The following is a 65959-nucleotide window of genomic DNA, read 5'->3' on the forward strand; positions in this document are numbered from 1 at the left end:
TCGACAACATGAGTTTTTTTTTTACAGGTCACGTCTAGAAAAACCGCACTATACGGCTGCCCTACGTGCCTCCTCGTTGCGAAACATTCCCAAGAGATGCCACTTTTGAAAGAACGTTGACGCCGCCGTGACTTGACGTCACAAAGCTAGACTAACGTAATCACTGGCTAGTCGATACAAATCACGCGAGGCGGTGGCCTCAGTGGCTATGTCATTGTGCTGCTGACCCTGAGGTCATGGGTTCGGTCGCCGGTCGCGGGTTTGGTCCCCTGTCACGGCAGCCGCATTTTGATGGGGGCGAAATTTCAAAAAAAAATGTAGTGTACTTGTGTTCTAGCGCACGTTTAGAACTCCGGTTGGTCAAAAAATAATTCGTAGAGCTCCACTACGTTTGTCTCATAACCAAGTGTGCAGTTTCGGGATATCAAACCCATCAATTTGTAGTACATACAAATTTTCTTCGAGTTGTACAGCGGTGTACTTTGCCAGCGTTTTCTTAGGTTCTCACAGGCTACAGAAGTGTAGCCTCTGGTCAAAGCGTTCGGTCTACTATGGTGCATTCTTCAAACTGTAACTGAATCACTCACGCGTTTGTGCAATATCTTTACTGAGACTCCGTGATAGTAATAAAAAGTTCAAAAATTGAGAAACATAACCCTAAAATGAGTGTCGTTAAGCGAATAATTTGAATACTGCAAGATATGCGATGGGCGTTAAAGCTTCCCACTGGCATACCCAGGAGACTTTAGAGAATATGTACTTGAGTGTCCATGAAGCAGTGCGTTTTCAGTACCACTGAGCACCAAGCACAAAAACAATCTCATTCGCTGGTAGCATTTCTGCGCTGCCACTTGGGCAAGTTTAAGGTCCATGCGCCACAAAGACTGTGGTTTGTACGAGTACCAGGCACCGTGCAAGCACCGGTAATGTCATCTGGTATAGGTCGCCAGTATGGAACAGGCCCGTCTGTCGCGCGGCAACGAAGTTCGAATGTCACCGTTCTCTGTGTAGCTCCGCCTTGCATTGCTAGAGTGGCACGGCGACTTGGTGGCCGGAGTATGCTTCGGGCAATGACCCCCTCTGCGTTTTTCTTCGTAGAGCTAGGTCACTCTCGATTTTGCTATGTGACAGTAATGTAGACAGTCCATTAAAGCGACGACGAATCAAGTCCGTTCTCGTCTTGCGGTGGCAGGACTTCGACGATATAGGCCAAGGTCTTGCTGTTGACCCAGCTGTAAGAGTTGTCGAACTCCAGGACGTCTGCGAAAAGATAGAGCGCAAGTTGGTCGTTTTGGCAGCAGAATAAGGTGGCACATTTAAAGATGAAAAGCTAAATAGATATTGAACAAACGAGTGGCGATAGAGGTCTCTTATAACAAGAACAAAAAGTCAAAGAGGCGATATTGTAACTATAAGAATTGCCCGCCCCAAATTGTGCGACATGAATGCAAACGCAATAATGTTCTGCCCAACACTTTGTCCAAAACAACTCCAGTCTCAAATTATCTTCAAACTGAGCATATTTGCTTGCAAAGTTTGACGAGAATGGCAGGTTTGTCAATAGCTTTTCCGTACAACCACATCCGTGCAATTACCTCATAAGAATTTCCTTAGACAATCTGTAAAATAGTACCCGTAAATATCTCGCTATAAAGACTACGCGCTATCTATAGACATCGTGTGTAGCTGTTGCATTATATTTTCTCTCTACCAATATTTACAGATTTTCTGAAAACAACACGTTTGAGGTCAATACCGCAATATAAAATATAGAACTACAATGATAATAGTCTATAAAACGTTAGAAAGAAGCTTCAGATCGTGGCATTACGATGGAGCTCTGGCACTGCCATCAAATTCCAAGCAGGCACTAAAACTGAAAAAACAATATTGACAAGAATTTTCATGAGAGCCAAGATTAGCCTCGCTTTGAGAAGTTGCTAATCTAGAAACACTTGTTTAAAACTGGACAGCAAAGAAAAAGCGAAGTGTCCGAATAGTTAGTTGTCGGCTCTTTTTGCCCCCCTATGTAACTTTGTTTACAAACACAAGTATTGTCTATAGTAGACTTATATGGCTCAAAGAACAGGCTTATAAGAAATCAAATTGGTCTGCAAGAAGCATTTTAAAACTACAGATCGCCTAAATTAATTCTAGTAAGAGAAACAACTTGCGGTGCGCTGGGGACGATCGATCATACGCAAGGAACTTTGCCATCGGGCCACTAACAGTAGATGCACACATGGCATCGGTCGACCTTCAGCGCACATCTTCATTGTTATTTATTTATTTATTTATTTATTTATTTATAGATATTGCGATCTTTTACAATATCTTAGCAGGATGGGAACATACAAGTGCATTCATACAAACATATAGTTCAAGCAATCATGCCGACGCTTGAATTCAACATGGCATTTCAACACCTAATGTGGACTTGCCTAGGGCTCACCAGACAGCTCCAGTAGGCGCCCATTTAGGGCGCTCGCGCTTGCGTCGATTCGGTCACTGGACTCACCGGTGTGACTTCATCCCCACTCCGGACCAAACATACTGATCATAGATTCTGCGGGAGTCTTTTTCACTGTGTTGCTCTATCAAATTCGTGCATCCTTAATACAACTTAACCGCTCCTGGACTGCAACCACCTGATCTTTCTTCTTCTCATTTAACGCGTGCGAGTTCGATCGAGGTGTGATTGCAGCCTTTTTTCTTTTCTTTTTTGAGCAAGTTATCGCAATCTCACATGTTCCGGGTTTATCACAGACGAGGCGTCCGCGCTCGGCCACCAGGCTGCAGGTGGGCAACCTCTGCGGCTCGATCAGGTACTCGCCGACCCCGCCGACCCCGAACGGAGGCTCGTAGCGTATACCGAAGGACAAGTCCCCCGTGGCCGTCTGGAAGCTCCAGGACAGACGCTCGCCGGACCGCGACACGCGCATGGGCAGCTCCCAGCGGGAACGGCGCTCGATGCGTTGCACGCACGCGCCGGCCTCGCGCGAAATCCGCCGCTTGGCCAGTTCCTCCCTGAACGAGGCGGGAACTTCGCCGCCGGGGCACACCTGGGGCGAAACGCGCACGAAGTGTCAGCCGAGTGAGTCCTCGGCACCTAGGCGAGGATCCTTTCTGCACTCATTCGTGAAAAAAATTTTCGAAGTAGTCTACATACTGTCAAAATACACCTTATAAGCTGTTTTGCCCGTCTCAGTACATTTCGGCTTCTTCCGTCGAAAGCCCGTGCTACTACTACTACCACTACTACTACCACTGCTACTACCACTATTACTAATGAATGCGTAGTATTAACTAGATGTTGCCACACAGACAACATATTGTTTATAGTGGAAGGCCGTCCGTCCATAAACAGCCCACAAGCTGAAGATACTAGAGGGACCGTACGTATAGCGCGCTTTAAAGTGCCTCTGTACAGGGTGTTCAGAATTAAGTTTTATGGTTTTCTTAAATTTAGGCACTAGGAGGTATGCGAAGACCACCTGTGCAAATAAGTTACGCGGCCAGGGGGACACGAAGTGAGATCGCAATTATCGCTGTCAGCAGCCGAATTGACTAAAATTGAATAATTACATTTTTGTTGACTGCAGTAAGTGGATATGTTTGTATTGAAAAGTTAGAGGCAGTCACGTTTCTACACAGTATCAGTTGGGAGAATTCTTCTAGCGTGTCTGTGCTTCCAGATATCCGACTCCAAATTTTAATTGTCGTTCGCATGATTACGCATGCAGGAGAGTTAGGATCGGCGAAAAGCCCCTCCCTGATGTGACGCGGCTGTTGCGTGCGGCGTTTAGGGCCCACTGCCCACTGATCTTTTTTGATGTAGTTTACTTACGGCCTCCACTAAACTAGTTGTAACCCATATGACGTCGCTGCTGATTTGAGTTTCAATGGTCATGCTGAATAAATTTGAAAATCTGACTGCCATACTCAGAAACAAGGCTCGACTGGAAGGTCTTCCTGAATTCCAGCGAATCGGAAGCCTCCTTGCAAGTTTTGTTTAAGGGTGGTGACACTATACTTTCGCACACTTAAGTGACGGTTGAAACTTTCTAATAAATTTTTCGATGTGGGATACAAAAGGGCGAGATAACGCCCAGACAGGCCGCGTTGTCCGCTATCCTTGTCGACGTGCAAGTAGTTAAGTTTCTTCAACAGACTATGACCTAAGCCACCAAAGAAATATAGTGTACGTGAGCTCCATGCAAGCACGTAAATTTTTTTATTGTGCAACAGGATAGTAAGGAACTACTTTGTTGACTAAAGGTGCCCCATTTCGACTGAAGAAGGAAATGCGCTTGAATAAACGCATCTCGAGGATGCTTACGACGAGGATTTGCCCTAGAAACCCACCTTCACTCCAGTGCATCAGATGGACGTCAAGAGCATCTGTTAGTAAAATGTTCGTTCTATTCTCACAGTGGAGTGACAGTGAGGTGCAATTATCACTTCAGCCGAAATGTGGCGCTGGCAACCAACCGCCGAACTTTCTGGAGCCACGAAAGAGTGCCTAGTGAAGAAGCGTTCTACGAAACTACGTTGTTGAAAATCTTGCATCGTCCTGTAGTAACATTCATCACACATTTATTGTACATTCGTCTCTTCAGAAGAGAGAAGAGAGTTGTAAATATTTCGTAAAAGCGTTGGGCTTACCAAGTGAGGACATCGAGGATCTCCGTCCGGTCCCACCATGGTTCCGCCCCAGTGCTGCGGCATGAAGTCAGGATCGAAACGCTCCATGAGGCCCTTCTTCCAGTCGTCTGCATGGAACAGGCGGTAGTCAAATTATTTGATGTTGTTTCGGTAAGAAAGCCCTGTATAGAGGGATTTCCTGGCTAAGCCACTACATTCTTCGGCTCATATTTCCCACAAAGGTTGCATTTGCTTAATAGCACGTTTTTGCATATTTCGTCCAAAGTAAGAGCTTTACTGCCGCGGCGATGCCTGAAATAAAATATATATAGTTTTCTCGGTGATGGGAAGATGGGCGGTATCGTTGCTTTCGTTAAGATTCTTTTTATGTCTAGCCTCGCCCACAGACATGTGCACACCGGTTGATTGATTGATTGATTGATTGATTGATTGATTGATTGATTGATTGATTGATTGATTGATTGATTGACATTCCAATTCATTGCACGGTCCATGAGAGTAAAGACATCGCAGTAAAGAGATCTGAATTTATTTTGATCATCTGGATTTCTTAGTTTAAGTTCAACCACCAGTGTTGCAAAGCTCGCTATACCAGTGTCTCTCATTTCTTTTTTTTTTCTTTTTGCATTCCGCCTACATTCCGCCGAGGACTGAACACACGACCTCCTTTTTCAGAGTCAGAACGTCATAGCCTCATAGCGGCGGGTGACGTTCACCTCCTATTTACTCTGGATGAGACAAAAGGTGCTGCCGCTTGGCGTGGTGCTAAACAGTGCAATAGCGAAATGTCATCCAGGGGGGACGACGCGTGGACTATCGCACAGACACGTTTATTCGAGGTAGATCGTCATGTTTCGCACTTTTGCCTATGTTCGTCACGTGTTTTGCATGCATACACGTAAGGATTCTTGCCAGAACTTTCGGTGGCACTGCGGGTGTAGGGTGTCCCCATGTATAACTTTCGTCGCTCCGAAACCCCAGACATTCAGAGGAGATGTGTGCACTCTCCTTAGCTTAGTGGAGTGCCAAGGTTATGGCAGGTGGAGCGCGGCACCATAACTCCGCGTAGGGCCTTGCAAGTTACGGAGTGGCTTCAGCGCTTTAAAGCTATCGACGCACTGCGTATTGGCGCTGGTACAATGGGAAGCTCTCCAAACTGTTTTTTTCTGGAACCTTTTCTGAACAGCCCAAGGATGAGTAGCGATTGTACACACCACTCCTTAAAAACTCCGAAAGCGCATAAGAAAGCAACGCCCGTAACTATTATTGACCCCATAACTGTTCCTATCCGCGTTGTTGTTAAAACCTTCGGGCACAGCCCTCGGCATTATCTAATTCACAGCATCTGAGTTTTGCTTTAGTGTAAGCATCCCCCATATACACATGACGCAGAGTTTATATGTGTATAGCGCGGTCCCCACAACTCTCAATAACAAGACATTCGGGCGTTGCGCTTGCAGTTCATAGATTTGTACGCTCTCGTAGTCTGCCAAAACAGTTAATGTAGTTCCCTTATTTTTTAATCCCCCGTCCGCTCACCTGTGCCATAGATGGCCACCTTTTCGACCGTGCGCTGTGTCAGGAAGGGTCGGATGAACTTCCAGAGAAGTGGGAAGAAGCGTGGCGCTGCGAAGAGGAAGGAGAAAAATCGTCAACCCGGAGTGTGCTGTGCCGAGACCCCCTCGTATAGCCAGGCAACCCTGTGAAGGTTCTCGACATGCAACGGCAAGCGTTTGCCGTGTTGACTGTAAAGTAACGTCATGAATCCCTTTTTTTTTCTTTTTAGTCCGCCATGGCAGCGTGAGTTTTTTTCCGGCTATGCGAGCGAGGAAATATCCTTACAATATGACGACAAGCTTTAGGCGTGGTGACTACAGCAACGGAGCATGCTTAACTGCTACGTTATAAAGGCTTAGTCGTGACCGAAAGGAACAACGAATAGCTTTATTTGGCTCTTTCTCCCGTTTTTTATTGGTCGATGGCTGGCGGTCTGTGGCTGGTAGGCGGTTGGAACGACGGGTGTAACACAAAGGGTGCGCGCGCGCAGTAGCTTGGCGTAGCGTGTTCGTTGTCGAATGCCAAAAGTCAAACTCTCTGAGATGCAGGCGCGAGCCACTTATATTGCCGCTAGATGTGAGTTGGTTCACGGCTATGCTCTCGACGGTATTACGCAATGAAACAACAAACGCTACCTCAGTATCCTCAGTGCAGCAGATGCGTGTCGTCAAACGTACTTTTTCTTTCTTTTTTTTAATTGTCAATAGCTTCCTTGATGATTTCGGCTATTCGCAAACGCTGACAGTTATTGTTGGTGGCTTATGACCAAACCTTGTTTTTTCTCTTATTTTTCAGAGTGCTTTTCGCGCATTTCCGATATAAAATTGAGCATAAATTGGGCCAATTTTTTTATCATTCTATACCAATTTGTGATAACGAAATTATGCAATACAGATATATCTCCTTGCCTACTTTTCTTTTCTAAGCTAGCGAGTGTGTTCTGTAGCACAAATTTTCCAAATGAAGGTTTGTCGCGATTTCGTAAGTGCTTTATCAGTTTCAATAAAAAATGAGGCGGAAACAAGTATATGTTTTACATTCTAATATCAGACAGCTGCGACCGTGACCAGTGCGAACGCGACAGTTGTGCAACAGACAGTCCCGTTTGGTGCTTGAGGAAGCTTAGCAACAACTCGTCGCGATGTCCTGATGCGCTGGCCTTCGTTACAGCTTGTAAAATACCTGGACTAGATGACATTTCAAAATGTGCATTCTTGTGAGTCATGTTCAGTCGACTAAAAATAAAGTAAGTCGGGCTAGATTGAAATATTAGGCTTCTGTAATAACGAATTTCGTCATTAGAAGCGAGAACAGAACTTTCGTAAGCGAGTAAATGACGAAAATCGCAGTGGCGCCACCTGTAGTGGTCTATGGTACTTCATGTGACGTCAACACTGGCTTATTCACAGAAAGCGGCATAGAGGATGGTCACTTTTATATTACGTCAACTAAACCATTTCGATGCGAGCGATTCAAATCGAGAGCAACAGCGAGCCCTTAAGGGGCAATTTTGCCACCCATAATGGTTATATATTGGCACACAGAAAACGATGACAGATTTCTAGACGAACAATATATCGATCCAGCTCGACTGAATATTTTCCTTTGTGTACGTTTAATTCAGCCGCGTGGCCACTATCCTTTTATTTATTGTATACCTTGTACACCATCAAACTACTACCACTACGCTGCTGCACTTTAACTGCGTACACCGTATGCGGCAAGAGCGCAGCGCGCGGAAGTGTGTGGGACCCACCGTTGATGACGTAAGCTTTTTCGAGAATCTCCGGGTAGTTGTCCTCGTAGGCCTTTAGCATGTCCGTCAGCAAGGTGACGACTGCAATACAAGGAAGGCAGGATCGTTTCAACTGTGCATTAAGTCAGCAAGTAAGTTTCGCGACATTGCGGTTCTGAGCTCCTAAAATGGGAATGGGACGCTTGAGCGAAAGAAAACCGGCTCTTTTGATGAGCAGTTGTCCAACGGAAACATGTTTTGTCGCCATCGTTCACTTATTTCTGCACACGAAGATTTCAATGAGGTCGAGAGCTCTGGAGACTCGCGCACCTCATGTCGTCTAGGTGCACGAACTGCTGTCGTAATCAATGCTACAACATTCTACGAGCTGCGATAAGATGCAATACCGTTCGCGTTCCAAGACAAATGGCGTGCTGAGAGAGGACGTACGGCCAAAGAGGTGTGCTCTCATATAGAACATTTATTTGATGTTTTCGTAGCAAGTGCCAAAAGTTCACCGTTGGGCACCAAATGTAGTAGATTTAACATTGAGGTATCTAACCTTCAATACAGTTATTCAAGTTCTCCTAAGTTGTAAATTACAAATCGAAGTTTTTTCTTCCTGCCGGGATATTAGGGCTTAAAATATAGATAACATATTGGCCCTCTGTTGACGACGACACAGCACCTGTTATGTGCAGCCGCGCAAAGTTTCGGTGTTTCAGTAACAAACTTGCACTCGCATAAACGAAGACACATCGTTACGCCGGTTTTTTTTCTGGCACACACCTACGTAGACATGTGAGGGTCTCGGACATGAAAACCTGTAATACATTTGAACCTTTCGCTAGCGTATGCACACTGGGTACAGTGTAGTCACGTTTCTTTCATCGCAGTTTGCGTTTGTCCGTTCCATCATTTGTTTGTTCAAATCAAAGAATCTGGCAGTGTAAACTGCTGATGACCGTACCTTGCCACGAGTAGATCTGCCGCAGCGTGAAGTTCTCAAAGTCGGCGATGAAGAAGACAGTCTCCATCACTTTCTTTTTCTGAAAGGCCACGCCGAACAGTTGGAAAGAAACGTCAGTAGTGATTCCGGCACGGTGCAACGGTTTCGCAGATAAGAACTAAAGAAAAAGGAAACGAAGCCACTGACGATGTCTGAAGGAAGGCAGGTGGCGAGCATTATAACGATTAGCGCTGCTCATGCCAACGCTCAGCCAAGTTTATATTTTTGAACCGGACTTGCAAAAAAAAAAAGAAAATTCTCGCGACTTCGCTAAGCAGTCTGAAGGTTTAAGTCACCTACAGTACGTGCAGGTCGAGTAGGGAAGTATTGATTTCACGTTTTGATTCGAGGACCAATGCGAAGGAATTTCGCTTTTCCTCTAATCGCATGGTCACGGAATTATCCTGCTTTCAGTACATGCGATAATAACTTGCAGCATTTTTTCTTCCCACGCTTAACATAAGGAACGTCGCAGCGGTGGTATCCAGATGAATTTGCGACTACGAACGCGAGCGAGTTTGCATTCCACCCCTGTTAAAATGAGGCCATCGCAGCCGGGACGGACTACATGTCACGCTCAGCACCATAGTGTCAGGTCTAGTGAGCCATGTAGCGGTGAACGAGCTAGGCGTAACCCGTATTCATGCGAAAGCGACTATAGCATGAAAAATACTTCAGTGGTGATTTAGCAGTAAATGCGAGAAATGCGTTAGCTTTGCGTCGCACGTCTTTGAGGTTCCGGATCCATGATTCAAACCGCGTTTACCACATTGCCAAGTGATGTTCAAGAGCTCACTAGACACACCTCCTTCCTCTTCCAGAAGCGAAGTGAAGCTGACGGTCGCCTGGAGCAGACCACTGTCAGTTTCTATATATAGACACGCTCTTCTTAGCCCTCCCATCCCCTCTCTACCTCTACCACGGGTCGGGCTTCCCCCACTTCACACACATACACTTTTTTCCCCACTTTGACACTCCTAAGGCTAACGCATTAATATCAGGAAGTTTACCATGGGGCGCCAATCGGTCGCTTACTGCTCAGCATGGAAAGTTTGGGGAGGATGGGCTAAATGGGAAAGGGAGGAGAAGAGAATTCATGCTGGAGATGATGGTGAGGGTGATAATGCGCACGAGAAACACTGGCTTTCTTCGTAGCCTTATATCTGCACCACTCTCATCCTAAGCACGAGTTCTGCAGCACATACAAGATCACAGCCGTTGACAACAGCCGATGCTCAAAACATTACAACGAAGCTGCCACCAGTGACTGCTATTCTCAGTTCCTGTCTCTCTCGGCCACACCGATGAACAAGAACACCACCCGTTTTCTATTGTGTCTGATTAATTGACGCATCGTAGCTGGGGCTGTTGGCGGGACAAATTTGAACGTAACGTCTAGTGAAGACTAATGTCTGTACGAGCTACAGAATTTCTATAGAAAGATGCACTTTGGTTATTTTACAAAGGCTCGGGACTCCGAAAACATTAAATGTTGAGTACGCAGAACGTAACCTATAACCATATGCCAGAAACAGCTACTAATGTAACTCAGTGAGCTATAATTTCTCACGTTTGCCTCCTTTCATGCAGTGGAGAAAGTACACTAAATTAAAAAGAGGAGTGACACGGATATGAGCAACAGTGTCAGGTTGTTGTCTATACCATTTGCTTGATTCTGTGAAGCCAGCAAGCTGGAATAATTAGTTCCAGTTGTTGATACACATGGTGCTGGCGCACGCAGACGGCACGCAGCAGAAAGCAAACTCACGAACGTCGTGCGTTTCTTCGTCGGTGTTTGCTTGTCCTAATACAACGTGCAGTTCAACATGCTTGTTTCGTGCAGTTTTTATCATTTTTCACAAAGTGAATCATCCATCCTGAAGCCGAATGCGGAATTCACCTGCGTCGTGCTGCGCTTGAGGCGATCCATCAAATTCTCGAGCAAATACAGGGTGTGTCGTTTGATGTCGTCCGCCGGGACCAACTCCAGAAAGCCTGCAAGCCGCAGTGGTAGAAGTATTAGTAATTAGTCGATTATTAAAAATAAGAAGTATAAACTGAAGAAAGACAGAGGAAGGATAGAGTCCTCCAGCGCAGGAACAATGGTCACAGCAGTTTCTGACGTTTACTTCAGTCACAAAATTTGTCATGATCAAAATGTGGCAGTCACATAACTGCCTGCTGGACACCAGCAATGACATACGTTACTAGGTGTTATCCTCCCGCCCAATATAAGTTATATTTCTGCAAATTCTTACTAGAACTGGCACACATGTCTCGTATTACAACCGCCACAGAGCGCACGTAATTTATAACGGTTGCAAAACATCAATGTATGGTCGAACGTGACTAAATGTGGCTCCGAAATTTCCCCACGAGCGTTACACAACTTCTATACCTTTCTTAGACTCAATTAATGCCAGAACTGAAAACGCAACAATACAGATGCATACTGCTTTGACTCGTCGACTAATTCGCACAGTGTAAAACATGCTGCTTTCCCCCAACTAGAAGTGTTCGTAATTTGTAGAAATGACCAGCGCAGTCCACCTCCTCCCAAGAAACTAATGGACTGTAACTTGCCCCAGCTACAGGAAAAAGCAGATACTTTGAGACGAGAGAACGATAATAAAACGAGTGACGTAATAGCACCCCACTGCCCTCACATCTCATCGTAAATGTACTTCTGAGAGAGAGAGAGAGAGAGAGAGAGAGCTGTTTAATGAATACATACATGCCTCGTGTAGCGTGCTATTCAAGGTGGTTATGGTCGAAAACGAATACACATGGACATTGCCCGTCAGAAAAACAACATGCATAAAACATGCCTTAACACGTAACATACAACCTAACTAAAGTGTCGTAACCAGCGTCACTGAGGAACGTTGCACGAGACGCACAAGTAGGGTTAGGCACGCGTTGCTCAATGCATGAATGTCCCTAATGAATATTCAGTGCTGACATTAGGACTCTTCGTTGTCATATGAATAGCCAACAACGGCATACTTAAGTGGGATATATCACACGCAAGGCACAGCGGTGATCTGTGCTGCAACCATACTGATCCAACACACAACTCTTAACTTCCCACTGAACCAGGCAAATGCATTCGAGGAAAGCGTATCGTCTGGATGGGCAACTTGAAATTGCGGTTCCGGCCTTTTTCCTTAAGGGTAAGCCGCATTATTTGGTTGCATAACGTTGTAAATGACTATACATTGGATGAAGTATGGTACGCGTTAATTGCGAAGCAAGCTGTAAAGCACTTTCGTGTGAAAGGCAGGTTTGCTTTGAGAGAGTAGTAGCAGGAGGGGGGAGGCAGTTTGCCTCGAGCTTTGGTACAACTATCAAAACGCGATGAGCTTTATGCTTATTACATTCTTAAGACGTCGTCGCCAGGCCACTCGTGACTGTGCTCTGAACGCTACAGCTTGACATAAGCAGTAAGGGACATACGCAGACGTCGACTATGTCTAGTTCGACCTCCTTGCGTCATAGTTTGAGCTCTGGAAAACGACGGGCGCAGCACAATGTGAACTATATTGCGGGCGTGCAACGTAGGCAGTAGGTTATACAAACATAATGTAACCTTTGATGTCTACGCTTCCGATAGGCAGCAGGTAGCAGGGATGTCCTTCCGGCGAGCATTCCAAGAAGCCACCCGGGAAGTGCTTGAGGAAGAGCTGCGCCGATCAAAACCCATTTTGGTATCTTCGGTGCGCACAAGTTGAAAGGAACGCGTCAGCACTCAACACGAACTGGAGAATTATTCACTTCGTTTTTCGGATGAGCTATGCTTGCTTAGTTCGTTACCACAGAAGTAGAACTGCAGCCAAGTAAAATCAGACATTTTTTTCGCGGTAACGTGTATGGTGTTCTTTGCCGTGCAACCACGCACGTGTGCTATACTTACCTCCGAAGGCTGGTAGTCGGTGACGATGGTGTCGGCGCCCACTTTCTTCCGCCAGGCCATGCTCTGCGTGGATCGAAATTAGGTAGCTGAGCTTTGGCAGCGTGCATATCACTTGGGCGCGCTCGCACACACGCACGCACACATATAGTCGTAAATTGTTAACGCAACTGTAGCACGTCTTACAAACAGGTGTACAAAAACAACCACATTTGTTTATCCATTTATATATTCATTCATCTATTTATTCATTTATTTATTCATTCATTCATTCATTCATTCATTCGTTGTCATGGTAGGCAATCTCACATCCACGTACCACTAACGTTTCTTTCAATCTCTTTCCCCCGTTTACCATCGCTTTCTGTGCGGTAATTGTGCGAGTATCCTATCGATCGTTGCACTCTTGCTCCCCTTTTGATTTCTTAATCTTCTCTTTAAGCGTAGTTTTCGCGTAACCGGTTTCTGTTTGCAAACTAAACAACCTGGTTTCCGCCGGGGCTTAGCAAGCAACAACGCCCGACGCTATCGGCAAACCGGACGAGGCTGGTTCTTTGCTTCACCTTGCCGCAGGACACTAAAGAAACCGATCGAGACGGCAGGCACGCAGATGGTGTCAAGGGCGCTCGACGCGAGAGCCTGCCTGCAGCTCCTCCCGATCACGCACTCGCAGGAGGCTGTTCTTACGCAACCCTATACCTTCGGGCAGTAGCGCGATTAACGCAGTCGACACTTCAGAGACGGCATTGGGAGCCCGCGGCGAGGAAAGGCCGCAACCATCACCGAGCACGTTTCGCGCACTCGTTTCGGTCGAAGCTGTGAGCATCCTCGATAACAACCCCGATGGCCAAATATGACCCTTCTAAGCACTGGCTATATTGTTTGCACTGGGATCACAATGAGACGCAGTAACAATGGACGGTATTCTGTGTCCAATTGCGTTTATTATCTCAAGTGCGTATCATTTTCATCTGCGCACCTGTATACTTCTCGCTTGACAACGGCACCTCACACGCCGTTCAAGCTACCTTTATGACTCCGTACGCTGCGTACTCACTTCTTGCTCCTGCATGTCGGACCACACCAGAGGACCTCTCGTACCCTTTTATTGCGATATCAGTTATATACGGACGCTTGAGGCGCGTTTTCGCCGTCGGGCTCTCATGATCGATGCGCGGCTTGCACGTGTATGGATTTTAGGTATCCAGATACGTGAGAAAACGTGCATTGCATTTTGCCGCCAATAAAAAAAAAACGTCATAGCCAGGTGAACGCACCGCCACATACCGCTCAATCGGCTCTACAGCGGAGCTAAGGCTGCTTTCCTCCTTTCGCTGATGGCACGAGCGTCGTACTCACAAACTGAAGTGTTCTACGCTGTGCAGCCGTGCACATACAAGGGTACGAGTGGAACAGACAGTGAAGCTTAAGCTACAAACGCCGACGGCTTTCCTTCGTTCCCATCTCGTGCACCACCGAAGTGCGAACGCCTGCAACAGCGCTGACGACACTCACCTGCTGCGTAGCGCCAACATGTTCCCCCCCAGCGTATTGCTATAGAACGCCGTCCGAGCAGGTTCAGCGAAACGCTAAACCTTGCTATCACTTTCAATGATTCGTCCTCAGTGTTAGCCGCTGAGCAGCTCTCCCTGAAGAGCGCTCTCCGCAATCACTCTCCCTCTCTCTTCGGGCGAAACTGCCCAATTTTTATCTCGTGTCGTTCATAGTTCACTGAACTTGCTGCGCTTCTGCCTACCTTAATTAATTATGAGGCAGAAGGACGAGATTAGATTTCGGGGTTTTACGTGCCAAAGCCACGATGTGATTGTCAGGTATACGCCGTAGCAGGGGACTCCGGAATAATTTCGGCCACCTAGCGGTCCTTTAACGTGCAGTCAGTGCACGGCACACTAGACGTTTCTGCATATCATTTTGCAGGTTGTTCAATTTCCATTGCGTACGACACGAAAGACCGCACGAAGTGCGTCGTGTATAAATACGTCACTAAGTTTGCTCTTCAGCAACTTTCGTTATTTAACATCCACTAAAATTTTAGTGCTACACTGCTCTTATAGTCCGCCTCAATCCGAAAGCAACCGGGGATCGAACCGACGACTTCGTGCTCAGCAGGTGACCACCATATAGCCACTGAGTCATGGCTGCTAGACGTAACGGTTACGCCGCAAGCCGGGAGATGTACGACAATAGATTCGACATAAGGATGCCAGGAATGTGTAGCAGCAAGGTTAGCGTAGGGTAGATGAGATCATCTATGTACACCCATCAGATATGCGCCACGTATGCACCAGATTAAGACGTCTTATTTCACAAATTTTAGTATATCTGGTGACTCTTGAAAGCCATGATAGGATCAACCGCAGTAGTTCATAGTCATTGCTCTTGGTTTACTTTTTTGGCGTTATTGCGATCTCTTAAAACGAAGGAATGTGCGCAGGTAGGTCACTTTAGAAACAAATAGGAAATAGTAAACGAGAAAGACACTGCTCCGCCAGTAAATCTTTCTTTCCTGCGTACTTGTCTGCAACACGCATGCGCGCACCACCGTTTCGCTTCCTTTAGTCATCCGCCGTTGGGCGATTTTAAAATCGCCACTTTTGAGACGCGAGGCTCTCGACTTGCATGAGACCTTTGAACTTGACATCTTGAGTTTATCTGTTTCTAGGTGCAATGCTTGCATTCCAAGCTCCAATGTCAAAAAATGGAAAGTTGCGCGGTCCCCGCCGTGCGTTTGTAGATGCCTAAATCAATGGGCTCTGATTTTTAAATTTAAAACTCATAATTCAGCCTTAATTGACATTCATTTTCGCGCTCTGTTTGCAAAGCGCGTACACTGTTTCAGCGACACATGCACAAGACGAACTGTGTGGTTAAAAACGTGTTTTTGACACGCATGTTACTCTCGGGCGATACACGTCTTTATATGGCTTTTTATTTTCTTGCTTTCTTTTATAATACTTAACTGGTGCTCAATATCGAGCGACAACTTCTACAAAACGGCAGTGCGTGTGCGTGCGCGTGCGTGTGCGTGTGTGCGTGCGTGTGCGTGCGTGCGCGTGCGTGTCGGATAAATTTAACCGGCGGATACGCGGGCCTGATAATAACTTATGCCTTTTTCGATTGCCGCACAAGAGAGAGATAAAGGCAAAGGAAAGACAGAGAGGTTAACCAGAGATTATCTCCGGTTGGCTACCCTGTACTGGGGGAGGGGCAAGGGGATACAGTAGGTGAGAAAGAAAAAAGGATAAAAAAAGGAAAAAAATTACCGACGATTACGTTACTTCCTAATGCGAAATTTGAGCGCAGCAAATAAGCTGTTTCACCTTTTCGATAGATTGAGGCAAAGAAATCGAGCAACACATGTATGCGCTATCACAGAATTTTTTTTTTATTTTTCACACGTATTCCTTTAACAAAGACTCCACTAACAGTTCTTGACAGTCATGAAGGAAGCTTTGTGGTCGGAGAAATAGACTGATATATGTTCGACTTGGTACACCAATGCTTGATTCTCAAAGACGAGATCTATACAAGTGCCTCGCGAGGTTGTCACAGCCGTGGGACGCGTTACGAGCGAGAGGAACGGGATGTTCTCCCGCATAAGTGTTAGGAAATTGCTGTTTGTCTTTATGTCAAGCCGCCACCGATCTGGCTCTCTGATTGCCACCGCACAGGGCGAACGGCAGCGGCAATTTCGGCTCGGGCGGTGCACATATACATATCCGCCGCCACCGATCTGGCTCTCTGATTGCCACCGCACAGGGGTTGCATTGGAGGAGGAGCGAAGAAAGGAATTAAGTTCGAGCCGGCGCTTTGACAACCGGAGACTCGCAGGAAGAGGGGGGAGGGGGGCGGCGTGTACACCCAGCGGCAAACGATGGGGGCAGAAGCGCGCGCAGCAAGCGGACAACACGATAAAGGGAGGAGGGAAGAGATAGCACCGACTGACTGACACCTCCTCTTTCTGCATGGCGGCGACGGTGTTCTATGCAGTCACGTTATCTTGACTCTCTAGCGGCGTCAGCGGCATCCAGCGGTATCAGTCGGTCGCTGCTAGCGCTGGGGGGATGAAAGGGGGGCGGAGCTGGTTACGAGGCCGACGACAACGCCGACGACGACGCGAAACCCAGGAACGGACGCCAAAGAGCTGCGCTCTAAATAAAAACCTAAACACACACACGCACGTACACATGAACTATTTCTGTGGGCACTGTCACGCAGCCCGCAAAGGCATTCCTAGTCTTACAATGCACGCAAAGCATGAATAAGACAAGATGAGCTCGGCGATTTCTCATAATATTCTCAGTGGCTGTATTGTGCAAGCATCGGCGTTCGCAAGTTCGTCTATGAGCAGCACGATGGGGTGCAGAATACGTTAATCGACTCCGTATACAGGTGCATGCGGGTAGATCCAGAGGCAGGGCACACCTGGCCTTGAGGACGAACTCGAAATGCATCGCGTCCGCCGTCGTGACAGGAAAGACTCGGCACCGCAAATGTGTGGAGGACGTTCGAATTTTTCCCCACTGACGAGCGTACAAGTGCTGAATGCAAGCGTGTTTCACCTGCGACGTCTTCCACGACGTGATGGAGGCCGGCTGTAGTAGTAATACTAATTGTTTGTTTATATAACTAAACAACTCAGAGAAGAAAAGATAGAGAGCGTGGTCGTGTCTGGCTGTTGTTCTTAATGACGGCTCCCATGCAGGCGGCATTGCAGCACCAATGATTCTGCATTCGAGCGAGACCATGAGCGAGTGAAGAGACCTCCAATACTCCCGAAGGATGCGAGATCTCGCTGTCCTTTTCCTTCGTTTGTTATATGATTCATTTATTTATGCATACTGCATTTGGTTCAGTACAGGAAAGAAGAAAAAGAAGCGGCAAAAAAATTGCTGGCATTGTTAAAAAATGTGTGTACATACCTTACTAAATACAAAGATACTCCCTTCAAGTAGTATAGCGGTTAGGTATTCAGATGGTGATGTAGTTGACAGACGAGATGTTCAAATGAAGAATCAGTGTTAATGTCTTGCAAGACAGCACGCCCCTCAAGTCTACGATCACATCTTTTCTATGGTACAGGTAATCCTGTTATCATATGCTAATACGATGGTATCTCCATAGCATCTGCGGCATAGACGATAGCAAACTTTTCTTTTTTTTAGAACTTCTAACTCTTATTCATATTCAACATTTGTCAGCTTCAGTGACTAAATTCTTTATGAAGAAAGACGGAGTGCGCAATGCCTTTTGTTAACCTCCAATCCTCAGTAACCTGTTAGATAGATGTGACAGGAACTTTACGGAACCGTTGTCAGAAAGGTGTTATTAAGTGGCTCAGGTGTGTTCACTTTTCTAGTACTTTGTTATAAATGTGACCTGTTTGACGCTCAGCATTATGCAGCCCAGATTCTTTTTACGCGTTGCAGTCTTAAATGAAGAACATAGAATTGACAACGGAAAACAACGAGACACTGTAGTTGAACCTTGAACTAGTTTTTTTTTTTCTTTTCAGTACACCACATGTGTTGGCGATAAACTATCCTCGTTCAAAGAAATTAGCCTGCTCCCACACAATTCGGCACATTCAAAAGCTGTAAACCCTAGTATTATTGCAGGATCTAGCATGCGGACGACTCTTGCGCACTGTTCTCACCACAGCACACGCGCGATCTTTGATTCTCAAGTGGTGGTGACGTAGCTACAGGCGGGGCTAGCCCGACAATCATTGCCGGCAGGTCAAGAGGGCAATCGCTCCACCTGAGCCTCTCTTTCCGCGTCATTTATTTCTGACCACGAGTCATTCAGTTCGGTCTCACGTAGGAATGTCGGTAAAATGCGCGACGCGTCTTTGGACGCAGTTCAATGTCCGTTCAGTAAAGTTAACTGCTCGGCATTTTCATGAGGAAATCTTCTCATGGTGTCCAGAAGCCTTTCTTTTTCAGAATAGAAGCGAAACAGAGCAGAACAGAACAAAAAGCCGTAGTAAGGGTTGGTCTTGTCGCGCGGGATAAGCTTGCTTCTCTTTCTCAGAAATTTGACTGAGAAGGCACTCGCTATCGTGACCACAGTGCGCGTGAAATTTTTGAAGCATTCTGCGTCGACGAGCATCTTATTAGTAATGACACTTGCGCGAGTGCACGGTCTCCATCTCCTTACGACAAGGAAATCGAGTTTTTGTCAGCGATCTGATGACGATAAGTTCTGTCTTGTTTTTGCTTTGTGCTTTTGTTCTCTTTCCCCTATAGGACCTGCATAGTGCCTTTTGTACATTATATTGGAATTCATAGTCAGCGCTTCGCTTATTCTTTTTTATTATCCCGTCTCTGCACCGCTCATGTTTCTCGCGCCGGCTCAACGACCCTTTCGCAGCACAAGTCACTCAAACCATCGCAACAACTTTATGACCACAGGTTAAACCCTTGATAGAAGATTTGAATGTTTCACACTAGATTGATCACGCTATTTGACGTAGTAGTTCTGCGGAAACCCGCAAGGTGGAGATAATTAATAAAGGGAAAATCAGACATCCACCCGTTCGTAGCAATTGCTACAAAGGAAACCCATACGGGTTCCTCGAAAGAAAAGCCTCAGACTTGAAGAAAAATTCGTCCTGGTCCGGGACTCGAACCCAGGACCACCGCCTTTCCGGGGCAGCCGCTCTACCATCTGAGCTAACCAGGCGGCTAGCAGATGGCAGGGCGAAGTCGAATTTGTCGACGACACACGAAGCAAAGGCAAGTGTTTGACGTAGTTCTGCGGAAACCCGCAAGGTGGAGAGAATTAATAAAGGGAAAATCAGACATCCACCCGTTCGTAGCAATTGCTACAATGGAAACCCATACGGGTTCCTCGAAAGAAATTTTTCTTCAACTCTGAGGCTTTTCTTTCGAGGAACCCGTATGGGTTTCCTTTGTAGCAATTGCTACGAACGGGTGGATGTCTGATTTTCCCTTTATTGATTACGCTAGATTGAATCACACTAGGCGACTGTTTTATGAAATTGTCCTACTGTGGCAACACGCACACATAAAAAAAGTTAGTTTGTCTTTTATTTTACAACAGAGAGCTGTTTTTCTTGTTGAGTCGTCGACGTTGCGTAAAGCTAAAGCTCCGGTGCTTCGATGTCGTTCGCGGAGCAAGCACGACCTTGCCTTACTACCCTGAAGCGCATAAAGCCTGCGTCTGCGACAATTAAGTACTCTGAGCACGCTGTCAGCGAGCAAGGACAGCAACGGCCCTCATACAACCTTGTGCAAGGGAGGCCACCGTTAACTGAGCACGGGAACCTTTCGGAAACCATTTCGAAAGCGCGCTATAGGCTTGTTTGGCTGGTGCAACTTCGGTAGTCGGTACAAGAAAACTTAAGGCTAACGCTATAAATTATCATCCGGAAAGTTAATCGACAAGTTGTCCTAAATATAATGCATTTCAACTTTTAAGCGTCATCGATCACTTATAACACACCTAAAACTCAGTACACGTTCCCGTATCTACACTTCATGACCATCTCAGCATGGCGCCCAGAGCGCGTTCTGGAATAAAAGATGAAAACCTTTAAATCAATCTAGAGCGTTATCATTCAAGGAACGCAGAACGACCGGGCGCATTCTTTCCGAAATGCTCGAGCATTGCAAGTAAGAAAGTCTTAGCAGTTCGCAGAATATGCGAATGCAATGGTGCTGGAGCATCTGCCGCGGGAAGGTAAACTATAGCGGTAGGTACCAGCCGACTAGCGTTGCTGTCGGGTACCTGCCAATAAAATAGTTAAGTGCACTGCCGGCCTGGAGGGGTATCCGATAATTGCAATAAAATTATGAAAATCCGAACAACACATGCTGGAATCTGCGTAAAGAGAAGCTTTCGTGACGTGGTTAATTTTGATGCTATGACACTAAATGCGATGCGTAAGAGTCTTCATTGTCATCTTGTGCAAAGCGTAAGCTCATATACGATGCTTACATTTATGCACCTGTGCTTTGGTGTCATGCCACGTTCATGTTCTTTGTGTGTGTGTGTGCACTGCACTTTTCACAAGCTATGGCTTAAATTTAAAGAGCAATTCATGCGGATTTGCACTGTGACACACCCCGTGACGTTACGAGGAAGAAGGCGATATAGCAAAACCTTTTCTTGGGCGCATTGGCTCATAAGTAAGCAGAAAAAGAAACTGCAGCGCCAAGAATCAAGGAAGAGACGAGTACACAGGAAATCAACAGCGCCCATTCTTTCGCACGGCTGTCTTTTCCTGTCTTTTTTTTTTTTTTCCTTCTTAACTGCTAAAGCGATGTTTGGTGTATGTCGAGGTGAGAATGGTGAGAAGAGGCGTAAAGAGAAGTCTACGACGCAAAAGGTAGTGGTATATGTTTGACTAATATTAGCCCGTTTGATTGTAGCCTCTGTGTAGCGCACGAAACTAGTGCACCGGGAGCACGTGCTCTTGCGCGCACGTGCTACGTGACATGACATGACGTGACGCACGCACCAATCGTCTCAAAGCGCTATTTATGACGTTGGCGCGAGCAACGTGGGAAGTGTGCCTGCGACTGTGGCCCAATGGTTAGAGCATCGGGCTTCTTGCTGTGCTGGCAGTCCGAGGCTCGGTTCCGCCAGCGTACTCGTAATTCTTGTTTTCTGTGGGAGCGTGCGAATTTCACGACCTAGTCGAATACGAACTGAATAGTGCCGTAAGCAAATCGAATCGAATGTCGAATACTTTTCTAATAATTAACTGACCGTTCTCATCATCGATCTTGACATACTATAGCACATTCACAACGTTAGCAAGTTTATGTCCTCTCACTGCCCGTTGCGAAGCGTTGTTTATTAGAAGCACAGAGAGCGCATTAAGAGCAAGCAAGCAATTTACTCGCATATATGGACAGGATCGACTCATTGGTCAATGTGAATTATAGTGGTTTAGTATAAAAAGTATTAAATATGGCGCGCTTCACTGCGTAACTTCCTATATTTTATGTAAAATTTATCGCACATTTTGGGATTGGAAGTATTAAAAAAATATTCGTACTCACTAACAGTACCAATTCAATTCGAATATCGAGTCGAATGGGGAAAAATTTGATTCGTTACTCAAAGGTTTCGAATACTCGCGCATCCCTACATTATTGTGTGTGGACTGTTCGGCCAGACAGCAGCAGCAGCTACGGTCATCTAAGTCGGGGAGGGCTCGCAAAGAAAGCTTCACTTCAATAACAAATGTCACCGTACTATGCCTACGTCATGCTTTGCATAGAGACAGAAAAAAATTAACAAAAGCCATCCCCCCCCCCCCAAACTAGAACATCAGCATCACTGCTGACTTTGGCAGCTCTTTTCCCACCAAGATTCTGCTTCAGTGGTCAACTTTCTCACTCTTTCTTTTTTTTTTTCCTGTTCAGTGTAGTCAGTTCACTGTTATAAAACCATCCCACTATGCTCAAAACACTAACCTTGCAGATCCTACACGTGCCAAATATTCACAACTTACCGCCGCTACCTCTGTCTCTCATTACAGAACCGTAGCGCATTGCCACCTGTATGCGGCAACCAGTGCTACTTAAAATCTGTCTTGAACAACTGGTCACGTCTCTTACCATCTACGAGTATTAGACTGGTCATATAATGAAAAACAAAAATGCCGAGCAACGCGATGAAACTTATTGTTGACAATGTGCGTCTTCTTTTAAAATCCCTCATCTCTAATGCAAGTGACGGGATTCGAGAAATCTCGCGAGACGTAGTACAGTTGTATGAAAATGGCGGGGTCAGCGTGCAACGTGGTGTGGACACGCGACGCTGGACGGCGCCCTTGCCCGAAATTATAGGACGAAAGTGCATCCCGTGAGCTTTCCCTTTGATGCTGGTATTTAGTGAGTTTCAGTGAGTCGTTTGTTGAATAATTTCAAGAGTTCGACCAACAGGGAGGGCTCGCGGTGTGGACGCGCGACGCCGGACGGCGCCCTTGTCCGAAGTATATAGACGAAAGTGCGTCCCTTGAGCTTTTCCCTTGATGCTGGTATTTAGCGAGTTTTAGTGAGTCGTTTGCTGCATAATCGCTTGAGCTCGACCACCAGGGAGGACTCGCTTCATGCGCCCGGCACAGGAACCTAAATGTGTCCATTGATAGCTTACCTCTCGCAGCATGTGCTCCGCCTTGACTTCATCGAACTCCCGCGCTGCAAAAAGAACAAAATTTGCAGTTTTAAGGCAGTCGCATCCAATACGTAGGGTCACCAAAGGCCCCTATCTTAACCGGACTGACGCAAATTTTTACGAAGAAAGTCACGAGAACCGGCCGAACTGTCAGGACAACAAGATTGGTCTGCCCAGAGACCTGGTCAGACACGCGTCTTTTCTAACACGCGCTGATATGCAACTATTGTACTGAACAACGTGCAGCTTTAAGCTAGTAAAGACTCCTGTGCGCTGAGACTTAATTTCCATTAGGGCAACGTTCCAGCGAATCGAGTATCCGGTACTGTGAAAAAGCTTGTCTAGGGAGCAACAGAAGCAACTGCGAGTGGAACCCGTTCGGTAAACATGAACTTCCCACTGAACTGTGACAAATTCTGCGGTCATCAACAGGGATCGCGTGATGCAGTACTGTAGCCAAAACATAGTAAACACCTGGATTCCTCGCGTCCCAACTTTCTGCAAAGAAGTATTAATAACACTAATTCGAAACTGTTCATCGTATGCACTTTCGTCACTGATAAATATTACTGCACAGTAAAATATTTACATGTTTCCTACATGAGTAGCACTAATTAATGGGCTTTCGCAACAGCAGCTTTGCAGCAGAGGCATGCTCACGGTAAAGACAAAGTGACCAGATACCTGATTTAGGCGAGACATTCCGCCTTCGAGATCGAGCTGTGTGGTCGGTCTCGCCTTTATTATCCTGCCTGGTCAAAACAAGATCTAATGCAGATTGTAACCAACAGGATTGGTTTGCAACAGCAGCGCCCACTAAGATAGCTACTGGCTCTAAAGAAACAGGGTATATTCAGCTAAATTTCAAGCATTGGGTTTGTCATACATTCCGATATCTCCGTTGCAGGCATTGACTATGCAAAAGTACCAGACTGTCTCCCGCTAAATCTAAATGAGAGCAACCTGTTCCGCCAGAGACGATCATGTGATGGAAGTCCAAGGCGAAGTAGGGACACCTTGCCAGCGTGTCACGTAGGGAAAGAAATCTGACCTTTGCACGCGCTTTTACTAAAAGACATCTTTCAAATTGTTCTTGAGTTTTTCTCTTTCGAGCTCTAAATGTACTCCAGCAACATATTTTATAACAGTAAGTGAACGAATTGCAAAGGCAGTGACACTGCGTTTCACATCTCTCTCTCTAAACACACGCTACCTCATTTTTTCACGTAGATATCAGCATCCCACACTCTTTGCCCCCTTGCTTTGCTATATCATTCTTCCACCCTGACTTTTGCTTTTCTCCGCTTCGTCTCCTGGTATCCACTTGGTTAGTATTCGTGCCTACCAGATGTCTCCATGACGCATTCTTCAAGCCCAATTCTACATTGTTTTACATGGTACCCTGTCTCGAGTACCTTCCAAAAGTGTTCATTATTTCATCTACTGCGAGTTTTATTTTTTATTTCACTCATGCAAGAGTCCAACATCTTTCTTTTTTTCGTTAGCAGTACCGCTGATCACAGCGTAATGGCCCTTTCACACTGCAAAATATGTTTCCCAGCGCTTTGGCCAACATAGGTTTTGCTAAACGCCCTGTCCAACTGCACAACCACGTAGGCACCAAGAATAATGATGTCGCGTGTGTTAGAATAGGTAACAAGAACGAATGAGATCATCGTGGCACGCGTGCGGTGGTGTCACTTTCGTTGCATACATTTTCCGTCGTGCTCTCTATAACAATTCCTTAATTGCTACGATTTTTTTCACGTCTGCCTTTCTTACCTTGTTCTTTTTCCTTCTTTTTTCTTAGAGAAGGGGTACACGCACTTCACGGCGTGAGTCATAATTACACGATTGAGTTATTTTTCATTTTTTGTCTTCTCTTTCACTTTTTCTCTCCTGTTCAAGCGGGTGAGCGTGACATGTCCTTTCAGGAGACAATTGCTAGCCCGCTTTTCTTTTTCTGTGCGGTGTTCATAAGGAAGTACATGACTAATAATAATAATAATAATAATAATAATAATAATAATAATAATAATAATATCTGCTGGTTCTTGTGATGGCCGCTTTAAGGCATAGAAGACAAACATTGAAGGGGATGCCATCCTGTATCGTGCTAGAATTCTAACAAGGCTCTGTAGTAAGCGCCCTCTTGAATGCAGTGGCTGAAGTCAGCATACCCTTCACTGCCGATATGGTAATCCACAAGTACTCGGCGCCTCTGGACAACCGGTTTTCCCAAGTCTGTTCGTCCAGTGTGACAGGGCCGCCGACATCACAGCTATCGCGCCGCTACGAACAGTGTTGGCCACGTTGTTTGCTACGCTTTCTCTGGCCATCCTTAGCCGAAGAGAAGAAATACAACCTTTAGGTGTGGACGTCGATTTTATCTGCTCCTCGCGTGCTCCGCCTTTCCTTATGTCTTTCTCGTGTATCTTTGTCGACACGTGGGGACACCTTCGTCGCAAGTGGATTTCTTGTCTACCCGCAAATAAATCACTGTAACCATGTTTACCTGGGCAGCTTGCGTGGCCTTTCTTTTTTCGCGCACTGAATGATGCTAGTCACGAAGTTATTACCGCTCCTGCAGGTCACTTCTATGCACGCACTTAGAACCTTACTTCTGACCGGTAAACACGGTCAGGTATACCGAAGTTATATTTAGTGCCTTAGCTCTGCCGTATTCAGTCCCTACATTGGAGGGATTTCTAAACTGCTGGGCACCCTGCGCCGTGTACTTGACTCGTTTTCCACTGTATTGATGTCAGCCCAGGCGCACGCTGTTATAAAGCTTTTGTCAAGACAAGTAGTTACTACTCCCTTTCAACGTATGCACGGCTTGGCAAAATAAATAGTTGGAGGGGACTGCCTAATGAATTACATTTATCTGGAAAGTTAGATGACACGCCATGAGGTCGCCACGCTCGACTAAACGGCTACCGTCTGCGCTTGCAATTTTGGCCATTGCTGAGTTCTTTACCTGCCGTGGTTGCTCAGTGGCTATGGTGTTGGGCTTCTGAGCACGAGGTCGCGGGACCGAATCCCGGCCACGGCGGCCGCATTTCGATGGGGGGGCGAAATGCGAAAACACCCATGTACTTAGATATAGGTGTACGTTAAAGAACGCCAGGTGGTCAAAATTTCCGGAGTGCTCCACTACGGCGTGCCTCATAATTATGAAGTGGTTTTGGCACGTAAAACCCCATAATTTAATTTTTTTTTGCCGAGTTTTCTTTCGTTTGTGAGGACATGCAATTGGTTCCGAATATGTGTGCTGGTTCACATCCGTCGTGTGTTATCGTATGTGTTTACCGATTTTCAATATCGAGCAGTATGCTAGCCTGTGGCAACACTCCTAAGTTTCAATTGCACTCACAACTTTTTGAGAGAGAGAAAGAGTTTAACGGAAGCTCAAGATGGCAGCTGTGCTATATGCAGGGCTTGCTACTTCAGATGAGATGGTTGACCGCGTCTTGGTTTGCAGGCACAAGCTCTGCGAGCTTACGCACCGCCTTTATTGTACCTAGTGCCATATCTACATGCTTGAGTCATTTCTAATTTTGGTTATTTCACGCATTTTTCACCCATGTTCTGTAACTTGCACGCCACAGCACTACTGTTATCGCCGGTTGAGGCCACTCAGCGCAACGGATTATAAGAATTTATTTATTTATTTTAAATATCGGGTAGTGTCAACCGAGGGCGATGTATTGAAGGCTACAGCAAAGTTTAGCATTAATTTATGAATCCGAACTGGCAACATCCTTAATGGAACAGTGCAAAAAGACGGAGCAAGGCGAGTACTGGCACAGACACAGAGCGCTGACATGCATATTATTTAATCGACACCAGGTGACCCGTCTTTAGGCATCCACGAACAATAGTGCAAACCAAAACGCACGCGTACAATAATGCTAACTATTGCTGCTATCACGGAGTAAGATATACAGGAGCGCCGACTCCGGCACCCGCCAACGCGTTTGCTCTGCATCCTTAACGATGCAGCAAATTCGTTCACCCCCTGCGTGTGCAACACGCCGCCTTGCTCTCTGCCTCCGCTGCCCTCCCTTTTCACAATAGGCGTTCGCTAGCGCTTCTTTCCTCCTCCTCTCCTGCAGGCTTCGAACACTGATTTGGAGTGCTATCAGCTGACGAAATTGGATAACAAACAGCCAGCTGTGGAGCGGCTCTTACGCTGCCAAACGGGGCCGCGTATCAGAGAACAAGCAGACTATAAGAAAAAACTAAGCTGCGGGTCACTGATTGTAAGAACTTGCTATGCACTGCTAGAGTGTATCACGAGTGTTGCAAGCTTAAACCGATTGCTTTCATTTGATACAGTCTTTTCTCGAGCGGTTGTTATGATACGCGATTGTCGCGGTGTGCTCTATTGTTTCAGTCGTGGTTTGAGCCTTCAGGTGGCACACCTCGGTTGTCATGTGTTTCGTTGAACTGAATATCTCTATTGTTAATGCTTGATTCTAGTTATGTAAAACACAGTATATTCAAATCGCTTTGACTGTACAAGGCGAAAACCAACGACATTGCTTAAGTGTACATTCCGACAAAAAGGCAAGCTTCAGCAAGAGACTGAGGAAAGAAAAGAACAATAACGTCTGCACATGATAATAATAAACAACATGTTAAAGAACCCCTTGTGGTCAAAGTTAATTCGGAGTCCCCCACTATGGCGTGCCTAATAATCCGATCTCAGTTTTTGTACGTCAAACTCCCAAATTTAATTTACATTTTAATAGTATACAAAACGAAAGATTGTTCTCTGTACTAGATCAATATTGTAGACATTGTTCTGTGCACTTTATATAGATCACGATTGTAGTGAGCAATTAACTTTTTTTTTGCAAAGTATGTTTTTGATGACTTTTTTTTAATGTCCCGTAATCTCCCTTTCAGCGCTGTCAGTACGGGCTCTGGCCCGTGGAGCACACATCTGACATAAGTGAGCCTGCAAGCAATGCGTCCATAGCATATGTGGCACATGGAACTGATCATTGAACGCCAAGAACATTCCTGCTGTATGACAGTGAGCGAATGAGCGAAATGCGTCATTACTTGGGCCCTTGTCATGGTTACTCAGATCAAAGAGCGTTGCTCTGTGCGACACGTGACTGTAACAGACAAACTTCTGTCTGTCTGTGTTTCTTTCTTTCGTGAGATGATTTTGTGGAAAAAGAAATAACCAGCGCCTACGTACATGCACCAGCATCTCCTGACAATCACATACTAGAGAAAGAGTGTAGCCGTGCTATAAAGTCCCTAAACAAACAGCGCATGGTACAGAATAACAGAATAAACAGACTCAGTACTCCTTGCGTTCCATTCTGTTTACCATGCACCATGATCTGTTTCTCTAGATTCTAGAATTTGATTCACACCTTTAAGGACACCGTTACCCTTAACGCTGTTTAATATGGTGTTTATCGCACACGGCGGCAACCTCGGACTACATCTGCGTTTAGGGAAGCCGGAGTTAAAAACTCTGTAATAATACTGAGCTCAGGTGCACACAGAAATAGCTGACACGAGTTTGACAGTGATCGCTATTAGAATTTGCTTCATGCAGCCTTCTTGTTGCCTGTCGCTGCTGTCGTTATCCTTACTGGCCACCAGATTCCGCCAGAAAAAAAAACTTCATTTTTTCCCAATCAAACATTCTATTTCACCTCTTCAAGGCGAGGGTGTTAGCCGTAGAATTCGGTATACGAGGCATCCTTTATACACCTATTAGGGAGTTGTAACATTTAGTGTGCATTTAGCTATAACATGTTCCAACCAACCCAAATTAACGTTCTTTTGAAGTCGTGCCCAGCTCATTCCTTCCGAAGTGACGTGTTAAAGGCACACTTAGGATAAGCTATAGGGGTAAGGTGAGCTAAACGTTAACATAAATTTTGTACCAGTGAAGTTATCTCAGAAGGCGCGGGTGGCATGAAGAAGGCTCCAACGCGCCAAATGTGGCGACATCTATACGATCTCTACGCTGTGGAATATATCCCATGCGTTCCTAGAAATTCAATCGACATCAGTAGAAACAGGCCATGGCCTAGGCCTAAGCAATGACAACGGCCACAGTTGTCCTCCCGAAAATGTGCACGTTTGCGCGAGTTGGGCAATCTATTTTGAACACCAGCGTATAGGTGTGAGGACACACCGTGTTTGTCCCTTTAGTACGTCTCGCCATCCCCGCTTTTATTGCAAATATGTTCTCCCGAGGCCCCTATGATGACAATGTCGTACCAACATCATTCGAAGTATATACACAATGTAGATGTTGGGCGAGCTGTTGTACGTGTCAAGTTAACAAATATATACTGTCGGGATAGTTGGTTCGGGGTGATTAATTTGCAGCGCACGAGACAAGTAGCGTGTATACTTGTGTGTCTCTCTTTATGCGGTCGTCGTGCGCTGCAAGTCATCGCACGTGTCAAGCGGTCTTAATAGCCTCGGAGTGAGTTCACCTGCGAGCGACGGGCTCTCGGGTGAATGACCCCTATAGCGTTCGGTCTCCTGCTGATGTAGACACTCACCTCGCAGCCACCTGAGCAGGAAGTGGTCGGTGTGTTCCGGCTTGGTGACATCGGACACTCGTTTCCGGAACTGCAGGAGGGAAACAAGAACGCTCAGTCACTGTACTCACTCGATCCTTTGAAATTATTCTTTTGTGATCAATCACGTTTCCTCTGCGAGGTAATTAGAGTTAGCAATCCTTGTTAAGTAGCATTCGTCACAACAGCCATGTTGAGCGAACGGTTGACCAAAAATAAGCGAGAAATCCGCAGACTGGCTGATAAATTAAATCCGCAACCTGGCTGCAAGAGACGTCACATTCGAGGGGGGGGGGGGGTGCTCTAGATTATATTAGACCACCTGGGGGCGTACTCGCGTAGCCAGATACACGAGCATTTTCAATCTTCCCGCATAGTAATTCGCCTGCCGCAGCCGCAGCTATTGAAACGATGACCACGTGCTAAGCCGAAAAATGCCACAACCAATGAGCCAGTGCAACGGCTAGAGACCTCGTGCGTTTATTGTTATGCGGATACTTTCATATCTCATGTATTGGCACATATTCAGAATGCCCAGTTTTTCATGTCGGGAGAGGAATTGTGATTAATTACGAGATTAGGAAAATCCATCTTTCTCTTTAATTATGCATTTGCTGACAAGATCCATTTGCGAAACTCGCGCCCGCCATAGAGCGCGTTAACGATCCGTGCAAACGCTATTTGCATAGCTAGCGTAACGTTTTTATTAATTAATGATACTTTAGCTTTGAAGGCACTGTACCCGGTTCCACCTCTGCACACACGTGCAATGCGTCTGAAAGGCGGGAATCAAACACGAAGGGAGGGGATGACGGGTGAATGACGATTTTGCCTTTCATTAACCGTTTTCCTCCTTACGGAGTTCCTGAGAACTTATTTGCCTCATCATGTGTTCATCTGCTTCATTTTGTCATTTAATTATGCTTCGCTCTGGAATCTGCTAGCCTCCTGGTTAGCTCACATGGTAGAGTGACCAACCCGGACATCCATTAGACCTCAACATGGAAGAATTTTTCTTCAGCTGCCGACGCCTTCTTTCTTTGTTTCTGAAAAACCGCATTCAGTTTCGGCTACAGTATAGGGCGTGTGGCAATTTTTCCCTCTCATAATCCGAAAGCTTTGGACAGCAACGCGTGTTTATAACTTGCCGTTGGCCGCAGTGTCTTGCCGATGTTAAGCTGCGGCGCTTTGCGGCATTCGGGCCACTCTTGTTCCAACAGGGGCTTCAGTGGGTGCTGAGGACTTCAGTGAATTTTTCGCAAATTATATTCTTGTTGAATTGGCTGATGTCTCGGCATCGGTAACGAGTTAAGCGTGAACAAGTTCACTGCTGACAATATATGCACGCACAAAAGTTGTTTCTAACATAAGAAAAAAGAATTTTATCGTAAATGAAGTGCTTGTAGAGGTGACAGCATTCAATATATTCTCGATGAACTCGATATATTCGATCCGAGCGAGTTAAGCTTCAAACTATGGACATGCTGGGGTACCTTTCTATGGAGTGTTAATCGACTTATGTACCACCAATGAGCAACAAGATGAAGCCCAATCGCCTGGTAAAAAGTGGTTGAAGTTTTGATTTAGGGCCTGAATTTTGTTACAAAAATTTTCAAAAACTTCGAAGTTTGAAAAAAGTTAGACCACGAAGTTTACAAATCAATAGCTCTGCATCAAGAACAGATATCGTGGTTCTGTAAACAGCATCCATTAGTTCGTTCAAAGCGGACAAATCCGACATGTCAATTCATATATTACGTGAATTTGTTACGTTGTGTACAAGGGCTCTGCAAAATATGTATTTACACATTACTAAATTTTTTTGAGATTCATGTGTAACATATCCATTTTGTACGCTTTAGATGAACTATTAGATGTAATTCACAGAATTGTGACATCATTTTTCATTGCTGAATTACGGAGTTGTATATCGATAGTTCCGTCTTTTGAAAAGTTTCGATTTTTGCCAATTTTTAATAAAAAATTGACGACCTAAATTAAAAATTAGAAAGCAACAGTCACTAAATTTTAAGTTTTTCTTTTAAATGCAAGAAACATTGCTAAATCTGGTGCAGTGGTTGCCGAGAAAAACGAATTCACCTTTTACATGTACTTAGATAGGAGCACCCGAGCTAAAGCTTCCTCTTAAAAACTTTGTGAATTCGGCCAGGTAAGCTTTCCTTTGCCAAACTGCGCAAGTTGGCTGCGGTGTCCTCTCATCAGCAGATAGTACAGAAACAACGACAGAAAAAAAAAAGGTTTTTTTTTCTGTATTGCGGCATTTCTTGAGAACACACCCCTTCATACCTTTGTCAACAGCGATAACGGTATTCTCTCGCCGATAATGGCCAACATGGGAGACTGAAAACTGCCGTCAACTCTTGCGCGTGGGACGTACACCATAAAAGAAGCATGTTGCTTGTTCATCTTTCCCTGCTTATCTACCCTTGTGCTGCTTACGATGCCTTAAAGACTGTCAGACAAACCTCTCACAGCTGCCGCTCTGCAGCAATAAACAATGGGACTAAGCGGGAAAGCACTCAATTTCGCACGCGTTCAGCATGGTACTACCCAATAAACGTTGTAGCTGCGCTACATTTGGTTCATTATGCGGATGGGAAGATGCAGCGAAACATAGACAAGCACGAACGAAGACATGGATGGGCGCAAGCTTTCAACAGCATCATATCAGTCAGAAAAACATGAGACATAGTCGACATGAATGCGTCACTGTGAAACGCTACCGGAAAATCTCTGTTCGCTTCTAAAGAAAAAAATCTGAAGAACGAAATGCGTCACAGATACAATTATTCCTTTCCTTAACCGCGAGGCGAAGTTTTTTACGCGACATGTTGCAGTGAAGAAAATATTGTCGGCCATGTTTCGTCTTATGTGCTGTCTTTCGTTTTCCTGTTTTTGTTCTTCGCCTAGTGATTGTTTCTTGCTTGACTGCGCATGTGAGGAAATTTGCTTGGCGGCTTCTGTCAGATGAGGATTAATGGGCTTTAATCGCGCAAGGACACATTTGGCCATTACTGTTTGCGCATGCTGGGGTGTTAAAAATGAGCCGCGTATGCATGTTAAGAATTGGTGCTGTCTGTTTTAAATGCCCTATGCGGACATAAAGATGTTTTAGAGCTTAAAAGCGTAAGGGGCCCTGATGAAAAATAATCGAGCTCATAAAAATTATATTTGTGTATGTGTTTGCCTTTCAATGACACTTGGTTCAATTATTTCCTTGTACTTGCGTTGTTGCCTTTTACTAATATAGCGCAACGTTTCCCACTCCTGCTACAGCCCTAAATTAGGGCTGCTGTATATGTAAATAATGATACGTTTAATAAATAACACGTGTGTGTGGGTGACGTGTGTATATTTTGACGATTATCAGAAACAAAATGTTCGTGCGAACACGCCAGTGAAGAGCTCGTTGCCTTCAAAAGAGCGGCGAGGCTTCTGGGCGGCCTTAATAGCTCGAACTTCTCGCATGTGATTTGTAGCCTGATGGCTCAGAGTATAAAATACATTCTTTGAGAAGTGAACTTCTGCGAGGTACTTCAGAATTTTGTTTGTTAAACACTAAACAGAGATAAATAAGTTGAAAGTTTGCCCCAGTTCGTGCCCTCCTTGTGTGTGTGTTGCGCTGCGTCTTCCTTTCATCGTCGCGGTGATGTTAACCTGCCTTTTGCAGCGTTGATGCAGCGTTGACCAACAGTGGTCGAACAAGAGTTGTCGCTGGATCCACGTGCGTCATTTCAAAACAAAAAACAAAAAAAAAAAGCAGATGGTGTAACTTAAAGCTTAGGCAGCTGAAGAAGGAAGGACGCAGTAAAAACTCAAGACGACCACGCGGGCTGCATACTCAGTCGTATCGACAAACGGCCGCATATATACGGCCGTTTGTCGCGTGTTTTATGAGCGTGCGTGTGTAACTGGGTAACCTGCAGAGTCTGGCACGTGCTTCCTTTCTCTCTTCTCCCTTTGCTACGCTAAGGTTATGCTTTGTTTTTGTTCGTGTATTATTAACGCACGTGTCTGTCCTTATTTGTTGTGGCTGCGTCTAATCCGCTTGCAAAACTCGATGGCCAGACTTAACGTAACCATACAACTTGCCAAGTACCGCGTAGCCTTAGTACGTTTTATGCAACGAAGCCAAGGCCGAAGCCGTTCACCGGCGATCGCTCGCCGTTTATGTTTCAAACGCAAGGTATAAGCAAATTCACTCCTGTGAGAACCTTCAGCGTTGGCGCGTGTCCCACTTTCAGCTGCGCTGTATGCATGGCCGGCGTTGCTGAGCCTTTGGCACACGTGGGTGCAAAAGTGCGGACAAGGATAAAGGAGACGAGCAGCGAAGGATTGACCCTGACAGTATCCTTGACAACCCTAGAAGTTGATAGCTTTTCTTTTTTTAGTGGCATGGAACCTTAGACAAAAAAAAATGAATAAGTGGTCAGTTGACCGAGGGTAAATTATAGTGCCACTTGAAAATGGGGAAGCATACCTTAGCTGCACCTTTGCTGTATAGATGTGACCAAACTTCTGCCTGCTCCGAAGAAAGAAACTGGTACGTTTCGATCATTCAATTCGTTCATTAACTCCTCCCTTACTTTTTTTCCTTCATTCATTCACTCGATTATGTACAATTATGATCATTACAGGATGGCCACGTTGTTTCTTGTCTCAAAACTAATATTAATAAACCCACCGAGTCTGGATGGTGGTGTTGGGCTGCTGAGCACGAGGTCCGGGATCGAATCCCGGCCACGGCGGCCGCATTTCGATGGGGGCGAAATGCGAAAAACTCGTGTACTTAGATTTAGGTGCACGTTAAAGAACCACAGGTGGTCGAAATTTCCGAAGTCCTCCACTACGGCATGCCTCATAATCAAAAAGTGGTTTTGGCACGTAAAACCCCATAATTAAATTTTTTTTAGTCTGGATGAAAATTTTTCGATGACTTTTGCGTTTCGGAGCGCCTATAGATGTTTCTTTTACATTCTTTTTATCAACGGCAGTTCTAGGAAAATACGTGCTCTTAAAGCAACTATCTTTTGTAGTTCACAGCATTCCCGGTAGGGGATGTCGCTGTTGGTTTGCACGACGATTTCCTGTACACTAACTCATTATACGCGACAGCTAAACTTCTTCGCCACTTCGGCACACAGAGGGCACAGAGATATTCAGCGCATATAAGTACGCAGAATGCACTCGCCACCGATACTTGTCCGTATACCTAACAAGCCTTCCGCGAGGTGTTGCGTTAGTCTCTGCAAAAGACACGTGATTTGCCAGCGGCGTTCCCACTGCGCTCTTGCTATTATCTTTCCAAGTGCGCATGAGTTTGCACGCAGATGCAATCCCCGCTTCCCGATCTGGCGCCTGTTCCAACTTACCTATGCGGCTCTTGTCGCTTCGGCCAATTTGGCACGCGCCGTAGATGTACTCGATGTCCGGTTGCTATAACACACTACGCATCGCTTTCCGCGCGGCTCATAAGAGAAGAAAATAGAGGAATTCGAGGCAAGTTGCACCAAGAATCGTCTGGCTTCTGCGGAGAGTTCTAAAAAAATTCAAAACCATTCCACTCTGTGAAAGTGGATGACCAGCGGAGCTGTATTTAACTATAAAGAAAAGGAAATAAAACAACAAAATAATATAACACGAATATGCAGGTTTAAAATCAAGAAAGTGGCTGACAGATCGAATAGCACACTGTAGTATAAAGGTTATAAACAGGGGTAAGGTGACTCAGAAAAGCTGGCCAACGTTTCGATAAAAGGACCTATCTTCGTCAAAGACGGCCTCGTCATCCTCGGCATGTTAGTTTTAAAGGGTTAGTACAGTGACGTCACGTGCGGTTGTTGGTGGCGGCTGGTTGTAAAGGGAGAGACTTGAAAGAGAATGAGCGCTGTCGCCTCACGTCTGTGAGCGCGGTTCCTAAGACGAGGGGACAAGAGTGAGAGAGTGGGAAGATGGGGAGAAAAGAAATGAAAGAACAGGAGAGAAAAAACAAAAATATCTCCCTTTACAACCAGCCGCCACCGACAACAACCGCACGTGACGTCACTGTACTAACCCTTTCAAACTAACATGCCGAGGATGACGAGGCCGCCTTTGACGAAGATAGATCCTCCTGTCGAAACGCTAGCCAGCCTTTCTGAGTTACCTTATCCCTGTTTATAACCTTTATACCAAAATATGCACGTTGTAATCTTTATTTGTATTGAGGCTTATGTCGTGACCACAGTAACTATAGGTTTATGGGTGCTATGGTAGACGACCATGGCCCATCTCTGTGACGACACTGGCACGACCGATGCACGACCGATCTATGCACGACCGATGGCGCATCGTAGATACATTGGCCTTGGTGTAACATTGAAGGCCGAACCTTTCCAAGAGAAACGCCAAGAACCACTTTCCATCGGGAAGAGACACATCGACGTTAAATTCACCCACAAAGACGACGGGATTGGGTTCCACCGGGAGGAACCACCCCCAAATGGGTCCATCATAAGGTCTTCGAGATCCCTCTGACGTTCCGGGATGAACGTTTTACGGTGGCGACCACGACTCCGTCCCCAGTCTGTACGGCGCACATGTCGGCACATACCACGGCAAGGCTCTCGCCCGTCGCCGGTAAGGCATAGGGCGCAACGGCCGCGCTGTCGTTGTTTGTGTAGATAGCAACGCATCAAACCGTCATCCATCATCCATCGCCGGTTTTGACACACCTGGCCTCAAACGCAGCTGGGACACATGTGCTGATGCGATTTTGCCCTATGCTTAAGCTATTTTAGCTCTATAGACGCCGTCATTCCTTCTGCTTACGCACATCACGAAACACTGGAAACTAGTCTAAGGCAGCTCCGCTGTAAAAAGTCACAGTTATTTCTCCCGAAGTGCAAAGTTATCAGAAAGAGAGAGAGAGATACAAGCTTTAATGATATGCTGGAGATGAAAGCAATGACGAAGTTGGCTGTAGTTGTACAGTGCAGTACTTAAGGTTCACGCCGTTTCGCGCACTACTGGTTGCAGGAAGACATTCGCAGCTGCGCACGAACTGTTAGCTTTGGAGAACTGTGTATTTTATTCCCTGCTATTTTCTGTACCGTCTGCTTGCGTGACGGGACCTGCAACCTATTTCCAAGCATCCCCTTTTCTTGGCGCGATGGAAAGCCTTCTATCTGAAGCATCTATATCCGCAACAGTTCATCCAGGAAAAGTCTGGACATTTCTAAAACGTAATTTCTTCTATATGCGGAGTCTCTTTTACTTACTGTGTACTTACGCCGACAGCAGCGATAACTGATATCGGCGGCGACATAAATTGAGCAATTCGATGCATGCAGCTTAGGCGGTGGAATAGCTGCCGTATCAAACGCTGTAGAGATGTCACGGACGCTCTTCAACTCTGAAAATTTTTGTGCCGGTGACAGAATAAAACATGACAGCCTTGGCATCATAGCCTTCGAGATGTGTTTCTATTATTCGGAGGCACCTCAGAGACAACCGTCGCTGTACCTATGTGTTCAATGGGCGCATGCACCGAGTCGACCAAGGCGGGCTGTGATGCACGTTGCACCGCAAGTGGGGTCGTCCCGAAAACTCGCTCTCGGCTGGCGTGCAGACGCCTGCACGTCGTTGCGGTACAGTCGGTGCACTACAGTGGCTGGTTTTGTACTTGCGAGAAGCTTGCGAGAGGGTGGCGCTCCGTCAGTTAACGGCTCCGCTTCGGTGAGCGTAGGCAGCGCCACTTTTCTAGAAAACTGTTTGCGGATTACAAATACACAGAGAAATAGAGATAACTTCCATGGGAAATAGATATTCTTGTACCTTTATGCGAGGCCAACTGAGCCCTGTACATTTATTTAGAAATGGACACGGTGTTTTCAAGGCCTGATGACACGTTCAACCGCAGAATGTCCCCCCCCCCCAGGCCATTTTCGCGTGAGTTTCAGGGCCCATATAAAAATATAATTCCTCAGTTAAGGGATACAATTGTACTTGTTCCTATAGTTGGGAGTCACGATCTTTCCATCGGGACTACAATCTCAAGACGCATTCCGGACGGTTAATTGTCGGTCCCTTTAACCTCTTTAAACTGAAACTTCACCTCAGCGCTTTTTTACTATTGCTTCGTGCATCCTACCGCGCACCGCTACCGCTGCTTCGTGAGCCAAGCTACCCTTAGCTTCCCAACTTCACTTATGCGCCCGCGGCGCAGTTGGTCCGAAATTCAAGGTCCCACGTTATTCGACAACGGGCTGTGATGTGTTTGTTTCTTCAGTCCTCTAACTTCATTTCATCGCTGTCATTACGAAATGGTGGCTATCTTTGTTTGGGAATTACTTGAACGGCCTATAGCGACGATATAATAGTGACGCTACGAATGGTGCAGCCGGAAAGTCTAAATGACAACTACCGCCGCAAGAAAAAAAGAATCAAGGGTGTCCCACTCGAAGGGTTGACTTTCGAGCTACCCAAAAGACTGCAATATCTGCTTGTAACGTGTTCTGCTCTCGTTTTGACTTAAAGGTCGCGTTTATTTTATGCAATGAAACCACTTAATGAAACCGATATATGTGCAGAATGGCACTCACTCCTATGCAGACCATTACAAAGGAATTGCATTGCCTTCCACTCATCATCACTGTGGGTTCAAACTGAAACATTGTGTCACGTGTTTAAAGCGCTTCGTAAATGGCGTTGGGAAAGCTGCCGTGGCTGTGACGTAAGCGCTCGGCTGGAACTACCAGGTAACTTGGGATCAAGTATCCTAGTAAAACCTTATGATTTGCCAGGCGCTCATTTTTGTGAGATCTATGCGGTACCGGTCGCGCTCGCCACTTGAAACCAGACATGAACCCACAATGCATTTAGCAGTCAAACCAGCCTCGACAGGTATGTACTGTAAAGTAGCAAACCGAACGCTGATCTGATGATGATGTCCTTGATGAGTTTGGCGCTTACCCACTCATCTGGTTGACCTCCCTGCCTATCGTCTTCTTTCTTGCTCTCTTCACCTGACAAGCGAGCATAAATAATGGAAACAACTTGAATTGTATGTCGAGTGTGCGTGAGCGAACCCGGTCGTTCAACCGAATGAAAGATGTGCCCTGAATGAACTTTTGAAATCGAAATGGTCAATGTTGTTCTCTCTCTATTTTCCCCCGTCTCGAATGTCCAGGTAGAGCAGGTGGGCAGACATGTACACTGTTCTATTCATCACCCCGGTCAGAGCTAGTGTGTGCGCAGCAGCATGTTTGAAAATAAACAGCGACAGAGAATAAATTACTATGGGCTACAAGGACGATGATGAGTTTTTTTTTTCAGAAAGTTTATCCTTCACATGGTCTGAAATTGGTCGCCGCTCCATCGCTCTTCCACTGACATACATTACGGGAAAGGTGTTTCACCTGCATATTTGGTTGCCATTTCGGAAAGTCAGTCATTTCTGTTTCTTTTTAAAACGAGTTGTGATACGCTATTTTTACTTTGTCGTGTTCGTCGTTGGTGTGAGAAGCTGATTAGTGGCACCTGATAAGGCGAAATTATGACTCTTTGAAGGGCATGAACAAGAAGAAAACAAGATAGATCTACGACGGTGACCTTGCGACTGTGACATCCCGCTACAGAACCCAGAGCCGCATGTTCGAGATTTCCGACAGCGACAACCACGACCCGATCTGATAGGGATGCTAAAACTTGCGTTCTATCAGATTTTGCGTTCTAGCAGTTTGTGAGCCCCACAAGTTATCGCAATAAATAGGAAGCTATCTACCGTTGCTTCTCTCGGAGGTCCGGTGGAGCAGCTTTGGGGCGTACAACTTTGTCAATAATCCTTAAAGTAAGGTCACCCAAGGGATGAAGGAGTTAATGAGTGAATGAAAACCTCATCTCACGTATCGATGCTGAACAAGCAGTGTTCGTTCACTGTTTTTCTTCAAAGAAACACGCTGCAAGAAATCGTGGTTGCTCCAGCTTCGAAGACATGATACGTCATTACTGCATCTAAAATGGCCGTAATATCTGCGAATGCCTTGTTTTACCACGCATGTTGAACCATGACGTCAGCCGTGGTTATGCATAGATAGCCGCACGCACGCACACATGCACACACACACCAAAAAACAAATTTTTCATAGATCACTAAGGCCTGTAATTAAGCTAAATTGGTGAAGTGCACTTTCCCAGTGCCAGGCACGTCACTCTCATCGTGAATGGAGTCACGGTAAAAGAAAGAAAAATAAAGACAGAAGAAAGGGCGGAAGACGTAGTGAAAGTTCTTGCGCAAGTTTTTCGTGATGTCTTGAAATTCTGACAGCGTGTGCTCGACTAGGGGTGCAAAATTTCAGGAAATTTTTAGCTGCAGGAAATAAAATGGTGTGTTTCCTGCTTTTCGCGCAGGAAATTTTGGAACGTTTGGTAAAAATCGTAATTGCAGCAAGAATAGTTCATATTTGTTATTCCAGCAATAAAAAAAGAATCGCTATTCCTAACAACACGCGATAATGACGCAGAGAACGCGAAGATAATGGAATGATCGCCTGGTTCTCTTTCACGAAAGATTGTTGATCTAATAACTCATGAAAAGGGAACCCTAGCAGTGGTGGTGGTGGTGGTGGTGGTGGTGGTGATGATGATGATGACGACGACGACAACGACGATGATGTTTTGGCACATACCCAATCACGGGGATTGGCAATGAGTCGGGCAGGTTTTACATGTGTTAAGCGAATTAAGACAACTGAAAAATGTACTGCCGTTTTCTTGTCGTCGTCGTGTCTAGAATCGAATGCCTGCACAACAGAGAATGGAAAGCATGCATAATTGCATGCGCAGATCTTTAAAAGAAATTATGGGGTTTTACATGCCGAAATCACGATCCGATTATCAGGCACGCCGTAGTGAAGGACTCCGGAAATTTGGACCGCCTGGGGTTCTTTAATGTGCACTTAAATCTAAGCACACTGGTGTTATCGCATTTCGCCCCCACCGAGATGCCGCCACCATGGCCGGGATTTGATGCCGCGAGTATGTGCAGATTTTAATGCACTCTCTGTTTCGCTTTTTCTGTGTGGGCAATAAACGAGGGAGGGAAAAAAATTGTTTTCAGTATTTCCGGATTATTTTCCTGCCCTTGCATCTCTACTCGGCACTAGTGAATTATTAATCGATAAACAAGAAACCAGAACTGGCATTCTAAAGGAACAAATGATTCAGCCTATATAGTTGTGCGAATTTATTTACCGGCATAAAAAATTGCCTAAATGTGTCAACCTACTTTAAAAAATCGGTGACGTCGCAATAACATATCAGCGCTGCGGCTTGGGAACGCGAGTCAAAACTGAAAATGTCGCCCGTCATTTTCTCCGCCAACAACCAGCCTTATTAAGCAAACGCAAATCCAGTCTTGAAGAACACCTAAACCAAACCAAACTTAGTGATGTCATTTAGGTTCCCCTTCAGGCTCTCCGTCGAGTGACCCCCTAAAATTGTTGCTCTGTCGCATGTCTTTTACGAGCCGAGTCTTCCACCAGGCGTTCAAAAATTGAGTGAGCTACACCGTTGCACCAGCGAAGAAAGGTCGAGTTAACTAAAGCCTGCGCCACATTCGCAGGATGTGTTGTTCGTCCGTGAATTACTGCTTCCGAATCAGTGCAACAACCCCCCCCCCTCCCTCCATCCCTCAACCCTCCCCCTCCTCCCTCCTCCACCGGCTCAAGCTTCAAGGTTTTTCTCTTTCTCTCGCTCATTTCCCGCCGCGATTTAAGCAAATTGCGGATCGTAGGCACCTTGGCTGCTCCAAGCCCACAAGCGAGTCGCGACCTTGGCACGTGTAGGACGCGCCTTGACTCAGCGACAGTTCTCTTACGTGAGGCGCTAGCGTTAAGCTCACCCAGCGCGGCAGTCTAATGCCTCGCGCATACCGCAAACCTAGACAATGGAAAGGCGTGAACTTTTTTCTTTTTCCTCGTGCCCGGAACGTGCGCGAACCACGTCCAAACGGGCCAGCTTAAATATGAAGAAGGGGTTTCCTTTGTTTATCTTTCCTCGCGACAGTGGGAATTACGCACGCTGGGTCGTTTTTGGATCGCGCCACTGTTTCAGGCCATAATGCGTGTGATACCCGATTATATACGCACCGCTTCAGACGCCAATTGACGCAGTGTGCCCGCCCCTGTCTGAACTGTGGTTTTCCACCCGCTATGCGAAATGCACGTAATCAAAAAAAAAAAAAAGGAGGAACGAATGCTGAATGGATTCTTTGACAAATGGCCGATAGTACTGCAGAAAGCAACGCGATAATACACGTTCAAATTGTATGTACTGGCCGAATATTAACCCTCGTTCGATTTCCTCAATATCTCCATAACCATTACCAGCTTCTTCACTCCCCGAAGTTGGCGCAATGCATATCTATTTTTCTTTCACTCTGAAAAAGGTATCTGTGTTTCTTACTCAAACTCCAAGCACTTTTATGATGCTACTGATACGTCTTACACAACTGCTTCATTGCTAGCAAAAGTTACACAACTTGAATTCGTAACGATGTTTTGCAAAACACTTCCAGTTTCACAAATAGCGATGGTAGAGAACGGACACACTTTCGGTTACGGAATGTGTGTATACATAAGAAAATGATTACGAGAGCTTCACGCTTGGTGGAACATTTGAATCGTAAGGCAGGATTAGTGTGTTTTTATACAAGGACAAGTTCCCCAGTATATTTAACGTCGTGTAAAGAAGTATGCCGACAGAAAACGAGAAGCCAAACACGTGCAGTTGGCGCATTGCCAATTTGCACCGTCTCTCAGTGTTGTTTCCGGTAGGCAGCTTAGCAAGACGGTCGAAACTACACTTAATCACATACCTAACGATCTGTGAATATCCACTTGGCGAACGTCCGTGAGCTGATTGGCCCTAAATTTGAGGGTCAAAGAATGTGGGCGTGCCCTGGTGGTGGGATTTAGACAGTGCCTTCAGATAATAACGTAAATGTCACAGAAGCTTGCAATATTTCAGGATATATCCAGGAAGAAAACGCTGCCTGGATTTTGTTTTCAAAAGTGTACGAAAAATGGCCCTCTCGCGCGCTATCGTATGCTTCGATGCAGCCTCATTTTATAGCGACGGTAAGTGGACGCATTTTTACCACATCAATGCGTGCGTTTTGCAGCGGTTCTCATTGGTACACTTTCTTTAACCTATTGCCCTCGTTTCATATTGAAGCACTAATGTTCACTGAGCGATCGCTAGGCAGCATTCGATTAAACGAGAAGCGAAAGTGTCAGAATTTTTCACGCGTTCCGTGCCTGCGTTTTTAAGCCTTTTGCATTAATGCTGAGGTTCCGGCTAGTTTGTACTTGTGTACGACGCGCAGAATAAAGGACGTGTCATAACTTATTTTGCACTATTACGTCTTAAGTCCCGGGCTCGAGCCCCGGACTAGGGCGAATTTTTCAACTGCAAGGCTTTTGTTTCGAGGAACCCGTGTGGGTTACCTTTGCAGCAATTAGCTACGTTTGGGTGGATGTCTCATTTTCCCTTTATTAATTACTTCTCTCCACCTTGCGTTCCAGTCGGCAGGTGGTGGCGCTGACTGTACATTCTTCTTATACATTCCTTAATTTTACGCGCGCTGAGCCTTTACTGAGTTCGCCGGCGACAACTGCTTAAAGATGTTTACCTCGTTTCGCACCAAGGTGCTGTTTGTATACATCATTGTGTCAACCTGGTGCGATCGCTCTTTGATAGGGTTTCCTGTTACCACTACAGTGTCGCGTGTACGGACGGAGGCACCAAGAAGCTATAGGGCGACTGCTGCCTTCAACCCATGCTTCACAGCAGAGTCGACGTTTTCCGCGAAAATCTAGTCGCGGTCCTTCGTTGCAAAGCTGCTCGCCGTTGATGCTGCGTGCAGGAAAACATCCGTGTGACCGACACACCTTGTATTCTCGCACGTCAGAGGGATACCGCCCAGCTTTTGGAAGAAAGAGCGCAACGCTTAGGGCTGCCTCAAATTTCGCACTCATCCGCCCGACAAAGCAAATGTGCATTTGCTGCCTCAGTCCGAGCCAAGCTGTACACAGGTGCGTTGTTTCAGCCGTGGCACAATATCACCGAGTATTGGGAAGCTAGTGAGCGCACAGCGCGTGTGACGACTCCTTGGTGACACTGCTCAAGAGACCCAGCAAAAAAGAATGGCTTACTTCTCCGGGGCAGAAGGGCACGGAAGAACCCGGTGATGCATGTTCTGAAATTCATTTATTTATTGATCCACTCATGAACTGACTGACTAATGGATGGATCGGCTGATCCACTGACTGATCGATCGACTGATTGATCGAGGGACTGACGAATCAAGTGACTATTCGACTGACTGACTTACTGATTGACCTATTTATTTATTCATTACCGATTGATATATTTTGAAATATCGGAAAGAAATACCCTGACTGACGCCTTCCCCACAACCATAAATTATCGTATGAAGACGCCTTGAAAGCGGAAGACAATCCAATAAGGCATTTTCGTCGTCCACACACAGATCCCAGTGGTTCGGTTAATCTCTCGGCGTCAGTGCTGGGTCCGCCCGTCAAGTCACTCTCATTTTACGTTATCGAGCACAGCCTGGACCAACGATATCTGTTTAACACACCTTCCTCTTTTTCTTTTCCTTTAATGCTAGGGAGTCTCAACGCAGATAGAACATACATTTAAATGAGAACGGCGAGAGGCGGGCAGCTGGAAGCTCTATCGCGTTATTGATTTCGCCACGTCAGCCTTGGCGATGAAAAAAGTTGATCGTCCTACGTGGCGTTGCGGCTGGAAGTGTAACAGGTGTTTGCTACATGGGTTGATGCCTACCTACACAGCGTTTTTATTCTTTGAATGACATGAACATACAGGAAGATGCTCGTAGCAGAGATTGGTGCTGCCTACTCGTTCTCAAGTAATGCCGGCCAAATCAATGTCATTATAATAGAGAGCGGAACTTCTGTCGTTGTGGGTGGTAAAGCGAGGCTAATTTCAAGCAAAAAAGAAAAAAGACGAAAGACACGCCGAGTGTCTGCGTGTACGTCTCACCCCTTCTTTTAGTCCCTGTATTTTGCACTGTGTTGCCATTGTTAATGTCGACTCAACTAGCCCACGCTTCCGTACGGAAATATTCGTGCCGTGTCGCGATAGGCTATGCGTCAGAAACACAGGAAGTGACGACTGACGAGCATTCCCATTACAATTAGAAAATTCCATCAGGTATCTGTAGAACCGCTGGGGAAATGAATAGACGAACTTGATCATCCCTCTATTACAACAATAGAGGGATGATCACACTTGCGCGCTGCGCGGCCCGCAAGTGTGAGCCACGATTTCTCAGAAAACAAGTATATGGGACTGATGTTTGCTCTTAGGCGTACGCCTTTTATCTTGCACTCGCTAAATCACAATCGAAAACAAAATTAGCATTTGTTTTTCTTCTTGCACTCAGTGCAACTCATATTTCGCGAAGCTTGCAAGATAAAGTTGTTTCCTTCTCCTCCGCGAAGCATTGCGAGCCTTCCTGTGTCTAACATCGAGCCGGCTAAGACATAACGCCTGCACTGTTTCACCACGGAGATCGTCTTCCGGCTCGCGTTGGCGATTTATCTGGATTGCCAAGTCGCTTCCTTCAGTTACAATACGATAAAGGAAGCTCAGCTTAGCACGAGGCAAGCGAGCATCATAATCGCATGTTTTTTCTATTAGCCGAGCTTTCCTTATTTATATGTTTTTTTTTTTTGTAAGAGTATAGCGGCCAGTGCATGAACTGAAGATAACGTTCCTCGCATAATGCGAGCTGGTTTCCATCTTGGCCAGTTTTGAGGCAACAACCTCTTGGCCAGTGCTTGCTAATTCGTAAACATAGCGTGTAAACAGTATCCCGCCTACATTACTTCCACGCAACAATATAGATATTAAAAAATCTACATACAAATGGGTGCAGCCATGCTCCGTGCAGGGATGTTTTGCAATGAGTATCTTAAACCCACGTTCGTGGACGCACGTGCTACGTTTACGTCTTCAACATGCATAAAATGCAAGCGTTATTTGCTCCTCTTTTTACCCCTGTCCAGTCTATGAAGAGAGACGTGTGCACTATTTAGCCATTATTCATTATGCACCATTTCTGTTTTACGTTGTTACGCCTTACACATGGACTTGTATTGCCAGAAAGCCCTTGCACTTGAATTGTTCGTAAGAGCAAATTTCAGGTAATCGCGATGCTGAGAATATTGTTAGCGAAGACGGCCAGTCCTTGACGCAGACCAATTATGAACGAAACGTTTGTTTCTTTTTAATGTGCAAGCATGATATGCCCCATTACGCGAAAATCAGTAGGCGTGACCGAAAGACGGTGTCACAAATGGCTGACGGTGCAAAGAGTAAAAACACGTAAAAAATTCCCGGATTGACGTCAAAGTTAATAACAACATTGTTTATTTTTCATCGTCACACTGATAGACAAAAGCTGCTCTCCGTAGTGGCGGCTTGACAAAGGCCCACAGATACCTCAGGGTGGTTCCCGTAGACAAAGTAAATTAGCGGCTTCGAAAAAAATTTTGGTAAGTTTCGGTCTGGGTGAGAACCCAATCCGGGGCCTCCGGAGTGCGACACCACGGTGGCTCTACAGTTCTGACTGACTAAAGGTGTGGCCTAGTGCGTGCGCCACTGGTCACGTGACGGCGCAGCCAATGGGGAGGAGGTGGCGCCACGTCATGAGCGCATAACACGGGCGCATTCATGGCGTTCCGAAGTCTACAAGCGGTATCACGCTTTCGCATTCCCCACACGAATTCCCTTTTGCGAACGTCTAATATGCTTCACATTCGCTTCTAGCGTTTGCTTGATCGCTCGTGATGACGTAAGTATTGATGATGTAATAAATGCCACCTCAATATTCCGTAATGATAATCAACGAGCGCGTAAGAAAAGGTACAAATAAATAGCTAAATCGGATACATTCATCATACTGTAGAGCCTGACGTGCTGTGAATATAACTGGAGGCCTGCCAGTCGGCTCAACGCCAAGTCATGTGTGCTTCTATGTTCGTTTAATGCTTTCTTTGATTGTTTAAAGGAAAACATCATTCGCATTTATACGGGCGCAAAAAAAGAATTACCGATGACAAATACGGTCAGGATGGCGCCATGGCGGCGAGGCTCTCCGAAAGCCTCCTTTATGAGGCATTTTACTTTCTGTAACGTAAACTTGTGTGTAGAAGAAGCTGGCGTTATGAACAATGTTGGAGACTTCCTTTTTCTTAGTCATTCAATGCACAGTAAGCGTAGACCGGTCCAGGAAAGAACTAGCAATAGTAAAATTAAATGTAAATGAAGGTTTCAACGAGCCTACACAACTTCCCATGAGGCCTTCATTCTTGGAGTAGCGGCTCTAACAGGGTAGCCGTTACTCGAATCTGCCTCCTATTAATAAAATCTGAACGCGTAGAGGACATCGGCTGTTATAAATTCGGCTGCCTCTGCGGAGCTTGATACGCAACCAAACAAGAACAAGCAGGCTAGATGAGTTTCAAACGAGCACATTGTACATCACGACACATACTTTAACAGCCAGGCCCAGCAATTTCTTTTCTTTCTGCCTCGATACTCGTCTCCTCCTTTGGACAATTTTATCGCAAATTTCATCAAAATGCGCCTGTTTATTTTTTTGAAAAAGAACAAACCTATACAAGTTAATGATGTCTCAAGTCTGTTATAAGCACTAACGAGCCCAACTTTCTTATCTAATTGCGCAAAATGTATACAAATATCTGCCGATATTTGATGATGTCACGTAAGTGTCTAATTTCCTCGAGCGTTCATTTTCTGTTGCAAGGGTTGGCTGGCGGCCTTAGACGCTAGCATGCGCCTAAAATTATGTAAATAAAGAAATGCAGCGAAATGCAAATTCGAAAGCGTAATCTTAATCCGCACGTCTCTCAAGTATCATTCCCGTCGCGTAAATGTACTCGCAACTTTTTAAAGTGTCCTCACTGAGAAGCGGATCTCGCTAGGCTTGCGATTACTCGAACTTATTTCTAAAATCTAATCGCGTATGTGACATCGGTAGGAGCCGTATGACACACCATTCTCTGTGTCAGTCGGATGCACAGATAGGACAAGAAGAAAGTTTCTGAACAGCCCCCAAACTCGACGTTTGTTGTCCGAAGTTATCCAACCCTCTGGGACATCAAAATAATTATGTATCGTTCTGCAAAAGCAGCCAGGGATCCCACCAATGATAGACGTTAAGGTTGTCGACTCAAAGATTTGAACTGAACTCGGAGACAGAGAGAGAGAAAAAAAATTATTCACGTTAGCTCCCGCTCTTTCTCTCTCTCTCGCTCACTATATATAAATATTATATATAAGCTGCAAGAAACAGAAGCTAAAAAATTTAGGGGTCGGGGGAGGAGCGGGAACAAGCTATGTTATAAGCAAGCGTCCTAGAAAGAAAAAAAATATTGCAGAGCTAAATTTCACGCAGGTTTTCATTCATAAGAACAGTTCGTCGTTGGCCATTGGCTGCTCTCATCAATAACAGGCTTGTTATCCCAATGGACCTCCAGCAACGGTTGTTATTACGAGCCACCCCAAAGCACTAATCACCTTTCCCACGCTGGGGATCTGAAGCTATTCGTCACAAGGGTTCAGTGACCTAGCATAACTTCAGAGAAGACCGCCGAAAGAACAATTCGCTGCACAGAAGAAGAAAAAAACATACCTTCGTGTTTTGAGGATTATCTCGTTGAACAATGTACAACAAGTTTCCGCTAACTCCGTCGTATCACCAGTGCAGGAAGCTACAGCGGTGCGAGTGTTGTAACACAGCTGCTCAGATAATGAACGCGGCAACATAATAATAGGTAATTATTAGTAATAGTAATAGGTAAGAGCAACCAGACGGGTGTCCGGACTGCCACCCCATATGCGCAGGGGAAAGAGGGGTTGAGGGATGAAAAGAAATAAAGTAGCGGGAGGGAGGAAGTAGCAGTGGGAACATGTACGAATGAAGGTTGTGGGTTCGATTCCCACCTGCCATAATAAAAAGATTTTCTATCATGACCACTTTTCCTCGCTATATCTACATTTAAATTTAAAAGCACAGCCAATTCGGGCTGCTTTCTTTGAAGGCATTTCTCTCTTCTAACTTATCAGCGGCCCTTCCGCTGATAAGTCGGAGGGACCGGAGGTTGGGGATGACGTGGAAGCAACTTTGCTCAAAATTTCACCGAACTGTTCCCGCGACTAGTTATTTTTTTCGCTTCAATTATTGGTTTCGCTTAAGTATACTTCCACCTAAAGCCTCAGGGTCAAAACGCGGTGCAACCTTTGCTTAGGCTGTAGGTTCGCCGGCAGCGGACTGCCTCCTTTTTCGTCATCGGGCCCACTCGATAAGACTGCATTACAATTGTCATAGCACTTGGACGAATTAAAGTAACATCTCGTAAGAACAGAATGCCTGCGTTTCTTGAAGTGGGATAACAGCGAGAACTCGCACACATTTCAATTGGCACGACAGCGACGCTCAAACGGCTGTTCCTTTTTCATGTTATTTTTTTTTTGTCTTCGGTAGAATGATCTTGAATGGAAGCGCTGGCCTTCCTAGGTATTTTCGCTGCAGGTAACAAAACGTATATGCCTTAGTGTTTAATACTTGAGCTAAAATATCACTCAGTATCCAATGAACAGCAAGTTGCTGATAAAATCACAACTATAGATATGTGCGAATGCATTTGAGTGAATGGGAGAAGACTGCTCCCCTACTCTTCGTTTCCTTATGCTGCAATTTTTTTTTCGCTTGTCCTCAGGATATATCCGTAAGATGCGTAAGGCTAGGCATTTAACGAGGCTTCTTTCATGCAAGGACAACTTGTGGCCACCGACCGTCCCATCGTCGCAACGATCGTTTCGTTATCCCGTCGATCGCTATAAATGGAGGCGGGCGAATATTGGAAAATGAAATGTTTTTACATAAAGGAATATCTGCGAATTTTTGGTGCATATGTCATCGTTAGCCTGCAGCGTGCCTGTCAGTATACTTTCGTGTGCCAGTTGGGCTGGTTCAGTGACTATACAAAGTTCGGCTACTGAGCAGAACGTCGCACCCCGAAGTTCGGCTATTCGCGGACGTTAGAAGACTATAGAAGAGGATAGAAAGCTCTACGGGGCCGAGCACGCCTGTGACCAATCTATGACAGCAAAAACGATCAGCGGATTAACATTTTTTTTAACTCACTATTTGCAACCTCGTAATGTGCTTGCATAGGGATGTCTTCAAGTGATCTAACCAATATAAGTGGCGCAACGGTGCTGTCCCCAAGCGATTTAACAGAAAGAAATGACTCGCCGCAGAGTACATCTATCGTTCCACGGGGTCAAGGGTTCGATTGCTGGCGCTATCTGCGACCTTTTTTTCGAGGAGAGAAGAATGCAAATGCGCTCTTGCGCCGACTGGGCTCAGGGAGCACACTAAAAAGAAGAAAAAAACCTTAAGTGGTCAAAATTTATCCGGCCTCCGACCCTACGTCAAGTGTCACAGCCAGACCGTGCCTTCCCACGTAGGTCGAAGTAATTTACTTGAACAGTATAACAGTATCATGAACCAACTGGCCCCGCAAACCGCACTACTAAATTCTTTAGAGACTTATGCGCGCACAAAGATAGGACGTTGAACGAAGAAGGGACACACATCAGAATCATATAGGTACAACGAAGTCGCTCTAAACCGTAATGATTCTGCACTACTAAACTTAAGTTCGCAGCAAAAGAAAGCGCCGCAAAAGTTCATAGCGTATGAAAGAAAAGAAAGCAAGAAAGAAACGGCTGCATCACAATTTCCCTGGCCTTCGATTGCTGCCAGAAAGCCTTACCGGCACGTGCAAACGACGCAGCCGTGCCTTGGCTTAATTAAAGCTAGGCCACTCACCCGGTCAAGCGCGGCTTGCTGCGAGGCCGAGAGATCACCGACGTAGCCGCTCATGACTGCCGGTCCGCTGCCACACGCACCGCTCCCCGTCAAGTGACACCGGCACCGCTGATTCCAGGCGGTTCTGACGGCCTTCGGAGCACGCTAGCGCCGAGCGAGTGAGCGCGGATCGCGTACACGCGAATCAGGCCTCCGAGTAGCCCGCTGGTTCTGCTTCCATCGCTGCTACGTACGAGCCAAGGTCGCGGGCGCGCTTGCCACTCGCGCTCTCCCGACGCGACGCTCTCGCCCTCTTATTTTCTTTTCCCTCGGGCGCTATTGTTTGTTTCGCGCCTTTTTTCCGCGATGCGGAAAATGAGCGACGCGATTTAACAGAACCGGGAGGGACCCGAGGCTCGGAACCGCGGTATTGCGTCAACTCGGTGAACCCATATCATTGCGTTTCCCGTGGCAGAATAACTATCCAGAAATCTTTGACCGGACCTAGCCCAGGAATACAATCTCTTGTACGCGGCGCGCGAGCTGTCGTGCACGCGTGCGTTCGTGCGTGTCTGCGCGTGTGTAACAGCGCCCAGTGACTCTATAGCAGGCATATCACAGCGGACTTATTCGCGGTCCGCTATCGCGTGTCTATGTGTTATCAACCATTCGAGGCAATCGGTGGCGTGTATGCATAAATCGCTGAAAACGCATAGAAACGCGCGATGGTGTTACCGTATTACAGCGAATTTAAGCATCTCCTTTTAACAAAAATGTGTTTTTTTCTTTATTCTATTTACTGAACTGGTTATCAGAAAGTAGTCTAGTCCTTCAAATCCCAGAGCCTCCGATTCCGTGTCATTATGGAGATTCTCCCTCGCCCATTTTCCCTCCCCGAAACTTCTCGCCTGAAGGCGCAGATCAGAGAAACATAACAGAAACGTGCCATTCTGACAGCAGTAGATAATTTCCGATGGTTTACCAGGCGCTGTCACTCTGCCCCAGTTCAAGGTCTTCTTGTCCACTTTATTTCTTTCTTTCGTCATATCGCATCCTTCATCGCATCCATTTATTTTCTTAAAGGCACTTCTTTCTTTCTTTCTTTCTTTCTTTCTTTCTTTCTTTCTTTCTTTCCTTCTTTCTTTCTTTCTTTTTAGTTCGTAGTCTTCAACTTGTAGGTTACGTTTCTCTCTCTCTTGTTACAAGTGCCTGGCAAAGTAAGAAACGACGCAAAGGGAAAAAAAAATTACCGACGATTACGTTACTTCCTAATGCGAAATTTGAGCGCAGCAAATAAGCTGTTTCACCTTTTCGATAGATTGAGGCAAAGAAATCGAGCAACACATGTATGCGCTATCACAGAATTTTTTTTTTTATTTTTCACACGTATTCCTTTAACAAAGACTCCACTAACAGTTCTTGACAGTCATGAAGGAAGCTTTGTGGTCGGAGAAATAGACTGATATATGTTCGACTTGGTACACCAATGCTTGATTCTCAAAGACGAGATCTATACAAGTGCCTCGCGAGGTTGTCACAGCCGTGGGACGCGTTACGAGCGAGAGGAACGGGATGTTCTCCCGCATAAGTGTTAGGAAATTGCTGTTTGTCTTTATGTCAAGCCGCCACCGATCTGGCTCTCTGATTGCCACCGCACAGGGCGAACGGCAGCGGCAATTTTGGCTCGGGCGGTGCACATATACAGATCCGCCGCCACCAATCTGGCTCTCTGATTGCCACCGCACAGGGGTTGCATTGGAGGAGGAGCGAAGAAAGGAATTAAGTTCGAGCCGGCGCTTTGACAACCGGAGACTCGCAGGAAGAGGGGGGAGGGGGGCGGCGTGTACACCCAGCGGCAAACGATGGGGGCAGAAGCGCGCGCAGCAAGCGGACAACACGATAAAGGGAGGAGGGAAGAGATAGCAGCGACTGACTGATGCCGCTGACGCCGATAGTGAGTCAACCCCAGCTGCGGAGTTGGTTTCAGGGACAACGCCGCCGATGCCGACACAAACAATATGATACCCTCGCTTCCGCAGCGCTAAGAACCAGGTCTAGCCGTGGGAAGGTGGTCACGTATTCGTCGACGTGCCGGGGCCTACGTGAAATAACCGGCGCGTCGGCAACTGAAGAGCACCCTATCCGCCACACAAGAACAGGGGGGGGGGGACCCTTTCCTCCTCTTTCTGCATGGCGGCGACGGTGTTCTATGCAGTCACGTTATCTTGACTCTCTAGCGGCGTCAGCGGCATCCAGCGGTATCAGTCGGTCGCTGCTAGCGCTGGGGGGATGAAAGGGGGGCGGAGCTGGTTACGAGGCCGACGACAACGCCGACGACGACGCGAAACCCAGGAACGGACGCCAAAGAGCTGCGCTCTAAAATAGGGGGAGACACCGTCTTCACGTTCCCGAATTAACTAATTCCCTACGCCACCGGGTTGGCGTAGTGGCTTATGTGTTGCGCTGCTACCCCCGAGGGCGCGGTACCAAATCCCATTTCGGTTGGGGATGGGGGGAGGGAGCAGGCAAGAACACCCGTGTACGATGCATTGGGCTTACATTAAATAACCCCAGGTGAGCCAAACTAATACGGAGCCCTCTTACTACGGCGTGCCTCATAATCTTATCGTGCTTTTGGCATGTAAAACAGCAGAATTTAATTCAATTACGTTAGCTCTCTCTGACGTTATATAGAGAGGGCTGCTTGAGGCCAACTGGCAGTAACTGGTAACCTACAGGTGACCATTAGCTGTTATAAAAAGTGTAATTGCATTCCGTCCAGCAATTAAAAGAAACATTATTTGGTTACTAGTGTAGGTTATTTCATATAGGTTTAAAATGAAGACCAAAATTCACAAATCTAGCGGGGAGTTCGGGACCTTACCCATTCCGCAGTATCCTCAGGTTCTGACCACCATTTTGTCCTTAGAGTATGTCGGTTGTTGTTTCGCTTTTTCTTCTTCTTTTTAATCTGAAGAAACGCTGGCAGGATTTCACTTCTCTAGTATATCACTCAAGCACGATTTAGTTCCCTCCCGAATCTGTAGGGGAAAAAAGGAGAGAAAGAAATCGGGTATATAGGCTGTATCAGGGATACAGTCACAGTGGGGGTACGTGGAGCGCCTTGCGCGTGCTGCAGAAGGTGCATGGGCACCAAGGTGCAGAAACACGTAACAAGTTACACGTATACAATATTGCAAAGCTTACATGGTTAACTTGTGTCACACACTGGGGCGGGGGATCGCCTTAGAGTCTAATTTTGCAATCGTTCTCGCTCCTTATTTGTAATGGGTCCGTCTGTTTTGCAAACGGTGTATGAGCATGGCAAGGAAATGATGGGGCTAATAATATATGGGGTTTTACGTGCCAAAACCACTTTCTGATTATGAGGCACGCCGTAGTGGGGGACTCCGGAAATTTTGACCACCTGGGGTTCTTTAACGTGCACCTAAATCTAAGTACACGGGTGTTTTCGCATTTCGCCCCCATCGAAATGCGGCCGCCGTGGCCAGGATTCGATCCCGCGATCTCGTGCTCAGCAGCCTAACACCATAGCCACTGAGCAACCACGGCGGGTGAAATGATGGGGCTATACTTGTGCCAACCGAGACTGCTCGACACCGTCCGAGCCCGCCGCACTTGTAGGTGGTTGGGGCTCATGCACTTGCGCTCCCTATGGAGAAGGGACACATTCCGTCAGGGTCAAAGGGATTGGGTATCCATCTGTTTTGCTGCCCGAGTATCTTCAGGCCATTTCAGGACCACAGTACGTGTGGAACGCAGGGGCGCCATAGCCGAGCAAGTGTGAAATTTCTTCAACGAATCGCACACTTTGTAGACCTTCTAGCTCCCGATGAGGACATGTTTCAGTTTAATGGATCATTCATTCATTCATTCATTCATTCATTCATTCATTTACAATGCCCTCGAAATCAGACGAACTATCGAAGTATTATTTTTCTTTAAGCTGTGGTAATGACGATGCAGGGGATGATGTGGTTGCCTGACGACAAGAGCGTTTTCGTTGTGTCGACGAATGCGGGAGCATTCGTCGTCAGTGTAATAGAATCAACCGACGGGGCAGACAAGGCAAACCTGATTTCGAACTCTTAACTTCTGTCGCAGCAATATGTGAAAAAAAATGCTGTTGGCTAACGAAGAATAATCAAGAACGCAATATTCATATTGTAAACAAGGCTAACGAACTGTGCCTCACAAAAGTATATTTTACGGAATTCATGTTGTTATAAAAAAAAATTTCAGGAATTTTACACGGAAAGCTTGTCAGAGAAATTGGCGGGTAGGTAAGTAGAGAATGTTTGTGGTCGGATTGCTGAAAGAGCATTTAATTTATTACGGTTGAATAGCAGATTGTACTTTTCAAGAAATTATAGTTGAGAAAGTCAGAACCAGGCAAACACGAAGATTTTAATGAAGGGATTACTTTTGGAAACATGTTACCCTAGTTGCATCTATCGATGGGAGGTAACGGAGGGGCGGAAAGGGGAGGGGGAAAGTAAGTATCTTGGAAACATTTATCTGAAAAAACGTCGTTCAGTATCTCGCTACACAAGGCGGCGGGAATATCACCAGAGCTATCAGACAAGATGATGATACCGGCGTTATCTTGGGCGATCATGTGCAAAGACATTTTGGGTCGTTAGCAGGCGATTACGGCAAGATTCTTTGCGAGTAGTTATCTTTTGCTTGCCGTAGTGTAGTAGCGTGTGTTTTAGCGACTTTGACATATCCTGCCCCGCGGTCTTCCTGAGCCGACATTTTATCACATTCGAAGAGGGAGCTTCTTTTTATTCTGTGACCGCTTCATCTGTCTATTACTCCATGATGCTCTCGAGTTTTTAGCTATTGTATGGCTGGGACGTACTTATCCGTCAGTTATTGTACTATTTGAATAAATTTGTTCCGGTTAGCTTCTACATAATGTCTGTCAAAACCTTCAAGGAATTTGTTAAGAAATGCCGCAAGTTCAATATAATGGCATCGCAGTTACCTTTTTTATAATTTATAATCACTTTCTGTTTATTAAGGCCACTGAGCCGGACGATGTTGATTTCAAATACAAGTAAAGAGCGATCGCGAATACCAGGAATACGTGATGTCAGAAACAAGATCGGCATGAGTTGTATGGACAAATGTCTAGTGCGTTGGCTACTGATGGCGTAATTCTGGCGGGTTGCTTAACAAGCTGTGTTAAATAGAAAAGAGAGCACGAATGTAAAAAGTGCAATGCTAACGAGCAATAAGCGTAAATGACTGGATGGTCGCCGTTTCAGGCTATATTAGGCTTAGATTACCGAGCAAAAAGACAGGAAAAGCGGCATGGCTTGAAGACACAAAGTACGTAATGTAATGCACTTACAAAGCTTTGTGTGAAATTTGGTGGCTGGTAGCAAACAGGAAGAATTACTTTCTCATGAACTTTTTCGCAATTACCCATACAGTTTTCGAATGTGTTGTAAAAGGAATATTCTGGGATGGCAAATCTTTACGTACAGCTAGTAAAACTCCGCCGTCCCGTAGTTCTCTACGGTCACGTACAGCTATAAAGGTGAAAACTGCTGAGACGTTGTAAAAAGTTCGTCATGTTGAATTTGTTAGTGAAGCCACGTTTCGGCCAGGACAATCACGTCTGTGTTACATGGGTCAATTGCTGTTGATATGTGCTTACGTTTGTTAGTAACGCTTCTAATGTCGCAAACAAACAAATAAACAAGAAGACACGCGTGATTTATGCCCATGCCCCTCACTAATCCCTATGGAGAGACAGGTGACACATTTCGTGCCTGGATGCTATGGTTCGCTGATCATGTATCATGTTCGTCCGCATTTGCCGATGACCGGTTCTTGATAAAGGGGCTGACGCATGCTCGTTAGCGGTATCGGTTAAGCGGTCGTATGTGCATTGTTTGCTCTTCGTCAGAAGTTTATCGTATCTTATCGGGAAACTTGGCTCGCCGGGCTGTCTTTTGGCAAAATCAGTACATTTCCCCTCGGATTTCACGTTTAGCGGGCGAGAAGTCTTCGCTGACAGTAATAGTTTGTTCTTAAAGCCTTGCCTTCGCGGAAAGCACCGAGTCATTGGTAGTACAGGGGGGAAAACGGACGATAATGGAGGCGACATTAGGGAGGTTTAAAATAGGGGTGTAGAGCTTAGGGTGCTCCCACTAAGCGACCACTTTGCGTGTGCTGTCTGCCCCTCCGGGACGGTGCTTTAGAATAATGTTCCCGGCTTCCGTTAGCTGGACGGATGGATGCTATGAGCGTCCCCTTTGAAACGGAGTGATGGGTTGCGCCGCCAAGCTCTTGTTCTTATTTTAACAAACACCCTACCAGTTTTTTTTTAAGAAGAAGAACACACACACAAAGAATTCCCAGCATCAAGCTTTCAGAATCACTACGGGGAACTTTGTTTTTGTACACCTTCGCTGTTTGTGGTCTCCCTACTTTCCTGCCACCAAACCTCCAATCGCCTCTTACGAATCTTAATTGCGGACATGTTTACTTCCACCCTGCTATCCCTGAGTCCAAGGGCTTCAAGGAGGCCAGAGGAGCTAAACCGGCAGCTGGGTAGATATTGTCGCGGGTATAAAGCTATTTACGCCATGTATTTACACGATGCGTATATAAACAGCAGCCGAGAATCCCGAGAGGCTGTTGCCACTTCGTCGACTTCACCGTCGACAACCTTGTCCTCTTTTTCCACCCTAACGCGACCTCCGGCAGAAAAAGCACCGTCCCGGTGCTTCAGACGGGGGCCGTCGGTAAGGGCATAGTAAGGCTTAAGCCGAGAGACGTGTATGACGTCAGGTGATTTGGAACCGGGTGGCATGACGGAGGTCACGGGGATTATCTTGTAAGTGACATTGCTCACTTGACGTAGGACACGGTAAGGGCCTTTGTAGCATGGAAGGCGTTTCTCGGAGAGCCCCACTCGGCGGCAAGGGGACCAAAGTAGCACGAGAGAGCCTGGTGAAAGATATATCTCACGATGGCGGCGATTATTGGCGTGCCGTTGAGATTCCTGCGATGCCAACCGACGAGTACGGGCACGCTGGCGCGCATGGTCAGCGTGGGCGATGGCGTCGCGGGCATACTCGGTCCTCGAATCCTGTATCAAGGGGAGGTAAGTGTCCAGTGGTAATACAGGGTCACGGCCGAAGAGTAAGTAAAAGGGGGAATACCCCGCAGTATCATGGCGTGATCCTGTATTACCATTGGACACTTCACTCCCCTTGATATAAGATACAGAAATATCGCGGGTATAAAACTATTTACACGATGTATTTACACTATGCGCATACAAACAGCAGCCGAGAATCCCGAGATTATTATTATTATTATTATTATTATTATTATTATTATTATTATTATTATTATTATTATTATTATTATTATTATTATTATTGTGATGATGATGTTGATGATCTCATGTTATGGCTCATACCCACCCTGGGGGATTGATCAGGAATTGCGTGCTGAAACGATTACCTATTCTTTTGAAGTGTTAGAAATTCGATGAGAAAAAAAAGAAAGAAAAGGAAATATACAAAAGCAAGAAAATTACAAGAGAACAATTAAAAAGTTATTCATTTTGTTGATTGTATGTAACCGCACACGGCATCAAACACGTCCCTGTGGCTAACCCCTATAACTGACGCACCGAAAGATAGTATGATTTCTGATGATAAAATTAATCCTAATTTAGGAAGCGGAAGTTCTAGATGTCTTTTTGGTAACAATTTGTATCGCCGACATACCATAAAATAATGATCTAGTGGTTGCTCAGTGGCTACGGTGTTAGGCTGCTGAGCACGAGGTCGCGGGTTCGGATCCCGGCCACGGCGGCCGCATTTCGATGGGGGCGGAATGCGAAAACACCCGTGTACTTAGATTTAGGTGCACGTTAAAAAACCCCAGGTGGTCGAAATTTCCGGAGTCCTCCACTACGGCGTGCCTCATAATCAGAGAGTGGTTTTGGCACGTAAAACCCCATAATTTTTTTTAATGATCTAGTGATTCTGTTTCTTGGCAGTATGGACACAGAGGCGATAGTGTCAGACCAGTCCTGTGTAAATATAGGTTTATGGGAGGGACACGACAGCGTAATCTCGTGATTGCTACTTCTGATTGTCTTGATGGACACCACTTGATTTTCCACGGAAATTTGAGGTGCTGATATTCTGTCAATGTCGTAATTGATTCATTGACATGTCTATGAATAGAACATTCTCTTATCTAGTTGCTGTTATGTGCGTCACTAATGGAAGAACCGGCATTACAGGTCCACTCAGGGATTCTCGCACTAATGAGTCTGCCATTTCATTTGGATGTAAGCCACAGTGGCCAGGTACCCATAGTAGATTTAGGGAATTCAACTGTGGAGGAACTAATGTTAGAAAGGTCTTTAGAGTTGGTGAATTGGATGAAGCTGTAAGCAAAGTACAGGCCGAAAGGGAATCTGTTATAATAACCGCAATTATTGAGTTCGAAGGGAGTTTCCAAAGTGCTAAAATAATTGCTAAAAGCTCGGCTTCAAGAACGGGTGTGAAATCTGGCAGTCTCAAGGAGAATGCCCAGCCAAGCAGAAGCGAGAAAATGTCTACGCCCGCCATTTCGTTGTTCACTGAAGCGTCTGTAGTGAGGCTGTTGTCACTTCGTCGTCTTCACCGTCGATAACCTTGTCCTCTTTTTCCACCCGAACAATATCTTCACATTCTAATAAAACATGTTCCATCGTTTCCCTAGCTTTACTGCAGCAAACACATGCTTCTTCGTCCTTCGGGTTCCTCACTTTATAACTACGCGTTCTGTAAGGCATCCTGATCTCTCTTTGAAAAGTAAGGAGCTTCTCTTTGAGTTATAACTTTTTTCTCTCCAGATTTAGTTTTTGTTCTAAGGTAGTTACTTATAGCTGGTTTATTTTCCTTGACTACCGCTTATGAGATTGTCTCAGCCTCTCTGACTTTGCGTTTGACGTTCGCTGCTGCCATGTTGCTTACCACACCGGTCGCATAATTCCTAGTTCCTAGTGCAAGCTTCTTAGTTCTTTTCCTCCACTATGATTCAATGTTTTTCCTTTACAGATACCTGAACGCTCTCGCAACCCATTTGCTTTCCTTAATATTCACCAGTGGTTCTTCAGAATCACGTGTAGTCTGAGCTTCCCTGACTTCAAAACTTGTCCAGCCCATATAAATTTGTAGTTTTCCAGTGAGCGCCCAATGCGGGGTGTCCCACTGAACTTCGGTTGCCATCGAGTCCTTATCGTACCCCTGACTTCAAGCAAACAGCTGCATTTCCAAATGTAAGTCCTGGAACCATTACGCCTTTCCACATCACCCGGAGCACTTCGTACCTATTGCATCTCCCTATAGCGCTCTCTGTTTCATTACGGTCGCATTTCTCTTTCCCTTCGCTATTATTGTTCTTTCCTGTGTTTCCATATATCTATTGCCTTCGTTTATCCATACAGCAATGTATTTGTATTTTTTTGCCCGGGGTTTTTCCTGACCATGTACTTACACACTGTTGACTCTTTTCATTGAACAGCATAAAACCTGATTTTTTAACTCCAAATTATAATCCTAAATTCTCACATTCCTGTCCACATATGTCACCCAGACGTTGTATGTCACCTTGCTTGTACGCAAGCAACACAATGTCGTCCGCATAAAACAAACCTGGAAGCTGCTGCTCTACTACTGTGCCCACCTTGTTAAGTAAGAGATTAAATCCGACAGTGATTCCTTCTAGCACAATTTTCATCCTTACCATGTGCATCATCAACAGCAGCGAGAATAAAGGGCACCCCTGTCTCAGTCTCTTGGTGATATCAACTTTCTTCTCACTCCCCATCCCTTGCCATTCAACGCAAACGATATTTTCTAAGTAAACATCCCTCAAAAGCTGTATACAGTCGTTGCGTAAGCCTTCCCCCTACAGAATATCCCACAAAATGTTGCGATCTAGATTGTCATACGCACCGGTAATGTCTAAAAAAGCCGCATGTAATGACACACATCAGGCACCTTGCTCGCGCTCCTCTTCACTATCTCGCCTCACTGCCAGAACACCGACCACGTGCATATTTTCGTCAGACGATACTGCCTTATCGTGTATACCTACCATCAGATTACACAGCTGCAGCGAGAATTTTGCTTCTCTTGGTGCTTGGCTCAGCTACAAGTTCTACTGACAGTACTCGGGATTCAAACGAAGGCGCAACTCTCATCACCAGCTCTCAAACAACTTTCGTTGCTCTTGCTGTACGAACAATACGACGATCATACCCATATATACACTGATGGTTCAATCACCGTGGACCGATGTGCAGTATCAGTAATTTTTCCTGCGAAAGTCGCCACCTTCAAGTTCAAGACATCGCATCAGGACTACATCCCCAGCAGCGGAGCTTACTGCTCTTCATAGCGCATTACGCATAATGCGAAAGGAACTACCTCAAAAGTGGAGCATTTTCAGCGACTCTAAGGCAGCTCTACATTGCTTGCTTTTCGCCTTACGCCGTGAACTCTACGAACAACTAGTGCTGCAAATCCGAGAGCTCCTTCATTTCCTCGTCGGGCAAGAACACGACGTCACATTTCAGTGGCTCCCTAGCCATTGTGGCATAATGGGTAATGAGCAGGCCGATGAAGCTGCTCTATCTGCTCATGAAGACGGCGTGCAGGAGCCAATCCCGCTGTCAAGAACAGATGCAGCAGCGCAACTTCGAGTGCTTGCATATGGTGCCTTACAATCGTTGTGGAACACACCTAGCTTCCGGCACACACGTCTATATCAACTGTACCCCTGTCTGCAACTTCAGCCTCCTCCTGGACTATACCGAGCCAACGGTACTTTACCAATTGTGGCTTGGCGTCGCATTTACAAAGTCGTTTGCTTTCCGTATCGGTTCGAATGATAGTGCTGCGTGTTACCGCTGCGGCGACGAGGAAACCATCGAACACGTTATTTGTCATTGTCCCCGATAAAGCGCACACAGGCAATCACTCGCGACCGCGCTCGCGCGTCTTGACGACCGGTCATTTTCAGAGCAGACAGTCCTGGAACGCCGACCTATACGGTCGTCACACCAGAAGACAGTCAAGGCACTCTTGAAATTTTTACGTTCGAGTGGCCTATTGGAGAGACTGCAATTCTCATGGACGTTCACGACCTTCCCTACATTTTTTCCCGTTAGTTTGCTTTTTTCTCTCCGCTGGTCTTTCCGTCTTTCGTTTCCCCTTACCCTTCACCCAGTGCAGGGTAGCAAACCAGACTCTCATCCGGTTAACCTCTCTGCCTTTCTCATCCCGTCTCTCTCTCTCTCTCTCTCTCTCAGTCGACTGAGTAAAAACAAATAAGTTGTCATCCAGACTCCTACCTATTCCGAAGCCATATTGAAGTTCTTCCAATGAGCCATTATGTTCTTCCCATGCCTACAGTTTTAATTTATTCGTCTGCATTTCTAACCTGTATATTGCCAATGTAATGGTCAACGGTCTATATGAGGGAATTGTATCTTTTTTCCCTTACCTTTATGAATTAAATGTATTCTATTTTGTCGCCAATTATCTGGTGTTCGCCTATCTTGTAAGCTTTATTCTACTGCTTTCAATAGAGCTTCCTCACCATTGGTACTAGTTTATTAATCAGCCTAACGGGAACCACGTCTAACTCTGTGGCTGTGAGCTTAGGAATTTTCTCTTCGGCGTTCTTCCAGTTGAAATTTGTCAACACCAGCTCCTTTTCCATCTCGTTCTCTTTCATGCTCTTTTTTTTTTTTTGCTCAAATACAGCCTAGTCATTGCCTTGGAAATATCCGGCTGTTATTTTTAGAATGTAATTTAATGCCGCCTCCCATTATACAGTGTCACGAGATTGCGGCGTCCTTCCTGCACGCGGAAGGAAAGTGAAAAACACTATGCCAGATAAAGAAAATACATGAAATCATGTAATCCTTAATATTTTGCAGAATGAAAAGTATACTTGAAAGTTTATTATTATAGTAAGGAGGTGTTGACGCGTTCTTTAGATGTTCGCGGTGACATTGAGACGGCGCAAAGCAGTTTTGGGACGTTTGGGGCACCCACGTTATATTTTTGAAATTTAGCGTTAGGGGCGTACGAAAAGCCGTGCCCAAAGATACCGTTTCGGTTTGGCGCATGCGCTGTGGTGAGACGCTAATCGTTATCCGCCCCTCTTTTAAAATAGCCTATTTACCCGTCACGTGAGCATCGCGAGACGGTGCGCTCGCTTTATAGCAGCGCCGGGTAGACCACGAAGTGCTCTTCGCAAGTGCTACTTTATCTGCTCTTCGGACTTTTGCCGCGAGGGACGGGAATCGGCTAGCCCTCGAAAGATAAGATTGCACTGTCATGACCGATCTTTCATTTTGCTTAACCCCAAATCATCAGGGTCACGCCGAGTGTCAATCATCGTGACTGATGTTTGTAAGTGACGCGCCGCCTGCCCAAGTTCATCGAGGGATTAGCTTTTTTTTTTCTCTAGTTCGTCCAATCTGTTGTGTATGGCACCCATCTCCGCGTTAGTGCTCTTCTGGTACTTGTTTATCGCTTTCACATCGGAACGATATCAGCCTTACAGTATGCAGATTGCGCGAAACGCGTTTGTAAGCCTTTAATGATAAGGAATATAGCGTTCATGTGTTCTGAAGGCCTGGTTAAGCCCACTGCAGGGCAAAGGCCTCTCCCATACTTCTCCAACTACCCCGGTCATGTACAAATTGTGGCCATGTCGTCCCTGCAAACTTCTTAATCTCATCCGCCCACCTAACTTTCTGCCGCCCCCTGCTACGCTTCCCTTCCCTTGGAAACCAGTCCGTAACCCTTAGTGACCATCGGTTATCTTCCCTCCTCATTACATGTCCTGCCCATGCCCATTTCTTTTTCTTGATTTCAACTAAGTTGTCATTAACTCGCATCTGTTCCCTCACCCAACCTGCTCTTTTCTTATCCCTTAACGTTACACCCACCATTCTTCTTTCCATCGCTCGTTTAATTTAAGTAGAACCCTTTTCGTAAGCCTCCAGATTTCTGCCCCGTACGTGAGTACTGGTAAGACACAGCTGTTATACACTTTTCTCTTGAGGGATAATGAGGATTCTGAAGGATTCTCACTTAAAGTATCAATCTTGGTGAGGGACTTGGAGCGCGTGTCAGGCCCCGGTTCACCTCGACATAGCCACTCCGAAGAAGCAAGCATGTCACTGAAAAACGATCGCAGACAATATAAATAGAGCACTTGTGGGCATGAAAGCACAGACAATGGTTGCTGCTTTTCCTAGCTTACAAAGACAACCACTTACACACCTGCAGTACGCAAATGCGCGGATTGTGATCCATGCTGTCCGTGGTGGTGCCTCCGTGCCCACTGAAATGACTGCTGATGAGCAAACTGATATCCCTACTATGGCTGAGGGAGCTCTCTCAAACGTGACCATTCCCGTTTGGATTACGGGGTAAGAATTCAGTTGTCGAGGTGGATTCTGCCTAGTCACCGTATGGACAGACTAAGTGAACCCGCTCGCGAGTGGTGGGGTTCGCTCGCTTGACCCGTTCGACAACGTGCGTCGTATAAAACTAGACTCTTGTCGGACTGGCTCACGCTGACCTCCAACTCGACACGTTCACGTGTGGTTCGAGCAAACGATGCTTGGGATATATGTTCTTTGAATAGTATTACCCCCCATCATTCATACTTTTACTACTTGTGAGACCGCAGGTTCACATAAATATCGAGGCCAAGTGTTCAACGGCGGCCGAACGCGCGATCCTCAGCCTGAAGCGTCAGCCTCAATCCTCAGCCTGGAGCCTCAGCCTGAAGCTCAAGGCTGAGGCTTTTTCTGTTCGTCCACTGTTGGCCAGCTTTACAATCGAACCCGAATGTTAAGAAACCGGATAAATCGTATTATTCTCTGTAGAGAACGCGCAATACTTACTGATCAATATTTATGTGAAATGACTCGTAAACGAACTGGACACTGGAAATATCAAATTGGGGGAGTTCTCTGACAGTACCATAAAGACGTTTGGTTCCCTTCATGGGAAGTAGAAAGTGCAGGTATACGCAGTCTCGTGCATCAGAAATTCAATTCTTAGTGACGCTGAGCATCCCAGTTCAATTAAGGCACAGCCAACAATCCCTGCCTACTACGCGTATATTTATTTTCTGGAAATGGGTTCACTGCTCGTTTTTTTTTCCTTCGCTCTACGGAGGTAACATATATATACGGAGATAATAAACCAATATATAACGAACGCATCACAAGAGTTAGCTTATTATAGGCAAGTTCCTATGTTTTGAATGGCTGATATATCAACTATTTTCAGCTCATAAATCAGTTGGCTATAATCGGTTTTGGCTGTGCCTATTGGTGTCATTGTAACTGAACCTTTTGCCATCGCTACCCTAACGTACAGAACGCAGCCAAGACCGGCTTCTCGGACGTTCATCTCGGACCTGCATCTTTGGGATAGTGGATAACAGTGAGAGGAATAACGGTGCCCTATTGTCATTGATAAGCTTGTCGAGGTCGCTCGTGAAGCAGCCCGGCACGCCAGTGTTTCGACGGCTACAGGGTTCGGAGTTCGGAGGCTGAGCACGAGGTCGCGGGTTCGACTCGGGGCCGGTCGCCGCCGTGGAATGTAGAAAGCTTTTGTATACGAACATCCAGTGGACGTTAAACAAGCGCCGGTGGTGAAAACTAATACGGAGTTTCTTAGCTCCCGTTTTGCTTTTGAGGCGGTGAATTTTATGATCGACCCGTAAAGCCGTCGGATAAACTTGTAGTGACCGTCCGTCACTTCGTTGTCGCCGCCGTAGGGGTCATTGCCCCTTGCTCCGGAAATCCAGTGTGCCTCACCGTGAGGGTCATTGCCCCCTACTCGAACCGAAGCGGCTGCCCGACTGGGGCGAAACCACTGCCACTCGGCAAACCTGCTTTTACATTCGAATAAAGCCATTCCACTCACCATTCTCAAGCTGTCAAAACGTGTTTTCCTTGCTTCCACTAAAGTGAGCTCCCACCAATCTCAATGAAAATCGCTTGACATTTGGAGGCGACTGCCGCTAATTCTCAAGCGCGAACGCGCCTCGGCGGGCGATGATAACACTCGGATGTTATTGTATCCCTCTTCGTCTGTTTACTGTCGTCCTGTGCTTCTTTGTCTTTCTCTGCTTTTCTTTGTTTCAGCTTTCTCGACGCTCCGTTGCGTCCGTTAACATGCCATTTGTACCTCTTTCGCCTTCTTCCCTCTAGCGGGGAAAACAATGCGTTAACCTTTCGTCTGAAGGACGAATTCCCACAGAGGTCAAGTGAAACGGCATAATGGAGGAAGCAGCGCAC

At 46.0% G+C, this 65959-nt stretch overlaps 1 protein-coding gene across 1 annotated transcript; it reads right to left on the reverse strand.

The window, feature by feature from the left end:
* Window positions 1-586: 586 nt before the first annotated feature.
* Window positions 587-50832, reverse strand: LOC126522001 (SEC14-like protein 2). Its single transcript, XM_050170771.3, has 12 exons — window positions 50593-50832; window positions 29598-29667; window positions 23029-23072; window positions 12880-12942; window positions 12556-12649; window positions 10867-10961; window positions 8928-9006; window positions 7979-8059; window positions 6205-6291; window positions 4666-4772; window positions 2747-3062; window positions 587-1260 (listed from the first exon to the last, which is right to left on the reverse strand). Exons 1-12 carry the CDS (start codon window positions 50644-50646, stop codon window positions 1148-1150), a joined length of 1203 nt encoding a protein of 400 aa, XP_050026728.1. The 5' UTR covers window positions 50647-50832; the 3' UTR covers window positions 587-1147.
* Window positions 50833-65959: the final 15127 nt, after the last annotated feature.

Source organism: Dermacentor andersoni, chromosome 6 (genome assembly GCF_023375885.2).
Source record: "Dermacentor andersoni chromosome 6, qqDerAnde1_hic_scaffold, whole genome shotgun sequence".
In the NCBI taxonomy this organism is placed as follows: Eukaryota; Metazoa; Arthropoda; class Arachnida; order Ixodida; family Ixodidae; genus Dermacentor; species Dermacentor andersoni.

Coding starts and splice junctions, on each gene's coding strand:
- LOC126522001 (XM_050170771.3), bottom strand. CDS start 50,646: ATGAGCGGCTACGTCGGTGATCTCTCGGCCTCGCAGCAAGCCGCGCTT. Junction 12,650..12,879: donor CCGACTACCAGCCTTCGGAG/GTAAGTATAGCA, acceptor TGATCGGCGCAG/CTCTTCCTCAAGCACTTCCC. Junction 1,261..2,746: donor CTGTGATAAACCCGGAACAT/GTGAGATTGCGA, acceptor ATCTTTTCGCAG/ACGTCCTGGAGTTCGACAAC.